The sequence below is a fragment of the Myxocyprinus asiaticus genome, chromosome 46 (genome assembly GCF_019703515.2).
Source record: "Myxocyprinus asiaticus isolate MX2 ecotype Aquarium Trade chromosome 46, UBuf_Myxa_2, whole genome shotgun sequence".
Lineage (NCBI taxonomy): Eukaryota > Metazoa > Chordata > Actinopteri > Cypriniformes > Catostomidae > Myxocyprinus > Myxocyprinus asiaticus.
Window position 1 is genome coordinate 22,978,420 of NC_059389.1, and position 72,089 is coordinate 23,050,508.

General features: G+C 37.4%; 2 protein-coding genes across 5 annotated transcripts; one reads left to right on the top strand and one right to left on the bottom strand.

The window, feature by feature from the left end:
- Positions 1–325: 325 nt before the first annotated feature.
- Positions 326–37,075, bottom strand: LOC127435967 (carnitine O-palmitoyltransferase 1, liver isoform-like). Of its 3 annotated transcripts, none has more exons than XM_051689821.1 (19): positions 36,969–37,075; positions 30,642–30,800; positions 30,301–30,443; positions 27,354–27,525; positions 26,509–26,610; positions 26,199–26,336; positions 25,504–25,581; positions 24,867–24,974; positions 20,884–20,968; positions 17,735–17,930; positions 17,345–17,533; positions 7,422–7,527; positions 6,851–6,967; positions 6,366–6,530; positions 5,811–5,945; positions 4,524–4,676; positions 4,232–4,345; positions 2,491–2,583; positions 326–1,688 (listed from the first exon to the last, which is right to left on the bottom strand). In XM_051689821.1, exons 2-19 carry the CDS (start codon positions 30,780–30,782, stop codon positions 1,599–1,601), a joined length of 2,325 nt encoding a protein of 774 aa, XP_051545781.1. In that variant the 5' UTR covers positions 30,783–30,800; positions 36,969–37,075; the 3' UTR covers positions 326–1,598. The 3 variants fall into 3 exon arrangements, with proteins under 3 accessions (XP_051545781.1, XP_051545778.1, XP_051545780.1); XM_051689818.1 differs by lacking the exon at positions 20,884–20,968 and adding an exon at positions 23,955–24,042; XM_051689820.1 differs by lacking the exons at positions 20,884–20,968; positions 36,969–37,075 and adding exons at positions 23,955–24,042; positions 36,048–36,128.
- Positions 37,076–39,183: 2,108 nt separating this feature from the next.
- LOC127436087 (nucleosome assembly protein 1-like 4) lies at positions 39,184–58,925 on the top strand. 2 transcript variants are annotated; one of them, XM_051690018.1, is made up of 15 exons: positions 39,184–39,232; positions 39,949–39,996; positions 40,407–40,467; positions 42,695–42,854; positions 43,396–43,479; positions 43,705–43,836; positions 45,612–45,683; positions 45,789–45,928; positions 47,968–48,113; positions 52,441–52,457; positions 52,896–53,015; positions 53,589–53,624; positions 53,723–53,773; positions 55,844–55,876; positions 58,453–58,925. In XM_051690018.1, exons 2-14 carry the CDS (start codon positions 39,963–39,965, stop codon positions 55,847–55,849), a joined length of 1,059 nt encoding a protein of 352 aa, XP_051545978.1. In that variant the 5' UTR covers positions 39,184–39,232; positions 39,949–39,962; the 3' UTR covers positions 55,850–55,876; positions 58,453–58,925. The 2 variants fall into 2 exon arrangements, with proteins under 2 accessions (XP_051545978.1, XP_051545977.1); XM_051690017.1 differs by lacking the exon at positions 55,844–55,876.
- The last annotated feature ends 13,164 nt before the right edge of the window (positions 58,926–72,089 follow it).

Genomic DNA, 72,089 nt, shown 5'->3' on the forward strand with positions numbered 1-72,089 from the left:
GAGACATGGTCGACCGTTTTCTGTTTGGCTATCTTGATGATATTCTGATCTTCTCCCAAAATATCCAGGACCTCAGGCAGGTGCTTCAGCGAATGTTAGAGAATCGGCTGTTCTTCAAGGCGGAGAAGTGCACTTTTCATGCACATTCGGTGAATGTGATCTCTTTTTATTCGAGGCATGGTCCATATCAGCAGATATTCAACTATATATGTTATTATTTTAAGACCACACGCCCGTACACACACACACAGCAGAATTTGTAAAGGTAAATATCTCTATTTCAGCATACTTTCAGTCCACAATTCAATAATCAAAATACAACATCCTCTTTGAAGTCAAACCTTTATTGTGTTAAAATGTGTTTTGGATTACATTTACATTGAGTTCCTATATCAAACCTTTGCTGTAAACATGTGTTCTATGGAAAACATAATACAAATATAAAATGCAATGCAGAACCCATTTTACTTAAGTGACACATTCCCTTCAAATTCTATATATTTTCATTCATTTATTTTTACAATCAGTAATTATTATTATTTAATAAATCCATGAGCACACTTTCAAAAATATCTGATGAGGAATCAATGATTTAACCAATAAATAAATAGCACTCTTTCTGTCATTCAGAAACAACATATACAGAAATACATATTGGTATCCCTTATATACCTGTGGGGATATCCCAATTTGTTCTAAAAAAAAAAAGTCCATCATCATTTATATGATGCCTTTGATACTTGGCTTTAGTATTGGTGCATTCAAAAGGCATTAAAAATGAACTACTACACTTTTCCCACCTTATTTAACTCCCTCTGTTGTTATAATTGGCATATATAGGCACTTATTACCTCACACATTGGTTAAAAATCATAGTTTCAACATACAGCAGCAGAAGTGTTCCATAACTGGCCAAAACACACAAATTTACAGGCTCCAAATTCTTGTCATGTTGATTTGACTAACCATTGGTGATTCTATAAAAAAGAGACTTGTTGACAGTAAATACTAAAGACCTTAACAGAAGTGAATGAAAAAAAAAAGTATTGTTGCCCTATACAGTATTTGTCGTAATGTCCAACGTTTAATATATATGGCCCACATGCTTCCTTTATAGCTAAGCTGTCACAGTGTTACTCTAGCCACAACATTCAAGCCACATAAAGTGAATAAATTAGTTACAAACCCGAGTCTAAGAAATTCAACTGAGAAAAACAAACTAGTTAGTTCAGCTGAGTGTACAGCAAAGAAAGGCAACAGGAATTTCCTAGATCTTTAGAGGAGCTTTTCTAGCCCTGTCATGTCCATTCCAGAAATGTAGGCAACAATGCATACATCCCAGCACAAACACAAACTGCACACAATCGGCAATATAACGCCCCAACCATGAAGTATTTCTTGTCTTTTACCCTCTAAAATAATGCAATAACAAAAATGCCTGAAAACAATGCACCATCCATTTTAAATCCCTGTTCTTTTCATTATAATTACAATTTAACCAACAATTGATCTGTACATGCCTGAGGAGGATTAGCTCTCAATTTAAATATTTTATAATTATTCCCTTTTGTAGAACAGAGAAAACAAAAAAAGCTAAATCATTTGTTGTTGGCTTTGTTGTCAAGCTGGAATAGATCGAGGAGATCAAGCATTGCCTGTTTAATGTTACTACCAAAGCGACGAGAGTCCTAAAAATCACAGAGAGAAAGAAAATCATGTTTTAAAAATGTTCATACAAATTGTTATATTATTATACACCGATCAGCCATAAAATTAAAACCACCTGCCTAATACTGTGTAGGTCCCCCTCGTGCTGCCAAAACAGCGCCAACCTGCATCTCAGAATAGCATTCTGAGATGATATTCTTCTCACCACAGTTGTACAGAGCAGTTATCTGAGTTACCGTAGACTTTGTCAGTTCGAACCAATCTGGCCATTTCCGTCCAGTCTAGCCATTTCCGTCCACAGAACTGCTGCTCACTGGATGTTTTTTGTTTTTGGCACCATTCTGAGTAAATTCTAGAGACTGTTGTGTGTGAAAATCCCAGGAGATCAGCAGTTACAGAAATACTCAAACCAGCCCATCTGGCACCAACAATCATGCCACGGTCCAAATCACTGAGATCAAATATTTTCCCCATTCTGATGGTTGATGTGAACATTAACTGAAGCTCCTGACCCACATCTGATTTTATGCACTGCACTGCTGCCACACGATGGATGATTGTTGGTGCCAGACAGGTTTGTTTGAGTATTTCTGTAACTGCTGATCTCCTGGGATTTTCATGCACAACAGTCTCTAGAATTTACTTCTAAAGAAGCATATCATCAGAATGCTATTCTGAGATGCAGGTTGGCGCTGTTTTGGTGGCACGAGGGGGATTTACACAATATTAGGCAGGTGGTTTTAATGTTGTGGCTGATCGTGTATATAATTATTATATTATATTATATTATATTATATTATATTATATTTTCTATGAACTCACAGTCTCTGGGCTGGAGTGTTTGCTGGAAATATGGAAGTTGATGAGGTCCTCTCCAAGAATAAAGTATGAAACACCATAACCATCATCAGCAACCTAAACAAAGACAATAGCTATTAGTCACAAAGACAGAAGACATGAACCAAATGGAAATAAATTATTTAAAGGAATATTATGGGTTATTTTCAAACTAATTATTTTTAACGTATCTGATACACTTCCACTGTAAGTACATTACCGTAAATGCTTTCCCTGTTCGTTTATAAACTTTTCAGAACTTTTCAAGTTATTGCCTATGGCAGGGGATTTCAAACTTTTTGACGCCAAGGACCCCCACTTCCTTAAATATTAGGGCAACTGTATATTTTCATGTATAAAGTGTGATTTATACTGTGTGAGAAAAATAGTAAGAGTGATATTACAAAGACGTGTTGTTTGCACAATTCAATAATTGGCTTTTAAATATTCATTGTAGTAAAGCCAAAAGAAATGATAAAAATATTATAAAATGTATCAAATATAATACATAGGCCTATATATGAAAAAAAGTAGTTTGCATTAAGTTGCCAGTATATCTTTTTTGTACCCACTATGAAAGTAATGTTATGAGACACTTAGAAATAAATTATGTGTGAATTTTAGGGCTGTTGATTTAACGTGTTAATTCAGTGTGATTGTTTAAATAAAAAAAAAAGTGTTCAAAAAATGTACGCAATTAATCATGTCCCTGGATCTAATATGGAATATTCCTACCCTCAGAGCAATTCAAGCTTGAAGTACCATCTGTTTTCAGCAGGGGGCAGTAAGTGAAACTCAACTGTATAGGCAACGTGCAGGTGTACAGAAAACAAACCACACTTGTGCTTGCTTGACACTAGCAATAGAACAAGATGAAAACGCATTCTTGCGTTCAAACACAGCTGGACGGAGCACAATTCCGAATGCAGGGACCTTGAGATGTGTTTTCCTAAGTTTCAAACTACGTTTAACTTGACACACCAAACTAAAAATGCAGTGCATAAAATTACAGTATTACATGAAGAAAAGCATCCATCTGATGCATGTGTACATTGAAGCGTCCTTTGAAAATCCCTTATAATAAATCTATTTCAGACAGACTGACTAATTCAATTGCAAAATAAACTGCTGTGGACTGATAAGCTTATGTTCAATAATATGGAAATAAACAATATATTTACTTCTAAAGCCAATTTTGTATTGTGTTATCAATGCTTTACTTGTCTGCACAATAAAGTAATGCATTTTTATTATGTGAATTTTCTTTTACAATATATTTTTATTTATAGTTATATCTATTTATAATTATTTAATCATTATATATTATTGTTATTTGAAGGTCTTTCTCAGCAAATATTTATATATGCGATTCATTGCAATTAATTAATCAGCACATCGTGTAATTAATTTAATTTAAAAAAAATTGCTAAAAGGTCAGCCAGTAAATTTGTTTTTATTTCTTACTGTTAAAAACTAAAGCTGTCAATGAAATATAAAAAAAACGTGATTAATATCACTCAGAAGAACTCTATTGAGGACCACAGTTTGAAAATCCCCGGTCTGTAGTAATTGCCTAAATGCCACAGATGCAGTAAATAGACATGAAGATGAGAAAACCCAGAATTTTTAATACACAATGTGCTCTTCATAAACCCCTAAAACATACTAATAGTTGAGCTTTTCAGATTAGTGAAACAAGCTAATGGCATCAGGATGTTTAACTTACAGGCCCAAATCCACCACCACTGGTAACATATTCTGGGTGTCTCTTTAAGTCAAACAGCTCGACCTGTTGCAGTGGTGTCTGACTGGTAGAAAGCCTCCAGGGTTCAGACAGCACCTAAAACAAAACAAACCCATCAAAAACCATGTGACTCAATAACATTATGTGTCTGTATCAGTCCAGGTTTGAAAGCATGAAACCATTTCTTAACTTCTTAACAACACAGTAATATTTTGAATTAAATTCCCATGTTAGACAAACTCGTTTGTGTTTTAGCTTCAGAAGGGCTTCTGACCTCTTTGAGGAAAGCTGAATCTTCACCCAGATACTTGGATACTAAGTAGAGGCAGAAAAGATGACGGTCGATGCCGTTGCCCGTCATGGCCAGTCTGTATAATTCCTGGTGCTTTTCTGCTGCAACTTTCAACAGCTTCAACTTCTCTTCTCTCTGAATAAAAAAAGACAGCAAAATTACACAAAAAAAAATAGTTATTTGGCTGAACTTGATTGAGTTGTGGACAGTGGTTCCACATGTTTGAAATGAGTGTTCTTAACTTAAAAGTACTATGTAATCTCATCTCAAACACATTGTGTAGAAAGAATCTAGTTGAATTGAGTAAACCCAACAAAATTAGACGTGTCAGTGTAACTGAAATAAATCTATTTCATGTCTTAATGTACTAACTAGTGAAAGTGAATGTTAGCATGCTAAATACATGCTGGTTGAAACACTACAGAATGTAGTTTAGTAGCTATGCTAAGGTTAGCTCAGCATTTGTTCAATGAAGCGAGCAATCAATTTCATGAGCTACATCTACCTGTCCTCATTGTTAGTTCAAGCTCCACTCAAAACTCAAACATAACAGAAATTTTTCTAAATCTCAACGTAACAAAACATTAAACACTCACATGTTTCCCGCTTTATATTCATCTTACTCAACACATAAAATAAAACTTAATTTTAACATTTACTCTCTCTATCGTGTCCCATGCAAAGCATGCTGGGAAATGGAAATCCCCTGCCTAGTTTCATCAATGCTACATTAACATCACAAAAAGTATTCATGTAGTCCCAACTCAATGGATTTAAGGATAGTTCACCAAAACCTTATAGTTTCTCACCAAACCTTATTGTATGCTTTCATAACAATCATGAGTCTAATGGAATAATTTATTAGACTTCGGAAGAGGTGATCACCATAAACTGCCATTGTATGACAGCACTGAGCACAACATTTTTTGACAATTTCTCCCTTTGTGTTAAGAAAAAGAAAGAAAGTCATATAGGGTTATAACAACACAGGGGTGAGTAAACAAAGAGTGAAATTTCAATTTTGGGTGAGCTTTTCCTTTAAGTAAACTTCCATTTTACCAATTTAAAAGGATAGAACACAACAAAATCAAGTTGTAACAAAATGTTTTAGAATTGTGTTGCTTTAGTTCATTTTAATTAAGTAAACTGAACATGAGGGCGAGTAACTGATGAAAGAATTTTCATTTTTGGATTAACTATTCCTTTAATGTTTCTAAAAAATTCTTCAGATGTCCACACTTTAGATTAATTTCCAATAGTAAATCTCACCGTCGCACTATCACTCATCATGGCACGGACAAAATCACAAGTCTGATTGGTACAGGAGCGGACGGTCTCAGTACGGCCCTCTCTAAACAAACGTGTCATGGATGCTTCGTATGTCAGGCAGAACTTGCCCTTATCCTGCAAGAGAAAGATTTGGACTCATTACAAATACGTCAGGAGAAGCATCTGCAAAGAATCTCAGGAAAGTGTTCAGTAAATCTGTAAATAAGCAAGAAACAAGAGGTATTATCTTATAATCAGCATAAGTTTTGATTTGTGTCTTCTTCCGGTATTCATCTTTGCATATATAGCTTTTGTGTTGATACACAATGTTTATTGGCAATTGGCATCTTATGTGAGAAACCTTTGCAGATGCATTTGTAATTGTAAATTAGATTATGTGAACTTAAATTAAAAGGTTAATCTTTTTTATCTGGTGGTCTTTGTTGTTGGTCCCCTATATATTGTGTGCACAATGCACAAGCACACTTTTCAAGCAAATCAATTCACAAAATATATTTAAATGATAAAACAATAGCATGAGTTGGTCACTCTCACCCTGAAATGTGCCAGCTGGAGGGCAATCTGAATGAAAGCATCTGGGCTGGTCTTGCATTTCTTGATCAGGCCTTTGCCAAAGTTTTTAAAGGGGAAGATGTGCATGTCGACATCGTCCGCCAGAGTTTTAGCCACTTTTAGAGAGTTATTGATCACTGTCTGGCACTGTGAAGGAAGGAGGTCATTTCGTCAATAAAAACTGGTATAAATGAAACTGGAACTATTTTAAATTGCACAATAAGCAAAGATCAATTAAGTCTTTGTGATTATGGTTACTGATTGTAATTACATTATTACAATATGTTAATAATAAATGTATTACACATTATGCTTAGTCGATTCTCATCGCCTGAGCCATAACATACAACATTATAGATAAAATTTCAAACATCCTCTTACAAACCTGACTATGACAGAATATTTCATTAGATATTTCTGCATTAGATATTCTGAAGAGTATCAAATGCAGGTCTGTTGTTCTTTACCTCCTCTGGGATATCCCATTTCAGTCTCTGGGGTCCAGGCAGGCTGGGGTGAAGATTCCCTTTGCAGTGACCATCCTCAGCATAGCCTAGTCTCACCGGATCTGATGACAACACATGCTACAACACACAAAAACATTTGAAACATTTAAGTGATTAAATATGTGTGAACCCCCTTTTAAGGACCAAGAATACAGTATAATTAATACCACTGCTACAATGGCAGCATTGACTTTTTTTCTTCCATGAAAAACAAAAGGAGATTTTAGGGAAAAATGTTAGGGATGACAGACTCAGTCGACATTTACTTTCATTGCATCTTTTTTCCATACAATGAAAGTCAGTGGTGACAGTGATCTCCTTCTGTTTTCCACTAACGACAAACTGACAACAAAAGGACCAGTAAATTATGCAGGATTGTTCATTTTGGGTTGAACTATCCCTTTAAGTTGTATTTAGGCTAGAGCCTTTCTTTAACATGTCTATCCTGCTGAGGCAGTTTATAAATCTCAAAACATAGATTTTTTTTCTCTCCAGTAAATCAGTATGAAACAAGAGTGCTACATTTACTCACTTCCCAAAGGTGGCCGATGATAGGAGCATCAGCCCAGGAGTGTTCAGCATTCAATCCCATAGTGCCATTCTTGAACACAATCAGGTTGAACGATTTATCAAACCATCTGAAGACCAAAAACAACAAAGTGAAAATTTTAAAATGAGCGACTTTTAGTGACGTTACATTAACTTTAGTGGTCAACCTATTGCTTGATTAGTTATATTTAGTCATTTTAACCCTCTATAGGACCATGGAATTTATAAATCACATAATGAGAAACAGGTTTGCCAACCAATATATTGGCACTTTTATAAAGTCACATGGGTCTGGTTTATCCAATCTTACTCTTATTTTCTGTATTGTGATAGAATTTCTGGTTATCAAGGCAACAAACACAAGCAATGCTTGCATTTCAGACCTACTGTTGACGGTCAAAATTGTAAGCATATGTTTCATATTTCAAATAGGTTTAAAGACAATTTTGACACTTACATATAAGAACCAGGATTTTGAAAAATTCCAAATGGGTTGTCCGAAGTGATACGTTTAAGTTTGAGAAAATGTAATTTTGTATCCATGGTGGTTTCATCAAAATAAAAATAAAAATAAAATATATATATATATATATATATATATATATATATATATATAAAATATCTGCAAAAAGTGATTTAATGGCTTAAAGTGGTGTAAACCAAAAAAACACAATAGAATCCACACACCAGGCTCTTGAGGTTAAAAAAAAAAAAGAGAAAATGAGGTACAGAGCCAAAGATCCATTGAGAGGAAAATGTTTTACTAAAGATTAGCCATATACAATAAAAAAAAGTGTACAAATGTGCACATGAAAAAAAGTGAATATGTAAATGTTTTTATGAATATATCAAACGTTTCAGTCCTTTGTGGTCTATCCTCAGTGCTTAACATCTTCAATCTAAACAGCATGTGTATACACACATTTGAGCACAACATTGATTCCAAACACTACTAGATGATAATCATGGATAAACAAAGTATTAGGCAATCACTTAACCAATAAGTAAATGATAGTTTAACAGTAAATGAAGTAAATGACAGTTGGATGGAATATGACTCTGGAGGGCCCTAATGTTGTAACAGAGGCCGTTCCCCTATCACTGCCCGTGTCCACGACCACTGAGGCCGATCCCCTATCACTGCCCATGTCCACGACCACGGAGGCCGTTCCCCTATCACTGCCCATGCTCACGACCACGGAGGTCGTTCCCCTATCACTGCCCATGTCCACGACCATGGAGGCCGTTCCCCTGTCACTGCCCATGTTCATGACCATGGAGGTCGTTCCCCTGTCACTACCCATGTCCATGACCATGGAGGCCGTTCCCCTGTCACTGCCCATGTTCACGACCATGGAGGCTGTTCCCCTATCACTGCCCGTGTCCACGACCACGGAGGCCGTTCCCCATCACTGCCCATGCTCACGACCACGGAGGTCGTTCCCCATCACTGCCCATGTTCACAACTATGGAGGTCGTTCCCCCGTCACTGCCCATGTCCACGACCACGGAGGCCGTTCCCGTCACTGCCCGTGTCCACGACCACGGAGGCCGTTCCCCTATCACTGCCCGTGTCCACGACCACAGAGGTCGTTCCCCTATCACTGCCCATGCTCACAACTACGGAGGTCGTTCCCCCGTCACTGCCCATGTCCACGACCACGGAGGCCGTTCCCGTCACTGCCCGTGTCCACGACCACGGAGGCTGTTCCCCTATCACTGCCCGTGTCCACGACCACGGAGGCCATTCCCCTATCACTGCCCGTGTCCACGACCACAGAGGTCGTTCCCCTATCACTGCCCATGCTCACAACCACGGAGGTCGTTCCCCTATCATTGCCCATGCTCACGACCACGGAGGTCATTCCCCTATTACTGCCCATGCTCACGACCATGGAGGTCGTTCCCCTACCACTGCCCATGCTCACGACCATGGAGGTCGTTGCCCTATCACTGCCAGCACTCACAGCCACAAGGGCTGTTCCCCATCACTGCCAGCGCTCCTGACTACGGTGACTCCACCCTCAGAGTCTTCCACGACTCTGCCCACGATCCTCCAGCGGCTCCGCCTGCTCTGCCTCCGGATCCTCCTCCTGGAATTAAATTCCCTGCTCCTCCAGCGTCTCTGCCCACTCCACCTTCGGCTCAGCCTCCTGTGACTCAACTCCCCGAACCAACTGTGGCTTCGCCCCCTGACCCTGTCTCTACCTTGTGGCCGCCTCCCAGACCTCCTGACCCAGTCCCTGCCCTGTGGCCACCTTCCAGGCCTCCTGACCCAGTCCCTGCCCTGTGGTAAACCCCCAGGCCTCCTGATCGTCCGCAGGCTCCTCCCTGGCCTCTAAATCATCCTCAAGATCCTTCCGGGTCTGCTTGGCCCTGCCTTCCTTCCCATCAGTCACTGGGCGCCAGGAGTTGTCCCTTTGGGGGTGGAGAGGGTTCTGTCACGAACTGCCTTGTGTTTTTCCCTCACCTTCAGTTCAGTTTCAGTGACTCTTTAGTTTTCCCCTTGTTCATAGACTACATTTCCCAGTATGCACATTTTTGATTACACTCACCTGCCTTTCATCTTCCACAGCTGTTCCCTGTTGCCTTATTATTCATCTCTGTATATATATGTATATATATACACCCTCTTGTTTCCCTTAGTCTTCGTCAGTTCTTGTTTGTTTGTTAGCATGTTAATTTGTGAATGTTACACACAAAATTAGCCAGCAAACTGCTGTTGCGTTTGATTTCCTTTTTTGCTCAGTGCTTTATTTTCAACAGTTTTTTCTTCTGAGTAGCTTAATAAATATTCTGCAATTGGATCCACACTCTCTCGTCTCATTTTTCCTAGAAGCGTGACAGTTAAGTGATTGACTAATATTTAGTTTATCCCTGATTATCATCTGGTGTCTCCAGTGTTTGGATCAATGTTGTGCTCGAATGTGTGTATTTACATGCTGTTTAGATTGAAGATGTTAAGCAATGAGAATAGTCCACAATGGACTGAACATTTGCTATATTCATAAAAAGTGTGTGTGTACATTCACTTTTTTTGTTGTGCATGTTTGTACACTTTTTTTTCTTTTCTTTTTTTTTTTTTATTGCATATGACTAATCTTCAGTTAAACATTTTCCTCTCAGTGGATCTTGGACTCTGTACCTCAACTGGCATGGGACTTTTTTGCAGTTTTTTTTCTGTTAAAGTGGTGTAACCATCAAGTAGAAGGTATTAAAATGCTTTCCTTCTACCTCCTTGGTACCTACTTTCCTTGAATACTTTCCATGAATACACGTGAGTGTACAAAACTTTAATCGTTTACAAAAAAGTTTTCAAATGTAGTTTTCAAGGTAAAAACATATATTTTAACAAATATCATGATTTTAAAAATCACATATCAAAAAATGTTCTCAGGTTACTCCATCTGACCTGAACAAAACGTGCCTTTTCATAAATTAAAAATATGTGTTTTTTAATTTAATTTTTTATTTACTTTACACAGTCTTGAGGGTCTAAAGGGGTCATAGCTGCATGTTGGTTACACCACCTGACTTTGATTTGGTGGACAAAGGTTTTTCCAAATATCAATCATATATTTTTTCTAAAAATTGTTTCAATACTTTCATTTTAAGAAATAATAGTAAATGATTATTCCAAACTACTTTTTTACGTTTTTAACATGACTTTTTTTACCGTCTCCGGCCGCACCACATGATGTTTTTGATATAAAGCCCCAGAAAAAATATCAAAATGAAACCTATTTATCATAGTAGAGGTTATTCAGCTAATTTGTTTGAATAACGTAATAGATTCAGATCCAAAAAAAAAAAAAAAAAAAAAAAAAAAAAGAGCATCACATCATTGACCCATATTTCAAATAAACCACATTTTATTTGGGGGATTTAGTAGATTTTTAAAAAAAAATTATAATGTGGTCTATAGAGGGACAAGTGATTATTATCAGATTATCAGAGCACATTTAAATTCCATGCTTTCAAAACATGCTGCATAAATGATGAAACAAAAACAGTTTAAAAAAATAATTTTGTATGTAAAGTATGTAAAATTGTTTCCCAATAACAACTGATCTTAGTTGTTAAGAGCATTTCCTACAAGCAATTTTACAAGCGATCGTTATTTTTATGTGCATTTCTCAAAACTGCACTTAACATAAACACGTGAGGACGTGCTTACATGTTACTTATGGGTGCTTTCACACTTGGGTCGATTGCTTGGACCGAACCCGAGTTCGTTTCCTCCCCCTCCTGCTGCCTACGCTGGTCTGTATTCACATCATGGAGTTATTAACAAAAGTTTGGGAGGAGCATGCTCATTTAATCCAACCAATCAACACTGGAGTAAGCGTATATAAACCGCTGCTTACCTCTATCCGGCAACAGTTCTTCCGGCATTTAGCCGTGCCCACTTACCCATGTCAGAGCCATGCAACAGATGACCTACTATGTGTAAAGCATTTGGCCTCAACAGATAAGCTCACGTTTTCAACAAAGCTGCCGCAGCAGCTCACTATTTTCGTGGCAACATCGGCTGCCACTTTAACTATTGTTTCTACCATGTCTTTCTTTCTAATCTTTCCTTAACGAAGCAAACCCTGGCATTGAAGCTACCTCTGCAAGCGGCTACTGCTTTGCTGTATACCTGTAGTACAGCTCAGTATGGTTGTATACAGGTCCTTTCATCTTAACTTCCACACGGAGCGGTGCCTCCGCGATTGGACACTGCTTCAGCTTCACGTCACTTGAGCTCTTATGACAGCTTTAATTTGAGGAAAGGGAATCAAAGATCAGCATTGATTTCAAACTTATTCCAACACACTCCACTTTCAAACCGGTTTTCCCGCTCAGGCATTTAATTCTTCTCAGCCCTGATTACCTCGCTGTGCAGTCCGTTTTAGGGTGCGTTCCATTCAGAAGTGATCATCCCTATGCCCTATTCCCTTTGAAGACTTTTCAATCCACTTTGAGGCTAAACGATGTGGGGCTTTTGGAACTCACCTTTTAAGCCTTTTATTGGAATTTCTGTTCAAAGTTATTTCAACAAGACTATCATCATTGTTCTCCCTTCAAAATGCCCTTCGGAGAGTGATTTATTCCATTCGGAACGCAGGGCCAATCACGCATCAAGCAAACTTCCTTTAAAATGACCGCTACTCTAAATTACAAATATCTCTCCAAACTAGAGCAACCTTTTAGCGTGAGCTCACTGCTGCAGCAGCATCCACTCTGACCAGGCTACAGCTTCCTACGGCTGCATACAGCTTCTGTGCGAGCAGACGTGAACCGAGTTCGGCTCCGCAAGCGCCGTGTCGTGTTCCGCGTCTCAACTTCGTTCAGTTATTCTGTAGAATTTATTACAGGCTATAATATAAAGAAGCTGTGTTTATTCAACACTACTGCAAATGGTGTCCATAGTATATTTTTATACATCTCGAGTCATCTTGTCCCAATATAGTACAGAAATAATTGAATTACTCACATTGCGTTCAGAGAATAATCTACTAAACTCCAAACCATCCATATAAACTAAATATTATCAGACCATGGACAGTCATCCAAGTACTTTAGTTCCAAGTGCCTTCTAATTCAATGACAAATCACCACTTTTAACAACGTTGCATGTATGCACATATGTAAGTATGTTTCCTGATCGCTTCACAAATTATCCAGAAATGTAATCCAGCAAATAAATTAAGTTTGTCTCTGCATCCTCTGCCCCTGCTTACAACTGTAAGGAAATGAGAATACTATGTTTCCACTACAATAAGCTTCCTTTATTCACCCGCTTGGACCTACTGATCACCATTATGGCTGCTCATGCACTTCTATTACGCAGCTGTTTAAATGTTATTCCCTCTATGGTTATTTAAGCCTAAATAAGGAAAAAAAAAACTGACCAAGTTCATTTGCCATAATCCGCAAATCCGCAAATCATTTGCCGTAATCCGCAAATCAGTACGGTGCCCTTGAACTACTTGCTATACTTTCTTCACCCTTGATGGCTTGCAGGCCATTGAATTTAGCACCGCTTCACTACCAATAATAAGCAATAATAATTATAGAAATCATAAGTGTCTATTGCCTTTCCCCAATAGTGTCCGCAGATGCTATGTTTCGTTCTTTCTCCCTCAACAAGCATTTGAATATGGCTGCATTGTTTTACACGTGTCTTCAGGTGTCTTTGTTTTTTTATTACTAAACCTTTATTGTCCCCCGTGAGGGCAATTTTTTCTGCAGCAGTGAAATACAACACATACATATAAAACAATACAAATACAAATTACACTAAAAACATATATATAATAAATATAAAAAAGAATAAAATCAACAGGACATCAGCTGGAAATTAAAATTACACCCTGAAAACTTGATATGAAGGCTACATTTTTCAATTTAATTTAAGCAGAGAAATAGCATATGGTACAAATTAAAATTTAAATCTGTTAGTTTAGCTAAAGGAACCCTGTATAAAGACCCTGAAGGCAGTATCTGAAAAGCATCATGAAGAGGATGATTATTGTCAGATATCAGATCAGACCGTCTGGGCAGATTAACTCCAACAATTTTACTACAAATATTTACAAACCTCACAAGTGCATTTTTTTTGTTTAACTTTTAGAGAAGCTACCCAGCAAACCACTGAAAATGTCAGACAAGCACCCGCCACCACTTAACAAAATACTCAACAACAGGGCCATGATCTTTCATTATTCCAGTTCAAACGCTCAAACGCTACAGCAGTGCTTTAAACTCTGCTCCTGCAGGAGCCCACCTTTTACTATTCTGGCTCAACTATTCATTAAATACCATAATCGCCAGTGCCTCTGAATGCTAGGCGTTTCTGCAAATGCATAATTTACACATTACATTATCTGTAAATGTTGTATTATTCACAAACACTGTTGCTCAGAAAGCAGCAAGTAGTGGTAGCCCTTGTGCCAGTGTTTCTGATAATGGAGACACCCGCTATCAGAGTGCTGGACTTGGCTGTGATCTCAGCAGAATGCAAATGCATGCCCAAACTTGAGCCCCTGCTAGCTGCAATATGCTTCAGGTTTCTTCGGCATCATTCATTAATGGTTCAAATACTAATCTACTGCCACCGCAGTATTTTAACATGCTTCCGATGAGTCGCTTTTGTCTATGCTTCACCGTAGCCATGACGAGCCCCAACTTTGCAAGTGCTGATCCGCTTCTGCTCCAGCGCATACGTACTACCCTGGTATCTCACTGCAAATCCTCTCCTCAGGCAGTGCATTAAAGCCTTGCGACACCGCAACTACGGTGCTCCTGCTATTGGCTCAATCTCTCAGTCTACATCTCCGAAGCAGCGCAAAAGTGCTGTCCAGCTGTTGCGTGTGGGCTTTCATGATCCAGCTGTGGGCTCTTCCATCTGAATCTCAGTGGGGGCTCACCCGTTCGAATGCAACCTGGTCTCTCCCGTTCAAATCGCAGTGAGGGCTCTCCCGTTTGAAAGCTGTGTGTGTAACTCACATTTATTTGTATCATGAGCGCTCCCTTTCGAAGTGCTGAGGGGGCTCTCCCGTTCTAATGCAGTGTGGGTCCCCTGTTTGATTGCTTGCTGGGCTCGCCCGTTCGAATGCTGTGAGCAAGAACCCTCTCCCATTTGCACCGTGAGCTCCCATTTGGATTGCATCACGAGCCCTACCTTTCAAACGGTCCACGTCTGGAGGTATACTGTAGGCATGCATACTCACAAATGCATTCGCCACTATCAAACATCTATCGAAGCATCCCTCCCCCCCAAGCACTAAAGGCCACTACAAGCACTCCATCCCTTATCTCATCATTATCTAACACCCAAGCGGCTTCTGTTTATTAAATTCTTCCTAATACTTTTGGCGGGGGTTGGTTTCTTATAAGAAACCAGTAGGCGCAATCCACAGTATCTCTTTAAACCATATTCCCGGCTTGCTGTACCGATCATTATCCTCAGTAGCAATCAATATCGTCAGCAGTTTTGGGGGGTACCTCGGGCTTGGATTGAGTCTCGAACTCGAGCCCTCCATTATGGACAGCTAGCCACATTCTCTTCATTCAAAGATGACATGAACATGTGAACTCATGAAATGGAGCTCTTAACAAAAATTCGGGAGGAGCATCCAACCAATCAACACTGGAGTAAGCGTATATAAATCATCAAAATAGTACAAATGGCAGTTGTTTACCACTGTAACTAGGTAACAACTTGAAGACATCACTGTGTTAAGAAAAGTATTAAAGTTTGTCTATTTGGATTTACCACGAAAACTTGCCATGCACAGAACAACACTTGTGTTTGTCTCCCGCGGATGCATTGAATGTGCAATGATGTGATGAATATTAGCATATGTTTGCTGTGAGCCCACGGATGCATTGCAAGAGATGTGAAGAATGGGAGCTGCTCTCTGAAGGCGCTGTATTTGGATACAAGCAGGTAGGAGAAATGCATTATACCTTAATAATTGCGATCGTGAGCCTGCTAAGATGGGAATTATCCATCATTACAAGCGGTTCACTTCTGCAATTTGGTACGATTGCATTCATATCAGCAGCGAGCCATACTGGAGTTCACATGAACTGTACCCCAGACCACCTTTTCAAGCAGACTCTGGTGTGGTTCGCGGGTGCGCACCTGAGTTCAGAAAACAGCGTTCACATTATTCAAACGAACCGAACTTTGACTTCATTCGACCCCTGGTGCGCACCAAAAGTGCTAGTGTGAAAGTACCCTAAGAGAGTTGCTGTCCTCGTGAGGTGCTGAAATGTGACTGTATAGTGTTGCTCGTCAATGTAACTTCATTATATTTGCACGTAACTTTATAAAACATTTGTAATTTACCTGGCTGGAAATGTTTATAAATATTTAACCTAATTAATTACATAATTACATCTTGTTTTGCAATAATTGTGTGTAGAACGATCTATTTATTTTACACAATCACTGCTTCATTCACCAGGTGTGCATTTTTAATATTTAATTTTCACAAATTGCTCTGTGGGTCAAGATGAAAGTTTCCAGGATCAGTGAAGACAGTGGAGGCCCTGTGTATGGTCCTGCCAATGACAAGCATTAATTGAATATAACGAGATTCACCGTTATTGAAGAGCGCAAAATAAGGAGACGTGTGGAAGCTGCACTTTAGGGACATACACCAATCAAAGGGAGGACTGCTATTAACTCCCAAAAGTGATAACGGTAACAGCAATGCTTCACAACATGTGCGGTACTACGCAATGCGTGGTGCGGGCAAGAGCGCCTTTGGGTGTCAGAGAGGAAGAGGAGATGAGAATGAGGAGCCAATATATGGACAATTGTCATGCACGGCAGTAAGTTACTGACTTTTTTCCTTCTCTCTCTGATTTAAATGTATACAGTTCTCTGCAACAATTATGCCACCACTTTGTTGTTAGTTATTTGTTGTAGTCCACAAATATTTTTTTGTTTACTTAATATATCTGTTCATTTAATATTGACTAACCATTTTATGCATTTGCTATTATTATTATTATTATTATTATTATTATATTATTTTTAGCCTTGTCGGTTAAACAAAATTAAAACAAAACGTATGTCTACTGATATTAAATGATCATAAAGTTCAGCTATAGGTATCTAAATTGTATTACATATAATTTCATGATTGTCCTGCAGGTGTCTGCATAAATCTGTGTCCTTACGTTGTTCTTAGCGCTCTACAATTACTCTAGAGCACTCATAAATCTACAGACATTTTAAGTCATGATGGTTTTGTGAAACGTGTCATAAAACTACTTAGGCTTACAATGGGAAACTTTGGGGAAATGAGGCCCTGTTTAATTCTCAAAATAAATATTTTATGAGTTGCATGAAGCAATTTCACATTTACAGTCATTAATCATAATCTGGCGTGATGTTAGTAGCACCTGTCATAGCATTTTCCATGGAGTAGAGATTTGGCATAGCTGTCCAAGGACTGGATTGGATTTTCATGCTCGTAACATTGCTCGGTATCATCCAGAGTAACAAAGAAAGCAGCCTTCTCCACAGCATCCAAAGACTGCTTATTCTTTCCTTTGCTGAAGAACTGTGAGCGGGCTTTGGCCCAGGGAACTCTTTGTAATGGGAACAAAAGAGACAGATAAAATCACTTGGCTCAGTACATGTTCTTTTTCATTTGCTTTGATTGCATATCAGTGAACAGAGAGAAAGAAAATGCAAATCTGGTTCCTTGAACAAAGGGTAAAATGTTCATTCAATCCATTAATACTGGCCATTCAAGCCAAATTCTTAAGCCTATTGTCCAGGTATCTCACCTGTCACCTGCAGTCAGCGCAGCCAGCAGCTCCTCCCCTGGCTGAGGTTCAGACTCGTCTGCTAGGATCCTTTCAATTTGCTGCTCAATCTCACGGGGCAACAGCAACCGTCCGTCATAAAACATCCACACCTTGTAAAAGCGGCCCTTGTGGAACACAGCAATGTGCTTGCTCTCATTCACATGCTGAAGAACATCTGTCGAAGAACATAGATATGGTAAATAAAAAGTCATATTTAAGTTACTCCAAAACTTACATGTGCTATTTCAAAGTGGGGAAAAATTCTGTCATAGATTTAGGCTGTTCATTGAAGGGTTAAATGATTAATGGTCATTGGACAAAGAGAAAGTGCAAGGCAGATGAAAAGACAATTGTAGGAGAGAAGAGAGGCCAAACACTTGATATGGTTAGTTGTCATGACTCACAGAAGTGTTCTCTGGTATCACATGATATATAATATAATATAATGCATCTAAAACTATTTTAAACAACATGATACAGCAACATTGGTACTGTAATTCTTTTATAAAACATGCAGTTGTATTACCTCAACTGAGAGTCTACATAGAATATTTGTTCTTAAAAAAATTATTTTGTCACACCATGACAATTTAGGTGAACTGGTGAAGGCAAAACGTGCAAGAAGGGATATATTAAGGATTTCATGTTTGTGGTTTAATCCCGTTAATGTAATAAAAGTGTACATTCCACAGTGTATAAAGTGGTAACCTGCCGTTGTTATCCTAATCCTCCTATTCTGTTCAAGTAGGGCCACTTTACTGTTTGCAGTTATTTTTGACCAGAAACATTACAGGTGTAACTCTTTTTTTTAAAGCAATGATAACATTTCTTCTTCCCTGAAGTAAAAACAATAGGTTTATGCACTTCTTTTGGAATTTTATATTTTTTATATATTATTTACTTATACATTTCTCAATTTCACCATTCATTTGTATATACAAATAAGAAAATTTATTATAAATTTTATTAACTTCACTACAGTAAAAACCTAGTATGTGAGAATTTCTCATGTATCGGGGGCAGACTGCTGCCATCTAGTGGAAAAAGAAAAATAACATGACTTGAAAATCATGTTATAACAATAATAGCCAGTAGATGGCTGCAGTGTTCTATGTAACTTTCCCGTAGTGGAAAAGGTCAACTATCTTACATTTGGGTCAGACTCAGGCTTTGTTCTCTTTCTGTATGTGTGTGTGTGTGTGTGTGTTTGTTGTGTATTGTGGCTGATTTATAGATTGTATTTGAAATGCTCTGTTTTTTTAGTCTTTCCCATTCATGTCCTACAGTATGGTCGGTCAATTTTGAGTGCGAACACTAAAGGTGTAAATTTTTTCCCCGACCACTTATCCAATCAAGTAAAAAAAATCTGTTCAATGGCAAGTGGAGGAAAAGTCTAAAAGTCTTGTACCTCTCAGATAAAGGAAACCCTTTTTATTACATTGTAAAAATGTATTTCGGTCACAAATGACCGAAAAGTATAGAGTGCAACAGTGCCCGCCCGCTTTTATAGCCGTCTGGGTTCCGGAACTATTTTTGCCATTAATTTCTTCCCTAGACTTTTAATAAAATCCTTCATAAAAGAGTTCAATCAGCTCTGAGGAGAATCACATCACAAACTTTATTTTGAGGCAAAAACGTATTTGAAAATCGGACATAAAGACAAAGGTACAAGGATGTGTACTTACCGTCTTTCATGAGGGCACAAACTACAATCCCATGAAGCATTGCGAATGATGTCATTGAATAAAACATGATGTGAATATATATCTATTGATTTAGGTTGTTGATTATAAGTATAGAAACAATATATTTTATGTTTATTGCAAAATATTCCGATATATACAAATATATAAGTAGTTTAAGGGTGAAGGGAGACCGACTGGATTACGTCATTCACAGTGCGTCATGGGACTGCGCGGTCGCTCCGAGTCACGTTTCGCGGGTTTTGTTGGCCACGGTTCTATGATTGGTGGATTTTTCTCTGCTGTATCATGGGTAATGTAGTTGTTTACCATGAATTCTGCTATCAAACACGATTTTTGACAAAGGAGTTGAGGAGACGACTTACGCAGACGGATGGCTTCAACGGAAGCATATACCATCCATGAACAACCTCGTAGCTCAAGGTAGGTCTGTCTGTAAAGTTTTATAAGTTCAATCAATCAATTCATCTATGGGATAAATGAATGGGATTTTTACTTCCGGAACCAGACTGTTGCGCTCTATAGGAAGGTTAAGGAACTATTTATCTAATCCTTAAAATTTGGTTTGTTGGTGTAACCTAAAGTATTCAGGCTGATTAAGTGGTTAAATAAATAAAATCAATTAATTTAGATGTTATCACTTAAAGCACATTTTTCAGTGCAATTTCATACATATTATATAATACAAATATTCTAACTTAATGTAAATTACTTTAGTCTGAAAATATTAATCATGAATCAATGGTAGCTATGTCCATTAGTAATTCTATTACATTTATATACATTTCACTTCCATGAAAGCACATTATGAACTGTCTAGCTAGTAACAGATTAACTGCTCACAATCCTGTGACCCTATTGGGTTTATTGTGCTATATATATATATATATATATATATATATATATATATATATATATATATATATATATATACAAAAAAAGACAAGACTCTTTTATGGCCCTTTTCACTGGAACCCTACGGCTATACGAGTAAATCCTTGTGTCGTTTCCTGGTCTTCATTCATCTGTCAGTTAATAGGTTAGTCATTAAATCACACACGTTAACAGCACACCCTGAAAAAGTTGTAATCTATATTTCTTCTTGATTTAACCCCCAATTTTTATTTCGTAAGTGTAATCGAATTTGTCTGATTAAACAATATTTTTTAATTACATTTGAAAAACTAGTTACTTTAGAAGTTATTGCATAAAGCAATTTTTTTATGGTGGCCTGACAGAACATTTTTACACTGCAACTTCCTCTAAACCCATATCAAAGCAAACCCAAATCACACATGTGATCCAACAATTAAACTCATCTACTGATTTCACAACATGCATTTTAGTCACTAGCAGCTATTTGCACTAAAAAGTGGATTAATCACAAGATGAAGGCTCAAAACACAGTTGAGAGGACCGCTCTACCTGATTGAACACCTGGAACTCGACTGGTGTTGAATACACGTTCATACTGAGATGAGCACATGGGGATAGTGTTTAGAGCCATGAGCTGTAAAGCAGAATGGAGAGTCAGACACCAACAGAAAACAAGGAAGGAACCCAAATACCACAAGTGAAATCTGTAAAGGGAAATAGAGCAATGGAAAACAAAACAAAAAAGAAACAAATGGGAGTGGAGAAGTAAAGGATCATCAGGAAGAGACAAATTCTGCAACATGGAGACTCGCCTCAGGTCAACAGCACAGTTGCAAAATGATGTATGAAAACAGGCTACAATAACAGTAGAATACATAAGCAATTTCAAAACCTCAAACTGTTTGCTACCTGTAGATACAGTAAAACAGATTGGGATCTGTGGAATACAACATTAGTCCACTGATATAAAGGTCTGGCCATTTAACCCTTTAAGCTCAGATGGGCTCGCCGGCAGTTAAATCAGAAGTGTTCTGTTTTGATCATTTATTAATAATTTTGCACTTTACATATTATCATAATCAGTAAAAACATCAAACTGATCAAATATGTATCATATGTTGTTGGAAAGCTCAAAGAGTAGAATACAACCAGCCTATTTGTTTTACTCACAGACAAAAATATAGTGAGTAATAGCTAAGTATATGTCTTTGACAAACATGTTACATGTAAACATGTGTTTAGCCACATTTTTGCTTATAACTTTATGAAACATAAACAGAACATAAAATATCACATACCATTACTTAGAAGAGACAATTATCTTTAAAACAAGCCCACACACGAGGTAATCAGATGTACAGTTCATTTGATAATCTACACGATGCACAATGTGCACACTGCACATAATGTGCAATCTGGCTAAAAACACGTTAGCTTTCCTTGATCAGATGACTTCATCGGAAATTATGCAGTACATTATCCAACGTCATGGAATGCTAAACCAGTCGTATTAGGATTCAGATCGCTGCAACCAGAGGTGGAAGTCATCCAAATATGGGCAGAGGGGATCGTTCACTCTAATTACATATGGCCACCAGGAGATGGAACCAAATACATGACACAGACTCAATGCTGACTCAAATGACACAGAATGGAAATGAATGAGATCTCGTTACTCATGCCTGCCTGCTTTAGAGAGAGAGCATACCTTTAGTTATTGTTGTATTTGCATGTGTAATTAGTTATTATGTACAATTATTATTTGTTTTGAGAGGTTTTTGGACACTTGGAGACATTTTTGGACACCAGGTTAAATTATTTTTGCAATGCTTTAAATTTTGTCATATCAAAAAACACAAAATTTGCTTTGCTCAGTTAAAGGTAAAATGATTGGGAACAAAACAAAATCAGTTTTTCAGAGCTACCTTATTTACACCGTATATTATTTAAAATCAGAAAAATAAGTACAAAAATTTTGTTTTGTTTTTGTGATTTTTCAGCAGTTTCTTAGGCTGAAAGAGTGTCAGAATTTATCATACTCTATATCATTCAAAAATTTGAAATGTTTTCTTTAAAATGATACCAAACACTTGATCCTCATTGTTTTGTTTTGTTTTTGGGTCGAGATATAAATATTTAATTTTGGGTATGCCACTGAAACAGGAAATCTTTACAAACACCCTCAGAGCTTAAAGGGTAATTTGAGAGCAGGTGCCAATATCTAGAGAGCAGGGTGGGCCAATGGTGATATAATGCTGATGTATACTGTAGGTCTATAATATAATTTAATAATCAGAAATGATACATACACAAAATAGCTTAAATTAACACAATATGTACAATAACAATATTTGAAACAAAAAATGTCAACCTGGTCTCATAGAAACATGCTACTTTTCCTCTATTTTTGCTAAATTATTTTTACGTGGCTCGTTCCACGGCAGTTTCCTGGTGAAATAAACACTAGAAGCGCTAAAACAATGACTTTCTTACCTTTCACACAAATCACGATAAAAAACAACAGACTACCAGTTCATAAACACTTACTTTTCTCCCCTGTTCCTTACAAAGCTATCTTACGACATCGAAACACTTTTAATATAGTGCATGACTTGTAAGGCGATGCGATGTGTACCGGTTTACAAGCTTGTTCAAATGTGATCAAATTGTGCAGTAGCTCAACTGATTGAGCACTGCACTTGTGATGCAAAGTACCAGGGTACGCAAGTCGACACATGAGTCCAAAGTCATAGAAGCACCACAAAATGACTTGGTTACTTCAGCAATTCTGTTTTACATCTCACATTCGATTTTTATAACACTGTCAGTTAGGTTTAGGTTTAAGGTTTAGGGTAGGGAGGTATGTTTTGTTATTTAAAACTCCATTAAGCATTAACCTTAAACACCTTGTCTGTTTGGGAGAAAATGTAACTCGCTTTTAGCGCCACAGAGTGGACATTTCATCTCAGAACTGCCGCAATACCTGTCAGGAACCATGCAATATCATTTTGCAAAAATGTCGCCACAGTCACGTAATCTTCATGAGATCAGGCTAGATCAGGCTTTTGTTAATGGTCATCGGCCTATGCCAATTATCTAAAAATGGCCACATTTTTTCCAATTAATCCATCCGGACAATACATTCTTCTAGCCGATTTTGGGTTTGTCTCTTTTGCTATCAAATCATTAGACTGCCATTCAAAATTTCGAACTAATTCATCCAAAAGCTTTCAAGCTAAATCCACAAAGCTCAGCACAGTCCTTTAACCTGTTCTGCCTTAATGAACTATATCTTTTCTGACAAATTGGACATTCCATGGTTATTCTTCTGGAATCTAAGTTTGTCTTTTCCTTTTCTAGATATATTTAATTGTATAGGAATTATTATATACTGTATATTTGTATTAAATCAGCCATTAGCCACTCTGCTCTCTGGATCTCATCATCAGCCATTGAAAAACCCATATCAGTCAACCACAAGAAATAATTAAGCACTAATGTACCTACTGTCTACTGTGCTGTTGTCCTAATGCCGAGGCTGCATGTTGGCTAGCCGCTGCTGGAGCTGATGAAGGAGGGTGGGTTAGATGCGGGTCGTGTGGACGAGCCCCTCTTCTTACCTGTCTCAGGCCCAGGGATGCGGGATGTGTTAAACATGCGTTCCCACTGTGCTGAACACAGTGGCACTCGATTCTCCAGCAAGTATAACTGGGCGTGTGGCGTGAGTGCACATAGCAAATGCAGCAGCGTCCAGGTGCAAGGAACAAAACAGAAGATTGTTTATGAGGAGCTCTTTCACAGTCAAGTAGACAGAGGTGGGGGGGTTAGTACGGGAATTAGAGAGTGAGGGAGAGAGACAGAATTGTATGAAATGACAAACAGCCTAAAATGTGTTTACTGATTTGGAATAATAAAAAAGAGACACAAACATGCACCCAAACACACTGGTAACACTTTACAATAAAGTTCTACTTGTTAACATCAGCTAATGGATTAGTTATATATTGGTACATAAACACTTGCGCACCTTTCAAAAACCTATTAGAATGCTGCTTATGCACATACATGGCCACATAAGCCGCATTCTCTGGCAAACCTACTGGTAGTTGTATTAATAGTGCTTTCTCTTAAACGGTGTGAGGAAAACTCTGTTCAAATTTACATGATGTTTCAGAACACCACTTTCTGCAAAAAAAACCCTGAAATAAGCCGTTTAATTAAGTATGTAAATGGGGTCACTCATGTTTGTTGTATGGAAAAGAACTGCTTGGACATAATTGGAAAAATCTCCATTTGTGTTCCATAGAATAAACAAAATACTCCAGGTTTGGAATGATATGGGGGTGGATAGATTATGGTGGATATTCTTCAACCAGACACTTAAAAGTATGTGATTTCTTTTTTCAGGGGTAAAACTAGACCATTATTCTTTTATAGGACAAAGGTAGAAAAGTATGTGACTCTTTTGTTTTAGGGTTCATCAGAGAATAATGTGTTTGTGTTGTAGAGTCTATTATGGATTCTAGACTCACTGGTTTGATTTGAGCTCTGTCAAGTTTTCTTCTGTACATCATGAGGGCGTGGATGGAATTGCCAGCACGGGCAGCTTGGAGAGTAGTGGGAAACACATAGAGGAAGTCCTGATAAAGACAGAGAGAAGGTGATAGTGATGAACACTTTCATGTGATGTCACCAACCTGAGTTTATGTGCCTTGTTTAAGGGAACACTGGTGATGTCTCGGATCTTGCGGGGATAGAACTCGCAACTTCCCAGTTACAAGCCCTGAATATTAACCACTATACCACTCCATTACCCAAAAAATGGTGCCATGACCCAGATGTAAAGAGGTGCATGGCTGTCTACATGTTCTTTGAAGGCTGCAGTTGCTGAACATGGACTTCCTTGATTATCTGCAGTAATTATATTGATATGATATTGTCTTAAAACAGTTGATGTGAGTACTCTACAAAATGGCTATTATGCTACTATGATGTAGCAAATGGTGGCAAAAAAGCCTGCCTATTTGTTCAAGTCATACAACATCATGTGCTACAAGCAAAATACACTGTAAGATTGGTAATTGCTCTCATTTTGATGGACTGTTTTGTCCTGACTTTGTGACAGTTTGAATTTTTATTTCTTTTCATCACATTGCATTGTAGCCTTACCATTGCATAGTAGTTGCTGTTGACCATGATTGGTCCACGACTTCTAAGGTAAATATACTCCTCCCACCAGTCACTGACCTGGGGATGAGAGTACAAAATAGATAAATATTTATCTACAAATTATGGCACAAATCTCAAATAAAGGTATTTCAGTTATGTGAATTTAAGTAAATTTAACTTAAACTAGGAGCTCAGATTACTTTCAAGTTGGGTTTGGGTTTTAGTCCTGACCAGCTGCGACCATGTCAAGAGATGCATGTAGGATTGGCAACTGTCCCATATTAGCTGGGACATCTAATATTTTGAGCAAAATAAAGACAAGGGGGAACCCATTCAGTATCACAGCACTCAAGATGCAAGTGTCCCGTATTCACATGGAGTTTGCAACCCTAGATGCATGCCAAGATAATTTGTTGGTCGCTTGGTTTCTATTTTTGTTGTGCTGTGCAGCTTCACCCACAGTGAAATCTCACTGGTATAGAATTCAGCTCCACATAGTTGTATATTCAACATCAAATATGCTCTGATTGGCTGTGATTTTGTCACTTATTCATGTTACTTTGAATGGTGAAAGTGAAATTGGTTCTACGGAATTTTTTAATGAGAAACTTGACTATTGAAATGTACCCACAAGCCATTTGTGATACTCAGTGAAATCTGCAAATCCTTGATTAAGTGACGATCAGCAAACTTACATAATTAGAAGCCCACCAGGATTTGAGCTTCAGGTACCACTGGAGTTTGGGGCCCAAGTTTTTCTCAAAGTCTTTTGCCAACCCCTCCATTCGTTTGTACTGTTCATCATCCATCAAAGGACGAGCTGACTCAAGATACTAAAAAACAAACAAACATAAAAACTGTAAAATTATTACGAATTTAAGGTACTTCAAAAAGCGTAGATATTCCCTGGTTGAACTAAATCCTTATATAATAGTCCTTTTCCATTGTATTTATTGAATTCATTCAACGATGTTTCTGTTGACCAACTAAAAATTCATGACTCACTCTTTTAACAGTGTCTTTCACAGGAGGCACAGGTAACCGGGGCAGTGTACTCTGGAAGCTGTACAGCATTGGCTTTGGCCCAGAGAATAACTTCACCAACACCTGAATTGAGAGTGATAAAATGGGGCCAAAGGTCATCCATATGAAATGAGCATAGACACTTTTGCCATAACATCTAAACGATGTGTTCCAATGAACAACAACGTATATTACAATTTATGATGCAGATAAAAAAAAAAAGTAAAAAAAATTAGATAAGTGACATGGAACTACTAGAACAGTTTTGAAACTAGATAGGTAAAGTTTGACAAAACAAACTTAATGTTGGTTTGACAAAGCCTTATCTGAAAGTTTACCTAGTTTTGAAATGTAATGTTTATATAGACACTACAAAGAGACAAAAAGCAAGAAGCCAGCTAGCTAGCTAGCCAGACAGACTGTCAGATAGATAGATTTATAGATAGAGAAAGAGAGACAGTTAAAGCAAATTAAAAGCCTTATATTTTATAGATCATTATTGAATAGTCTTAGCCCATTTAAACATTCCGTCAATGTAAGCCTATGGGATTTTTGTGCGAAAACCGTAATTCGATCAGATGAAAAGTCATTGCAACCCAAATCAGGACAGTTTGAAGGTCTGTGCCGAGTTGGGTGGGTGTAGCTTGAAAGGTCTAGGAGGAGTTACAACTGATCATTTTGGTCTTGGTTTAGGGATTTAAAAAAAACAAAAAACATTTATTAAATAAACCAAGTCTGCAGAATAACAGTATGTTGGCTTTGTCAAGCCAAGATAGTTATAGGGTGTGACATTATCCCAAACTTTTTGACTTTGGTCCCACACTCACCAACCAAATCTTTGTCTTTAAGGTCAGAGATCCATGACGGTTACTCATCCAGCCGTGCCAAGAGAGCAGATACTTAAGGGCATTCCTCATAACGAAGATAATAGCAAACCATAATCCTGTTCCAACCAGCACACCACCAGCAATACGTTGGCCTTCTTCTGTTATGTATTTGCTGCAGAAAATCATAGCTTTAGCTGTTAGTTGAGAAATGAACTGCACACATAACTTTAAAAATATACAATAGCAACCAAACAATTGGAGATACTACTCAAGGCTGGTACTAGGATGAGATCTTTGTGGGGGCATTTTGACCTTTAGGCTGGGCAATAGGTTCTCTCATTTCGGCCAACTAGGGAAGAAGGCCGTGGTTGTTTCGCCATCCAACCAGGGTGGGGGGCATCAGAAGTTTCTGGGGGAGTGCAACAAAAATCTAGGGGGACAATGCCCGCCCACCCTTAGACCCAGCCATGTTAGTACTATAATAATTATAAAAATACTTTATTTTTTTATAGCACCTTTAACCTCCTGAGACCCGAGCGTGACTGCTGTGTGCATTTTCAATTTCCCTTTTGATTTGTAATTAGTAGCACCTAATAAACAAGCAAAAAAAACAACAAAAAAAAATCTAGAGAAAATGTTTTCCTAAAAGCTGATGTCCACATACAGTATGGGGACAGCGGGACGAAGTTGTGAAATTTTTAATAATACCAAGCTATTTTTTTTTTTTAATCAAATTAATTATTATGTTTCCAGAAGTGTTGGTTATTTATGTTTTTGAGACATTACAGACATTACATCAGAACTAGCATAATTAATTCTGATTCAAAGTAATGGCCAGCATCATCCAATCAATGCCAACCATGTTACGATAAAATTATACATTATAAATTCTGAATCTATGTACTGATTACCATTGTCCCATGTCTGCCAAACATATTGAGAGGCCCAAACATCATCTGCAGCCTGAAACTGAACTTTTGATACTAATAGGAAGTTTGGATTGAATGCACTAAGCTGCATAGAGAGTTATAGGATGCTCCCTTGCTCCATATTTAGTGATTGACTTAACCTCTAGTGTGCTGTCTGTCTGCACTTGTCTCAGACCAGTTCGAAATGCACCTTATTTTCATCCTAAATTCATATAAAGCCTCTGAAAGCTTTTGGATGAACCCATCGATTCTCAATGTGAAAATGCACAGTAAATATAGGAATGCATTTACTAATGCTAATGAATAGAATCGTATTCTACAGTGATAATAAAATATTGTAAAGATTATATTAAAATGAAGCAAAATGACCCACAGATGTGTTAATGTTGCAAGTTTTTAAAAATAAATATATATTTGGGAATAATATCCCAAAATCCACATATGTGGACATCATGTTCATCAGCACGCTGATGTGCGAAAAATAAATATATTTTTTAAAGCGGCATATCAAATGAAACTAGAGATGCTACTCTTTACACCCACACAGGTTTCAATGAAAAAAACGTAGAGGTTTCTTACCAGAGGCACTTTTGTTGGCTCTGAGCCCATACAAGAGCTTCACGGAAATCAACGTCATGTTGTTGTGTCACGTGACTCCATGAGCCAGAAGTTTAACCTTTAAATGACAGTCTAGAGTGTTGTGAACAGTATTCAGTCGGTTTAAATTCATTAAAATTATGCGTTGCGTATAGCAAAGCCAAAATACAATGTCCACGCATGTAGACGCAGAGTCTAACAAGGTTAAAGGTAGCTTTTCAAGACACTTTACATAGAAAAAAAAAACTATAGAATATAAGAATACAAAGCATAGACAAAAAGAGTACATAAACATGCATATCAAAACAGAGTACAAAAAATAATAATAATAATAATCAAGTAAAAGCTGTCTTGAAAAAAATAGTTTTAAGATGATATCTCTAATATCAGCTGGAAGCAAGTTCCACAGTTTTGGAGTATAAGAAGAAACAACCCTGTCACCCATAGAGCGTAGATGAGTTTGACAGACAGACAGATAAAAGACCAGATTTGGAGGAGCGAAGATCACGTTTCTGGGGTGTAAAGGGTTAAAAGCTCAGACAAATACTATGGAGCCAATCCATGCAAAGCCTTGTAGGTAAGCATGAGAATTTTAAAATCAACACGAAACCTGACAGGGGGCCAGTGCAAGGATTCCAAGGAGTAATATGATCACTCTAGTTGCCAATTTTGTACATATTGCAATTTATTTAAAGTGGATTTAGAGACCCCAGCAAGGAGTGCATTGCAATAGTCAATGCAAGAAAAGACAAAAGTGTTGATCAGCTATCAAGTACTCGTAAATTATGTCAGTGGGCTGTGTGGGATATAATCTTAGAGTAATATCAATCTTTCAGATAGTTTTGTATATCATATTGTAATCTGTTTTGAAGATACTAGATTAAAGCAACTATAAGCTTAGCAGTTTGCACCATTCCTTTAGCAACAGATTGAGAGAGTTCAACAATCAACTCTCCTGCTTACAAGATCATTAATTTAAAATGTAAAAAATAAACAATTATTGCAGGTGACTGGCAATAAAAAGCCAACTAAATTAATGCATTTATTTTTCAGTTGATAATATATTGTAAGTAAACTAACTTCACTTTTCTTTTATAATTACTTTTAGTATTTTAGGTGATTTTCGTAGATGTATTAAATTCCATCGCATAACTTTGGACATTATCCACTAACATTTGTCAACTAGAAAGTCTTCATTTTAAACATTATTTTATCATTAAAATCCAAACAAACCTCTGTGAAATGTTTTTTTGATAAGAGTGCATGTGCTACCTTTCTTTAGAGTAAATGCCACTTAGTTTAATATTTTGATATCTAACTAATGCAAAGACACTCAAACATGTACGGTTTACTTTTTGGGGCCACTCTTAAACTTTCAAATGCATACACTGTGAACAAGTGACTGATCTTTAGTCATTTACCTGACTGGTAGGTGTGTTGACAGCTTAGTGAACAGCCCAAGGGAGGGGTCTATTTTGGCATATTTGGTGGTGGACATGTAACCCACCAAAACAACCACAAGCCCTGAGGGACTTCCTGGATAGACCCCTGTCATGACACCATTCTACAAAAAAAAAAAAAATAATATAATATAATATAATATAATATAATGATATATATATATAATTCAGAGCACATTCTATTTGCAAAAATTCAGTAAAACGTTCATAATGAAGCTTATTACAGCTTACTAAGAGGGCCCTTAAGCCTAGTCATCATGTGACTCTGATCAATTCAGTATGAAGATCATCTGTGAGGTCACCTTAAACCTGATGAACCTCTTCTTCCAGGAGTGAAGTCCAGAAAGGTAGATTTGGCGCAGGGCCTCGTGACACAGCTGCAGGTCGATGCCATCGGGTGTGACAGTGAACTGGAATGCCACTGCCTGGTGAGCTTCTGCCATGCTAACTACACACGCTCACTGTATTGGTAAGAGTAAAACAGTAGTTATAAAACAGATAGTTCCGAAACTCACGTCTCACTGTCACGTCTGCTCGTGCTCCCAATGTGAATACATAATGGCATCAAATGGTATCAATAATATACACAATACCATGGCACTGAATAATTACCGTTTTCTTATTACACAGTCCACTGGAATACTTGATTGATCAACTAATCAGAGTTTCACAATATATTGTAATAAAACAATAATTGTAATCTAATCATTGTTGTTACTTTTCAATGTAATCTAAAGCATTTAATTGGATGACATACAGTGACAAGGCACTGTCTATGAGATTACAGAATGTGCTTTTTTTATGACCTCTATGACACAGTTTCACAAGTGTTTATTTTGTAAACAACACTTTGTTGTGAATAAAACCATGTAGATGTTTGATAGGTCAAGATGACATTTTGAAGCGAGGGACATAATAGACATGTAAAAGAGTATACAGAATGATCTGAATGGCAAAAAGATGGAATGAAGGTGAATGGTGACTGAGACTTTTGGAAAATGGAAAAATAGTCATTTTGAGTAACATCTCCTTTTGTGTTCCAGGGAAGAAATAAAGTCATAAGAGGGCTGGAACAAAAAAACAAAAAAAAAAAAACAAAAAAAAAACAAACAAAAAAAAAAAATATATATATATATATTATTTTTTTGTGATGTACTATCCCTTTAAGAGTCTTACTGCCATTTAGAATGTGTTTGCACTTAGGGCCTATTTCCTCGTCACGCTTTCCAAAGAAAGGCGTATTGAGTTTGACCTCTTATATTAATAGGTGATCAACTGGAGGACAGACTGTACTTTTCTCTGATAGCTTGGCAACCTTACACAAGAAATTAACAATGGTTAAGCAACAAACCATTACATTTTATTACTACCAACAAAAACAACCAAAGTATTATCAAATTGGAATACTTTCAGATATGGTGGCCAAGTTTGCTTAGTATTAATGTTTTGTAATACCGCTGTATATATATATATATATATATATATATATATATATATATATATATATATATATATATATATATATATATATAATTTTATAAATACATTAGGCCACACCAACAAAACAAAGGGGTCAGATTAGGCCGAAACAGATTCTTAATAAGAGCTGCACAGTTTTTTTTTTTTTTTTTTTTTTTTAACAGTGTACTCCACCAGCTGTATGGACACATGCAATGACATCTGAGTCACACTATACAGTATAATAACTTTTGTTAATAAGTCATTAACAGTCATCCTACAATCATCGAGTGATTCTCACGAAACCTGTCAAGAAAATTATTTGGTCCTATTTTACTCCAAAATCAAAAGAAACAAATAAGATTTTATATTTTACCTATATAGACAATAAAGCCTATTTAAGGGCCGTAAAGATTATTTTCATGTATTGACATTATTTTCATGATATTGAAGGCCTATTCACACCAAGACCGAATTTTTGGCGCGAATGTTCCTTCCGAACGAGCTTTTGAATAGGAACAATGGATTCCTATGCCACTATTCACAAGGGTCCGACAAATCAAGTGTAGACAAATGAATTGCCGAGCTTGACTGCTATTTTCATCGCAAGGAAAAAATAACACAAAGTATTTCTTTAACGGTGCTCTTTTTCTCACCACGCACAAGAAACCCTGAATTCAATACAATTATGCAATTATTAAATAAAGAAAAGGCCAAAAGTCTATGTTTTATATTTATTATTTTTAATGTTATGCCTCATATTTTATGCTATACCTGTTTTACTTAATGTAAATTATTCCACATTATAACTGTTATATCACTGTGTTTTGTTATCCAGGCATTAAAAAAGCGAAGGTTTGGGAGTTCGTTTGGAATATTCTCATAGCAAAATGCATGTAGAAATATTAAGACAGAAAACACAGGACGAACCCAACAGTGCTCTTTACTCATCTCACTCGCACAAATTCACAGATTCTATTTTCCACAAATGCATCAAAAACATGGAAAGAACATAAAAACAGTTATGTCAAATTAGGTAAATGACTGCTTTAACTGATATTTTAATCTCATGCATTGACAGCTATATGCTTTAAGATCCATAAACCAGAATAAATGTTTGCAGAACAGCGCCACCTTCTGTACAGCGGTGAAATTGTTTTTAATTTCATTCATTTCGGTCTCGTGTGAATAGACCATTCATCGGTAGTCCGTCTCGCAAATCCGTCACGAATTTGGTGTGAATAGGCCTTTACGCACATTTTACCCCCCCAATTATCAGTGTTATTAAGTGTCCTGAAAATAATGTCATATTATTTAATATTTTGGGGGATTAAATACGACCAGGACATTTTCTTGACAGGTTTCATGAGAATAGCCCCCTTAAAAGAATAAATCTTTATATAGGCTATATAGTAGATACACCTACCAGACTTAACTTAAAAATCCAGAAAAATCCTCACTTATTGATCTTATTTTTATAAATTCTCCACACAATTATTCAGTAGCATCTGATTATGCACATGATATTAGTGACCAATGTGCTGTTGCTACAGTTAGAAATGCAAAGTTACCCAAAATAAAACCTTGTATTATCTTTAGACGATGCATGTCTCAATTTAGTGAACAAGGCTTTTTTCACGATCTTGCTCGGTTTGATTGGGAGAAGACATTTCTGATCCTAGATGTTGAGTGTGCCTGGAAATATTTTTATGATAGGTTTACTACCATTATCAATAAGCATGCTCCATTTATAAAATATAGAGTTAAATGTCTGGACAATCCCTGGTTCTCAACCACATTATCAAATTTGCTTTATGAGTGTGATGTTGCATGGGCCAGGGCTAGGTGCTCTGATCTTCAATCAGATTGGCTCTATTTTAGACAGTTACAAAATAAATGTACAGTAGTGATTAGAAGAGCTAAAGCTGAATATTTGCTTACTGAAACAAAATTGAATTTAAATAAACCAATAAAATTTTGGAAAAATATTGATTCCTTATCTGGCACTAAAAAGACTACAGTGCTTCCACCATGTATAATGAACAACCTCACAAAAATTTCGGATAAGGCTCAAATGCTTGATTGTTTTAATAAGCACTTTGTTGATACTGGATCTCTACTTCAGGCATTTAAAATCACTGATATGAAATCAGATATTGACTATGGAGAGAGACATCTAATGAATCTTAATTTTAGTTTTCGACAGTTTACCATCCATGAGGTTCAAACAGCTCTCAAATTACTAGATACAAATAAGTCAGCTGGTCCAGATCAATTAGAACCATTATTTATAAAATTAGCAGCTGACTTTATTCCTCCTCCATTAACGTATATCTTTAAACTTTCCTAATACTCAAATGAAATCCTGAAGATGTGGAAATCTGCCTTTGTTATTCCTTTGTTAAAAGGTGGTGATGCTACTAAACTGGATAACTACAGACCCATTTCTAAACTCTGCATTCTTTCAAAGGTTTTAGAAACTCTTACCAGTGAAAAATTGTCTTTGTATTTATCTGAAAATAATATTTTATCTGTTAACCAGTCAGGCTTTAGGAAAAAACACAGTACCACTACAGCTGCTATAAAGGTCGTGAATGATAAAGGCCCTTGATAAAGGACATCATTGTGCATCCTTTTTTATGGATTTATTTAAAGCCTTCGATACTGTCGATCATGAAATATTCAAACTTAGACTTACAAATATAGAACTATCCGATAACACTATATCTTGGTTTGCAAACTATTTAAATGTCAGAACACAGTGGGTGCGAAAGGAAGGTCACTCATCTGCACCTTTACAGATCACCAAGGGTGTTCCTCAGGGGTCTGTTCTGGGGCCACTACTTTTTACTATTTATATTAATTGCCTTTGTTTTGATATTATAAATTGTAGTTTTAATTTCTATGTCGACGACACTGTTATCTGTTCTGTAGTCACTTTTAAGTTTTTTTTAACTTTTCCCCATACTGTTGGTAGGTCCGGTGGTAGCCGTGTGCAGCCAACAGCTGAGACACTTCCTGAAAGACTTTTTTGTTTTGCGTCGTTTCGTTCGTCGCTAATGAGAGGAACGTCTGCACCTCGTTTATTGACCCTGGTGTAGTTTTGTGCACAGCCATTTCTTTTTACAATTTGAAATTCATGTGAACAAATGATATTGCTGTCGCTGTTGCTAACTTTAAAAACTACCAAGTTGATGTCCCGTGTCGCAAATCCAGTGACGCAGGTAGTGACGATTCTCTCTGACCAATCAGTGATCTGCAGGGTTTTGACATCACATTTAGTATCGGCTCGGCTCGCTTGGAACCTCGACTGAGGTGGTACTAAAAAAAGTATCAGGTATCAGGTACTATCCACAGTGGAAAACCCCCAAAAAGCGAGCAGAGTCGAGTTGAGTCGAGTTGAGCTGTACCGTGCAGTGGAAAAGCCCCATTAGATTTATTACAAATTGTTACTTTACTACTCATCATTGTTTGCTGTATAATAGGGTCACTTGGCACTCGTTCACATGTAGACTAAAGCATTGGTAACTGTTCATCAATAAATCAATTTTGGGCTTATTGCCATCTTATCTCTGTTATCTTACCCAACAGAAATTGCTGTGAAGTATTCCTTTACGCTCTCAGAATTTGTATACCCTTTCGGTTCCATTTGTTCGATCAGAATTAGGGAAACAAGCTTTTCGTTATGCTGCCCCCTGTGATTGGATTTAAAGATAAAAAGGCTGGTGTGTACTTTTAAATATCTCATTTGAGAATCTGAGAAAGTAAATGTTTTTAAATATTTGTTTTTTCTCTTTTAACTTCTTTGAGAATGTATTTTTTTATTTGTATTTGTATCATTATATGTTATTTAAGACTGTAAACATCTGCGGCTGCCTGTCTTGGCCAGGACACTTCTGTAAAAGAGATTCTTAATCTCAGTGAGTTTATATATATATATATACATATCAACCAAAGCTTCATGACATTTCTAACTATGTGAATGTCAATTAACACATGTTCTGTTAATATTTGTCTCATTTTATGTTATTTCTAAGTTATTACAATAACATAAATAAGCTATTACAAAGTGTTACAGCTCGGAAACCAAAACTACACAGATTTCTTTGCACCACCACCACGTACACCTGTCTATACTTCACCAAAGGCACATGCACACACATGCAATGATATTTATCATAAATGCATGCTTATAAATGTTTATAAGAAACATATTATCATCATTTAACAGGACTCTACTTAGCGTATACCTCATGAAGGTCACGTTTTGGAAAGAGGCCGCAATGTTTATATATTCCCAGTCATATTTCCACCTGCTTACCTCCCTCCGTCCCCCAGCAGCTGTGACCACGTGACTTGCCGGTGCAGATGGAAACTAGGGGAAAGGTCGCGCCTGTGTTGATGTTACTGCTAAACACCATTATATGTCACAAACTGTTTTAATAATGTGATATTATATATTCTGCTACAACAGGTACTAGTCTTTTATATGGTAGAACAAGGAAATATCGAGGATTCCCATATTTGATGATCTATTTGCATAGTTCTTGCTCAAAAAGCGAACTATCTTTTTAATTTAGGCTAGCTAAATTAATAAATACGCAACTAGATAGACCGACAATACATCTAATTTTATAGTCAGCCAGGCAGAATAACAGTCTTGCTATTTATAAATCCAAACTATCAAGAAAAAAGGACCTGCAATCACTTTGACAAGTTCCACTATTATTATTAACTAAAATCAAATATTGATAAAATATTAAGGGGCTGTTGTAAACACAATGACTGAAATATAACAAGTACGCATGGATAACAATAACTGCATATTCTGAATCTGATCGTCTTTTAAAGTGACCTCTGCTTGGAGAGATGCCCTCGCATACCCGAGCGCCCACTGACCCCCATGAGCAACATTCAGCATGCGCATGGATGACCGGATGTCACACATGCGTTTATGCAAAAACTTACTGCACACCATACATGACATCCAGTAGTGTTTAATCTGAAGAAAAACTGCGCTGCTGTCTCAAACTATAGGACACATGACAGGGGGTGTGCTGGTGCACTTTCACCTACCTACAGGTGAACGAGCACCACATTCTGCAGATATATTATATATATTCATACATCATACCAAATAGCAGATGAAGTGGAGTAATTTGTTTTCTTACCTCGCTGTCTTTTCCTGAAACTGACAAAGTGGTTTAATGACGCACCGTTTTGCCGCTGCCTGTTTTAAGTGTAAGCTATGAATGAATGTGGATTAGGCTAATTTACTGGACCCGCCCACCAGCGTGACGTCACACCACACTAGTTTTAACTCACAAGCTCTGGAATGGAACACTTTGATCCGGATTCTAAATGTGACGTTAAACATGTCTCGATCATTTTTTTGAACACATTCAATATAATAATGGAAAACCTGGAAATATCAAGGAATTTTTAAGTTGTCAGTTCCAGTTATAGAAATGCATTAAATATTTAAAGGGCATTGACGTTTCTATAGTGAATATAAATTGTTCTAGTTACGCTCAGCTCTAAAATATCTCATCTGCTCATAAAACGCATTGAAAATGAAATCTTTAGGCCTAAAATAAAAATAATAAATTAAAAAAAATCCTTAGCATAGAAAAGTCATGGAAATTCACCGGTCAACAGGTGAGGTAATCCATGGGGGTCCTTGGATGTGAAATCTCCTTTCAGTGTTCATCACATGAATAACACAACGTAATTTATTGTCGTAAAATGCATACTTGGAACACTCTTTCAAAAGTGCCCTGACAACTTTTGCTAGGCTTTTTATTCTGATATACATAAACAAAAAAATATGTCAATTGCAAGACATATTATGAAATGAGGGTAAACAATTTTTTTTTTTAGATATTAACAGCATTAAAGCATTGTCTTGCAATGCTATTGAATGAGAAAACCCGGGGCAGTGCCAGTGACTTTCCTCTTGGCTAGGAACAGCATGTCCCCAAAGGTGTTGTTAAAGGGATAGTTCACCCAAAAATGAAAATTCTCTCATCATTTACTCACCCTCATGCCATCCCAGATGTGTAAGACTTTCTTTCTTCTGCTGAACACAAATAAAGATTTTTAGAAGAATATTTCACCTCTGTAGGTCCATACAATGCAAGTGAAAGGTGGCCAGATTTTTGAAGGTCCAAAAAGCACATAAAAGCAGTATAAAAGTAATCCACACCAACTCCAGTGGTTAAATCTGATAGGTGTGGGTAAGAAACAGATCAATATTTAAGTCTTATTTCACTATAAATTCTCCTCCCTGCCCAGTAGGTGGCGATATGCACGAACAATGTGAATTGCCAAAAACAAAAGAAGAAGAATGTAAAAGTGAAAGTGGAGATTTAAAGTAAAAAAGGCTTAAAATATTGCTTTGTTTCTAACCCACACCTATCACATTGCTTCTGAAGATATGAATTTAACCACTGGAGTCATATTGATTACTTTTATGCTGCCTTTATATGCTTTTTGGACCTTCAACTTTCTGGCCACCATTCACTTGCATTGCATGGACCTACAGAGTTGAAATATTCTTATAGAATTCTTTGTGTTCAACAGAAGAAAGAAAGTCATACACATCTGGGATGGAATGATGAGAGAATTTTAATTTTTGGGTTAACTATCCCTTTAAGGCAGTAGACTAAAGAGAAATACAAGAATAAAGAACATGATCCCGGTGGTGGCACTATTGCCCCAGTGGGCCTGTACCGTGAGCATGTAGGACAGATGACGAAAGAGCGATGTAAAAGTTAAAAATGTAATTTTGTCTGTTCACTAACAAAGCTCAGCGCGATCAATTTTCATAGTACCATGAAAAATTAATAATATCCTTTTGCACTATATCCAATAAGCTGGCCTTATGCTGTTACAATTGTATTTATCAAAACAAAAATTGTATGACCATGTCAAAATTCATAGTTTGCGTGTTTTGGCTGATCTGAGAACTGTTACACACGCAAAAAAAACAAAAAAATAAATAAAAAACAATAAAAAATAAAACGCAACACAGTGTCAGAAGTTGACTAAACCCGCTGTTCTGAGATCAGCGCAACAGGGCTTAAAACTCACCAATAATATATTATAGCCAACATATATGGACTGAAAGTATATGGTTAACAGACAAGCAGTCATTAATGTGTCTCTATGTATCGTTATAATTTCCTAAAATGTGTTAATTGGGTGGTAAACAAACATGTCAGAAATAGAAATTCCCTACACAAAAAACGCTCTTCTGACGCGATGAGACCGTCGCAACCAATGAGGTGTCGCAATACAAAGGCGTACCCCTGATTGGCCCACACCCTCGGCCCGTGACAGCGAATTGTCCAATGAGAGATGATTATGGTGCGACATGTCATCATACTTATCCGTCTGCTAGAAGCGTGAGGACGGTCTGGAGCGTTACGTGGAGGTAAGTCAAAGAAAACGCTATTCTGAGCGTGAATGGATCTGAATATGTATATGTAGTGTTTGGGAAACGATCTATGTTTGACCGACTTCATTCGAAGGTTTTTAATGTTACGGCAGAGCTGCAGTTCAGGTGCTGACAGAGACACAGGCTGTCCATGTGCATGGGACATTTAACTGCTATAGACACATGCATGACAGAGCAGTGACAGCAATAACCATGCAGCTGTTGTAGTTTATGAAAGCTGGTTACAAGATTTCTTCTTTCACCAGAGCTGTTTCTCAGAACCCACCTAAACGAACCAAATCAGACAGTTTGCTTGACTATGTCATAATACAGTTTCTATTTTTTTTTTTCTTTAAAATAAAAAAGTGACATTAAGGTTTCTATTTTTAATCATAACTCATAAGTTAATGTGTTCATTAGGATGCACAATTTGACTGATTTGATTGACCGGTCCTCCTGACAGTGATGTGCTTGTTTTGCAAACAGCTCATTTCATCATCACACACTTGTGTCAGTTATACTTTGACATTGTTACTAACTTGTATCTTGTTGCATTGTACAAAAAAATAAGGTATACATGAGGAAAAAAAAAAAAAAGGGGTGTTATTACGTTTTTGGGAGTACAGTTTAATGAACAGGTGAAAGTATGACACTAGTGGCTTTTAAATGTAACCATGACAAGTTTTTGTCTTCATTTTGTCTTTGAAAATTAGCTGAGGAGTGAAAAATGGATAGAAAAGGTGAAAAGAGTGAAGCCAAAGGTATGTTTTGTGTTATTTATGATCATAGATGAGTTGTGTATTCTGGAAAACTTGATGAGCCTTCAACTTCTTGAACTTCTGTGAGCCATTATCAAAACAAAAATTGTATGACCATGTCAAAATTCATAGTTTGCGTGTTTTGGCTGATCTGAGAACTGTTACACACGCAAAAAAAAAAAAAATAAATAAATAAAAAACAATAAAAAATAAAACGCAACACAGTGTCAGAAGTTGACTAAACCCGCTGTTCTGAGATCAGCGCAACAGGGCTTAAAACTCACCAATAATATATTATAGCCAACATATATGGACTGAAAGTATATAGTTAACAAGTTTCATATTGAAAGTGTGAATGATTTGCATGTAAATTAGATTGAACCCCCCCCCCCCCCATGTTCTTTTATGTTTAGGCAAAGGAGAAAGCAAAACTTCTCAGTCTGACAAACCAGAGGACTTTTTACAGGTAGAAAGGTAAGAAGCAATTTATCTGTTGGCGTTTAGCTACCTGCAATGATAAAGAAAATCAGAAAAATTGAAATATGACTGAAAATTAGAATTGAATTTTTTTTTTTTTTTTTTGTACAGTTGAAGTCAGAAGTTTATACATACTTAAGTTGAAGTCATTAAAACTCGTTTTTTAACCACTCCACAGATTTAATATTAGCAAACTATAGTTTTGGCGAGTCATTTAGGGCATCTACTTTGTGCATGACATGAGTCATTTTTTCAGCAATTGTTTACAGACAGATTTTCACTTTTTAATTGACTATATCACAATTCCAGTGGGTCAGAAGTTAACTGTGCCTTAAAGCAGCTTGTAAAATTCCAGAAAATGATGTCAAGCCTTTAGACAATTAGCCAATTAACTTCTGATAGGTGTACTGAATTGGAGGTGTACTGATTTTCCCACGATGTCAAGCAAAGAGGAACTTTGTTTGAAGGTAGGCCTTAAAATACATCCACAGGTACACCTCCAATTCAGTACACCTCCTATCAAAAGGTAATTGGCTAATCGTTTAAAGGCTTGACATAATTTTCTGGAATTTTCCAAGCTGCTTAAAGGCACAGTTAACTTATGGGGCTTTTCCACTGCACGGTACAGCTCGACTCGTCTCTGCTCGCTTTTTGGGGGTTTTCCACTGTGGATAGTACCTGGTACCTGATTTTTTTTAGTAGCACCTCGGTCGAGGTTCCAAGCGAGCTGATACTAAATGTGATGTCAAAACCCTGCAGATCACTGATTGGTCAGAGAGAATCGTCACTACCAGCGTCACCGGATTTGTAACACGGGACATGAACCGGCTAGTTTTAATGTTAGCAACAGCGACATCATTTGTTCACGTGACTTTCGAATTGTAAAAAGAAATGGCTGTGCGCAAAACCATGCCGTGGTCAATAAACGAAGTGCAGACGTTCCTCTCGTTAGCGACGAACGAAACGACGTGAAATGAAAAAGTCTTTCAGGTAGTGTCTCAGCTGTTGACCGCACACGGCAACCACCTGACCTACCAACAGTGTGGGGAAAAGTTAAAAATACTTAAAAGTGACTACAGAACCATCAAGGACCACAACAGCCAGAGTGGTTCAAATAGAAGAAAGTGGAAGTGGTTCGACCAAATGGACGCTATCTATGGCAATAGATATGGCGAGCAATGGGAGGGAGAGTGCCCTGTTGATGGTACATTAACGCTATATTCTGCTTGAAAGCTTCACTTTATTTAGTTGACCAGCTACTGGAAAGCTTGCTTCTAAAACAACCAGGCCAATTTAACTGTTACACTAGTGTAAAATCACCATGCAACAACTGCTTTATGCAGCACAATGAGCTAGCAGCTAACAGCTAGCGGTCGTGTTATTGTTTATGGTCAGTAATGTTTGTGTTGCATTTAAGATGATGTCACGGTAGTAGAGGCGGCACAACTATGACGATCAGCCTATAATCCCACCCACGTTGAGGCGGCACTAAACTGCAGTGGAAAAGCAAGTTCAGAAAAGTAAAGCGAGCAGAGTCGAGTCGATCCGTAACGTGCAGTGGAAAAGTGCCATAAGTGCACTATGATAAATAGTGTCTAATAAAAGATAGGAAGTATATGTAAACTTCTGACCCACTGGAATTGTGATATAGTCAATTAAAAGTGAAACAATCTGTCTGTAAACAATTGTTGGAAAAATTACTCATGTCATGCACAAAGTCGATGTCCTAAACGACTTGCCAAAACTATAGTTTGCTAATATGAAATCTGTGGAGTGGTTAAAAAATGAATTTTGATGACTTCAGCCTAAGTGTATATAAATTTCTGATTTAAACTGTATGTAAAGTTGACTAAACTTTAAAAATACTGCCATGACCATCTGTAAACTTGTCGTGTTTTGTAAACTTGCCATGTTTTATAAACATCTGTAAAGGTTCGTAAACATCTGTAAACGTGCTTTTTTGCAAACTTTCCGTGTTTTGTAAACATCTGTAAACTTTCCGTGTTTCGTAAACATCTGCATTTTCGTAAACATCTGTAAACTTGACGTGTTTTGTAAATATCTGTAGTTTCACAAACATCAGTAAACATGCTTTTTTTGTAAACTTGCTGTGTTTCGTAAACATCTGTAAACTTGTGTTTTGTGAGCATCTGTAATGTTTCGTAAACTTTTTTTTTTTATCGTAACGCTGTCTAAAACTGTTTCCTGAATGTTTGCTATCCAGAGTACCGAATTTCAGCCTCCTGCCCAAGAGTGTGAAGAGAAGAGTTTATGCCCTGAAGAGACTCCAACTCCAGAGTGCGAACATAGAGGCCAAGTTTTACGAGGAAGTCCATGAACTGGAGAGAAAGTACTCTGCGCTCTACCATCCCATCTTCCACAAGGTATGCAGATTGAACTCTGCAATACCAAGCATTCTGTTTAAACATGCTCATTTTGTCAGAGTTACAACAGAGCTGTTTTACTTGCGTGTTTAACCTCTCAACAACCTGCAATATCTGAACAAAGCTTTTCAGTAAGTCTGTCCAGTGTTTCCCAAATTGACCCTGTCCACAGGAAGTAGCTTCAGTTGCTGTCTGTGGTTTCTCGAAGCATGACTGTTGACCTTCAAGCCCTGTGGTGGTCTGTACGGTCACCATTTAAGTGCGAAAGTCAACCCACCAGAACTAATGACCGACTGCCCTTGCTCTAGTATGGCCATTTCCATGGTTGGGGACAGGCTTATAGTTCAGCCAACCCACAATGCATATTAAGGGAAGTCAGTCTTCCTGTTTACGACCATATCGAAATGTGTTTCTGTGTTTCAAAACCAGCATGTGAAAACTGAAACATTTGTTTTGATTTTGAGCTTGTTAGAGCACTTGGAATGATAAGTTCATGTACTTGGAAATTATGTCGCATTATACAATTCTCTTTTGTGTACAGAGACGAGAGATTGTGACTGGGGTTGTTGAACCCACAGATGAGGAATGCGAGTGGCAAAGTGAAAAGGAGGAAGAGGAGCTTGCTGTAAGTGGACATTGAGTATGAAACTCACTATACAGTTTGTACAAAATGATGTTTGATAAATCGGATAGAACATGATATAATAAAACAGTGTTATGTAAATAAATTCCAGTTTTGGGCTTTCTTGGTAAACCTTTTTATGGATGCTCTGAGTGTAATGTCTGATTTATAGTGTCTTTGTCAGTGCTGTGATAATGGTTGAATCAATAAACTGATCTTCACCTTCAGGAGGATTTGCAGAAGAAAGCTGCTCTGGAGGAAAAGCAGGCCGATTCAGCCAGTGCTGTCGATCCGAAAGGCATTCCGGAATTCTGGTTAACTATCTTTAAACATGTGGATATGCTGGGTGAAATGCTGCAGGTGAGTTGTCTTATTTCATAAAAATAAAATTTTCCATATACAGTTTAAAACCTATTTAAAGTATTTTTTAAATTATTATTTTTTTTGCATTGTGACATTATTTTTATGACAGAGTTGTAAGCTATGAATCAAACCAACCAGCTCCGAGGTGAATAACAACATTACAAACTTTGATTTGAAGCAAAAAAGTAATTGAAAATCGGACAAAAAGACAAAGGTACAAGACTGTTAAATTAACATCTTTCATAAGGGAATGTATTATAATCCCATGAAGCATTGCGAATGACATAATTGAATTAAAAACCAAGGAAATATTGAAGAAAACTATAGATTTGAAGTTGTTTATGTGATTAAACAATTTATTATCTTTTTATTGCAAAATATTCATATTTATACAAATATATATTAGTTAGAGTTTTGGGAGAACGACTCGATTGCATCATTCACAGTGCATCATTAATGTAGGCGGTTGCTGCAGAGCTCTTTTGGTGTGCTTTGTTGGGCGTGATTCTCTGATTGGTGGATGTTCTCCCTTAGGATCATGGGTACTGTAGTTTTTTAAATTCTGCTATTAAAATAATGCAGACTGCTGGCTGCAACAGAAGCAAATACCATCAATTAACAACTTCGGAGCTCACGGTTGGTCGGTCTATAAAGGTTTACAAGTTATAGTTAAAATCTATTCCTCTATGTGGAAAATGAATGGGATTTTTACTTCCGGGACCAGACTGTTGCGCTTTATTTTCTTGATGCAAAAACAAGAATATTTACTCTTAATATCTTTTTATAAAAAAGAAGAAAAAAAAACTTTAGAAAAATATTAGCTATTTTAACAGAGGAAACCTTTTGGACCTGCTTTTTAAAGCACCCTATTTTTGAGCTTTGGGGTCATTTGAAAGATAGTTTACCATTTAATTAAATTGATTTTTTTGGCTTTGAGTTGAAATTTACATAATCTGCTGTTATTGGGTGAATTAATAAAGGATTTCCAAAAACAATGGTCTATGATATATAGAGAGTGACTGCTTTGACTAAGTGCACAAAGTGTTGATGTGGTTTGCACAGGAAGTGGTTTTTGTGACAGGAAGCTATTAAAGAGAATATGTTAGCTGGGCAGCCTTAAGAGTGTTAATAACATTATTGTTGTTTGCAGTCTGATTGTGTTTTTTTTTTCTCTGCATTTTACTTGAAATTCCTTTTGAATATGTACGTTTTATGTTTAGTTTTATATTTAACTTTTAAATATGTATTAGTAAGCCTGCACAGAATCTGGGCCTGCAGAATTCTGCAGATGTTCACTGAATTCGACGAACCAATCAGAGCATAGTGCCTTTAGCTCTGTTTAGCACATATGACCATATTTAAATATTTTCACCTAGCAGAAAATGTAAAGCATTTCTAATTCTGCATTGGCCTAATATTATTAGTTGAAAAATAATCTTTTACAGATTCTTTTTTTTTTCCGGTCCCACTTTATATAAGGTGTCTTTAACTACTATGTATTGAATGTATTTTAATGTTGGTACAATGTATTTATTGTGGAGCTGCATGTTGTTTTACAAAATTCTCACAAGATTTACATTTGCTGCAATTGAGGTTGAGGTACGGGTAGGTTTAGGAGTAAGGTTAGGGTTTAGATTAGGATGCAGGGACTTTAAATGTAAGTACAATGCAACAACACTTATGTACATAATAAGTACATTGTATTTAAGCATTTTATCCATAGTAGTTAAACACACCTAATATAAAGTGGGTCTTTTTATTTCTTCCTATAGGAGCATGATGAGCCAATCCTGAAACACTTGCAGGACATCACTGTAAAATTTTCTGAGCCTGGACAGCCAATGGTTTGTACTCTGAACTCTATTTACTAACAATGTGTTTTATTTAACAGATAAATACTCTGGATAAGTCAAATTTTTAATGTTGTTCAATTGTTCATCAAAAAACAGAGTTTCACGTTAGAGTTCTACTTCGAGCCCAACAACTTCTTCAGTAACACAATCCTCACAAAAGTCTACAAGATGAAATCGGAGCCGGACGCAACAGATCCGTTCTCTTTCGAAGGACCAGAGATCGTGGACTGTGAAGGGTGAGAATTTGAACAATTTGTGGTATTGCTAAGGTAAACATCACTGAATATTGTTCCTTCTTAGGTTTAGGGATTTTATCCTACTAGGGATGCACCGATATGAAAATTATTGTCCTATATTTTAATAAACTATTGGCCGATACCGATATTTTGCCACTTACCTTATTTTGTCATCTCACATTTTACATGTTTGTACTGTATATAATAGGCCATCACAAATTCGTATTATGCATATTTTGGGCAATTCCACAGAAATGTCAACCACATAATGAAAAATAAAATGTTACCAAAAGAAAGAAATGCCCTTTTAAGTTCTATAGTGGTGTAATGAATAATGGAGCATGCTGTCCAGACCGCTAGAGGGCGCCGCTTGCTTACACAATGCTAAATGAACCGCTAACTGCAGCACTTATTGCAGTCTATTTTTAAACGTAGCCTTTCAAAGTTTTGTAATCACGTTAGACCATATTGTGACTTCAGTCCTAACTCAATCAATCGTGCTGCCTTAATGGATACCATACCAATGTCTTAGAAGTCAAAGTTTGCTGGTTTGAAAGCGTTTTGGATGGGTTTTACCTCATCATGTATAGGTAAGTGCCGCTTTCACAACCGTCACGCTGGGTTCACATATCCTCGGTCGCATTGGATGTGCACATTGGCCGTGTCTCTTCCACGAGAAACATCAGCACCTCTGTGCAAAAAATAGTTATCTATGGGGTCCTACGCCAATTTTTTTCATTAATAAGGTCATATAATAAGCTGAGGTTATTGCTGCTTTTAGGACAACAGCGGGCAGTCACGTGCACTTTGTTTATTAGCACACTTGGTTGTGATTGGTTAATGTTGTGTCTATACTGTACACCTATATACACAGAATGGCAAAAGGTCTGGCAGTTTATTAATTCTTTATTAAGTTATTTTATTGAGTTTACTTGCTTGCAGACATATAAATTGTAGTGTACTATAGGTTTGGTTTGAATAATTTGGATTTGCTTTTGTGTCTTTTCTATAATCTCCTGATTATTTTAGTGTTGTAATGCACCCAGAGCCGCTGAGCTCAGCGTGAGCCGCGTGGCAAAAATAGGCTCAACGCCAAAACTATCCGCTCACTGATGCATCACCTCACGACTCACACTTGCAGTGGGAATGGTGTAATCTGTTAATATGGGTGCCTAAACAAAAACGCACCACTCACGCCTTGCTCACACCCCACTCACTGAGGATGTTTGAACCCGGCGTCACGTCTTTAACAATGGTTTTTCCTCAATGTGAATATTAAATATTACATGTTCTTAGGAGTGTCAACCCTTCTACATTCTGTGGCTGTCATTATTTCTGGATTGTGCATTTGAATGCAAAGAGTTTACAAAGTGTGATGATGATTAATTAGAAATGAATCATCGGTTTTTCATATTGGCATTTTCATGCTTAAAGCCGATTTGCCGATGGTTTTAATTTGGTCAATAATTGCCCGATAAATTGCACAGTCGATACATCGGTGCATCCCTAGAACCAACCCCAAATCCTAACGATCAAACTTGCGTTCACTCATTGACATGAGTGCCATGTCAAGTTAAAAGAACTTTTAAAAACGTGCCTCGAGACACCTGCATTCTCTTCAAATCGATGCACTGCGTCAAGGTTTTTTTAAAGCAAGAATGTGTTTGGTCTGAAAGGCCCCTAACTCGTCCTACACCGTTTAAACTAAACATAAATGATGCCTCAAATCATGTGGCTTTTTAAGGAAAGGTGTGCTATTACTTTTCTAAGTGATTGGACTTACTATTTTCTTCTTGCAAACAATAAAAGCAGAGAAAAAAATTCCTTGGGCTTGCATTGAAGGAGGGACCTGAGCCATATCAAGGGAACAGAATTTCATGAAACTCTTTTGACTTGGGGCAGTAAGAAAACACCCTAGCAACCATCCAGAACACCCAACATTTGTAGGGGCAAGCACCACTCACATTTCCCTCAGAAAATGTAAATTAAATGGATCTGGACTACCAGTGTTTCTAATTTATGCATTTTCTATCTTTTAGTTGTAAGATTGACTGGCATAAGGGCAAAGACGTGACGGTCAAAATCGTTAAAAAGAAACAGAAACACAAAGGAAGAGGAACCGTTCGGACAGTCACCAAAGAGGTTCCACAAGATTCCTTTTTCAATTTCTTCAACCCTGTGAAAAGTAAGTTGCACTGCAGAAATACAATTATAGTGATTTGATTTTAGTCATTTGGATTTGGTTTCCCAGACAAAATAACAGGTAATCACCATTAACTTAATCTTGGTTAGCAAAACAACCCAAACAAATCTCTGATTAGTATGTAGGTGTGACACAATGAGTAATCCTGATCCTGTTGTTATCATGGAATTAGACTGAAGTCTTGAGATTAAGATAATTGTGTTTTCAAATGGTTTCAGAACTTCTTGACATACTTTCTCACATCACAGTGTCTCACGAAAAGCCATTGGAAATCTACTTATTGTACATTTTCATTTGGCTAAATATCTGTTATTACAAACTAAAATGTAGTAATGGTGAGTAATCAGATACAACATGATTCCTTTGTCTGTTTCTGCATCAACCAGTCCGATCGTCATTACAAAAACAATAGCAACAAGATTTGACAAATTAGATAATGTTGAATTATTATTATTAATTTAGTTTTTTTTTTTTAACTTTTGGATATAAAATGAAAATTTCTCATTGACCAGTAATTCTTTTATTGTTATTTGTACAATGTACTACAAGTGTGTTAGCTACATTACTATGGAATTCTGTCTTTGCTGGGAAATGTCTGTTTCATTTGTCATTTTCTTCAGTGAAATAAGCCCTTCCTTACCCAATTTATTAGGAATAGTTTTGTGCGTGAATGAACTGGGTGGACAGCAGAGGGCGTCACATACTTCTATTTTCTGAAAAGATGATACAGCCATTGGCCAGCAAATGTTGCTAGCTGATAACTATTTCCAGTGAGACACAAAGTTGCTTTCCTCCAGGAGGCGCTTGGGGGCTCAGAAGCCGAATCCTTCTTTGAGCAGCATTAAAATCGCAGAACATTTTTTGGTGTTCATTCATATATTTAATATTATGATTTAATTTCAAGGATTGGTACCTGGAATATAAATGGAAATCTTTCCCTGCACTTTCCATGAAATGATTTTAAAAAGTCTTATCCAGTATCCATTGACAACTGTAAAAATATGTGTTGAAAACATGTAAAGATCAGGTAAAGTCAAATACTGCAATTTCCAATACGAGTAGCACAAATAAAGGTGAATGACCTGTGTAGAGATTGGCTGATTGTAGAAGGTGTGATAACATTTTTGTCACTGATTTAACTTGTCAAAACTCATTCATCCAGTTCTTTGGAAAATGTCATGTAATATGTAGACGTTGCAACTTTTGAATACCCAAATCTTTAACCAGTTCATGAATTCATTGGCAGCAGACCGTCTAAGCACAGAGAATAAACTCTTAAAATGGCAGGGTAACACTTTAACCTCAAGGTTCCATGCATTAAAATAATATAATTTTTATAGCATTAATTCATCTTTGTTAATGTTAGTTAAAAAATTGCAGTTCACAGTGCATTAACTAATCATAATATGTACAACTTTTGATTTGAAAATTGTATTACTATATGTTAAGATCAGTTAATGCACTGTGAACTAACAATGAACAATTGTATTTTTATTACAATTTATAAATATTAGAAAAGAATTAGAAAAATAAAATGGTTTTAGATGGAGTAAAGCATGTCAAACTGCTGATAGGTTTTTTTTTGTTTTTGTTTTGTTTTTTGTTTTTTTTTGCCCAGGACAAGCACCAATACTTGTCCATAATTTTACCTCAGCCAAGAAATATGTTACATTTTAAACTTCAACGGTCATATCGTTGTATTTCCTTCACCTCAGACGGACTTCAAAAAATAAGCGTTGAATACCTCACATTTTTTAAATTTGCATTTTTACCATTTCTTGTTAAACTGTCTGATAGCCAACAGGTAAAGAATGCTGCCCTGCTTGCACGCATACTGTGGGAAAGTGACAATCTTACCATCAATAGTCATGTCACCGGATGTGTGTATAGTTTCTGTTACTGCGGTGATTTCCGCAACATTCTCTTCTCGGGTGTGGCCTTGAAATGCTAGCATTGGGGCTAGCCAAGCCGTAACTGAACGATGAAATGCTTTCTGTGTTTGAATGAATGGCAGAGAAGTTGGGCTTGACTTTGATCAGGTCCTCCAAAAACTTTGTCATTCATCAAGATTTGCACAAAACCTGTCAAGAATAAAATGCCCTGGTCACATTTCTACTCAAAAAAAAAAAAAAAAGTTAAATTAAATAGAAAATCAGAATACCGTATTACATTATGTTCATGGAAATTAAGTAAGTTTTTCCATGAATTATAATTGCTGTAATGGAAAAAAAATCTTTAAATTGTAAAGTTTTATGCATCTTGCTAGTATTTGCTGTACTTGAATTTTCTGCTGATATAAATAATAATAACAAAATATTACATTATTGACAGTCATCATTGAGAATAATTGGAAATAAAAATATATACTCAAATGTAAAATAACATTATTGTATGTAATATTTACCATAATGGAAAATGTGCTTAATTGTCATGAAAACAAAAAGGCACAGTGACACCAAAAAATAAATGTATTGTGTGTGTGTGTGTGTGTGTGTGTGTGTGTGTAAAAATATATATATATATATACACACACACACACACACTCACAGTATATATACATTTACAGTGTGTGTGTGTGTGTGTAATATATATATCAGGTGTATATATATATATATATATATATATATATATATATATATATATATATATATATATATATATATATATATATCTCTCTCTCAAGTGTATTTAAGTAAGCATCTGTGACAGTCTGGCTGCTATCACAAATATTACATCATGTATACAGAGATTAGGGTTTGTATTGTCTGATTTGTTATTTAATATTTGTTATCTGATGTTAATTCATCACCTCATTTTGATTTAAAGCATTATTACATCTGTTAGAATTTGCTATTCTCTCTCTGTTCGTGATTCATCAGAATTACTGTAAATACTCATATACAGCTGAAGTCAGAAATTTACGTACACCTTAGCCAAATGCATTTAAACTCAGTTTTTCACAACTCCTGACATTTAATCATAGAAAACATTCCCTGTCTTAGGTCAGTTAATTTCACTTCTTTATTTTAAGAATGTGAAATGTAAGAATAATAGTAGAGAGAATTATTTATTTCAGCTTTTATTACTTTCATCACATTCCCAGTGGGTCAGAAGTTTACATACACTTTGTTAGTATTTGGTAGCATTGCTTCCTGGCTGATGTGTTGAGATGTTGCTTCAATATAGCCACAATTTTCCTTCCTTATGATACCATCTGTTTTGTGAAGTGCACCAGTCCCTCCTGCAGCAAAGCACCCCCATGCTTCACAGTTGGGATGGTGTTCTTCGGCTTGCAAGCCTCACCCTTTTCCCTCCAAACATAAAAATGGTCATTATGGCCAAACAGTTCAATTATTGTTTCATTAGACCAGAGGACATTTCTCCAAAAAGTAAGATCTTTGTTCCCATGTGCACTTGCAAACTGTAGTCTGGCTTTTTTATGGCGGGTTTGGAGCAGTGGCTTCTTCCTTGCTGAGCAGCCTTTCATGTTATGTCGATATGGGACTCATTTTACTGTGGATATAGATACTTGTCTACCTGTTTCCTCCAGCATCTTCACAAGGTTCTTTGCTGTTGTTCTGGGATTGATTTGCACTTTTCACACCAAACTACGTTCATCTCTAGGAGACAGAATGCGTCTCCTTCCTGAGCGGTGGCTGCGTGGTCCAATGGTATTTATACTTGCAAACTATTGTTTGTACAGATGAACGTGGTACCCTCAGGCATTTGGAAATTGTTCCCAAGGATGAACCAGACTTGTTGAGGTCCACAATTTATTTTCTGAGGTCTTGGCTGATTTCTTTTGATTTTCCCATGATGTCAAGCAAAGAGGCACTGAGTTTGAAGGTAGGCCTTAAAATACATTCACAAGTACACCTCCAATTCAGTACACATCCTAACAGAAGCTAACTGGCTAATTGTCTAAAGGCTTGACATAATTTTCTGAATTTTCCAAGCTGCTTAAAGGCACAGTTAACTTAATGTATGTAAACTTCTGACCCACTGGAATTGTGATGTAGTCAATTAAAAGTGAACAGTCTGTCTGTAAACAATTGTTGGAAAAATTACTTGTGTCATGCACAAAGTAGATGTCCTAAATGACTTGCCAAAACTATAGTTTGCTAATATAAAAAATGTGTTTTAATGACTTCAACCTAAGTGCATGTAAACTTCTGACTTCAACTGTATAATATGTGTTTCATAATTATTCTTTTTTTTTTATAGATTTTGGGATTAAAGGTGACCCTGTACTTCTTTTCTTGAAATTCACCCGTAGGTTAATAAAATAATTTTCTTTCTTTCTTTCTAGCGTCACCTGATGGAATGGTGAGTAAGATGTACACTTCCTTTTTGTCTTTGTTTTTATGTGTGTTTGTAAACATCTGAATCATCATAGCATGCAGTAGAAGTCTTGCAGCTGCCCACACAAACACATAACCCTCCACGCTGAGTTTAGAAAACACGTCACAACTGAGAAACATTCAATGAGTTCTTGCGTCAATAACAGTTAACTATTTGTGTAATAACGCAAGTGCTTGAAAACACAAGTACAGTCCAAAGTTGTACAATGATTTCCCAGTTAGCGCATGATCTCCTCTCCAAATATGTGACAGTTTGAAAGTGATATATTAGTGTGGCTTTACAAGACTTAAATTCCAGTAATCCCATTTTTTATGTGTTAGTCATTTTCAAGTGTTCAATTCAGTAATTTACTCCAAATGATGTCCACAATTAGACATTCACTGTGAATATGTTTTTGTCTAGGATGAAGACTTGGACTTCACTCTAGCTACAGACTTCGAAATCGGACACTTCTTCAGAGAGAGAATCATCCCCAGAGCAGTGCTTTATTTCACAGGAGAGGCCTTGGAAGATGACGAGAGTGTATGTCTTCTCTCTTTACTGAGTGTGGAAATGTGGAAAATACTGCTGTTTGATATAGCTAATTCATAGCTGTGTTGTTCAAAATGACAGTGGTATCCAAAAGTCTGAGACCACATTGAAAATCTGGGTTCTTACACTTAAAGTAAAAAAAGTTCTGATGTAAAGTGAAGTAGAAATAATCAAGATTTCAAAGCCACAAATCAAATGCAAGCAAATTTGTGGTCCTGATAATATCATTTACAATAAATGTTAAGTATTAAATTAAAAAAACAATACAAGCATTTTCAGTAGTCGTCTCAGACGTTTTGATATATATCTTTGATATATTGTGATTTTATTTTTTTTAATTTTTTTTATGTTTTTGCTCTGAAATGTCTTATGTATGATCAATAATTTCTACATGTTACCAAGTAGATGAAAAAGGATTGGTTATTTTATATTGTCAACAACAAAATGTCATATCATAAATATTCACTCTATACCACTTAGCCCTTGTGAAAACCAGGAGCAAAATAACAGCCTTTGATTTGTTGTATTTATGTGATACATGTTGATGTTATTTTTTTGGTGCAGTTTGAAGAGGAGGATCTTGAAGAGGGAGAGGAGGAGGTGAGAGTCCTTTGAAGGATGCCAGTCTATTATCAATCAATAGAATCTACATTTATAAATGGTTACAGTTTAACAGAGAAATATCATGTCTTATTCAGGATCTGGATGAGGAAGGTGAAGAAGAGGAAGAGGGAGATTTTGATCCCAAGGTGAGTTTAGCCATTTATATACTGCACATCCCTTTCATGCAATTCAATCAGCTGTCAATTAGTCATTTGATATTTATGTGAATGAGCTCAGAATTTAACATCTTAATTTGTGCTTTGGCTTTTTGACTACTGAGATTTCATTGGGTCTAGTTGTATGTAACTGGAAAAATGTATTTGTTTTTCACAAGTTTGAGAAATTCTGCTAGGATATTTGGGCTGTGTTCAGGATGGAATACTAGCATACTGCTTTCTGCATTCGACATAGTACATACAGGTATATGTATATATATACACAGATGAGCCAAAACATTATGAGCACTCACAGGTGAAGTGAATAACGTTGATCATCTTCTAACAAGGCCATATGTCAAGGTCTGGGTAGATTAGATATTAATGCGAAAAATCAGTTCTCGTAGTCAACGAGTTGAATGCAGGAGTAAAGACCTGAGCGACTTTGACAAGGGCCAAATTGTTATGGCCAGACGACTGGGTCAGAGCATCTCTGAAATGGCAAGGCTTGTGGGGTGCTCCCGGTCTGCAGTGGTGAGTACCTACTGACAGTTGTCCGAGGAGGGACAAACCACACAGGGTGTTGGGCACCCAAAGCTCATCGATACATGAGGGCAACGAAGGCTATCCAGTCTGGTGAACCGACAGAAGGTCTACTGTGGCACAAGTCACAGAAAATTTGAATGATGGTTACTGGAGGAATGTGTCACAACACACAGTGCATCGCACCCTGCTGCGAATGGGGCTGCGTAGCCGCAGACTGGTCAGAGTGCCCATGATGACCCCTGTCCACGGTTGAAAGTGACTACAATGTGCACATGAGCGTCGGAACTGGACCTTGGAGCAGTGGAAGAAGGTCGCCTGATCCGTTGATTCCCATTATCTTTTACATCACGTGGACGGCCATGTACGTGTGCGTCATTTACCTGGGGAAGTGATGGCACCAGGATGCACTGTGGGAAGACAAGCCGGTGGAAGCAGTGTGATGCTCTGGGCAATGTTCTGCTAGGACACCCTTGGTCCGGCCATTCATGTGGACTTCAATTTGACATGTGCCACCTACCTAAATATCGTTGCAGACCAGGTACACCCCTTCATGGCAATGGTACTCCCTGATGGCAGTGGCCTCTTTCAGCAGGATAATGCGCCCTGCCACACTGCACACATTGTTCGGGAATAGTTTGAGGAACATGAGTTCAAAGTGTTGCCCTGGCCTCCAAATTCCTCAGATCTCAATCCGATTGAGCATCTGTGGGATGTGCTGGACCAACAAGTCCGATCCATGGCGGATTCACCTCGCAACTTACAGAACTTGAAGGATCTGTTGCTAATGTCTTGGTGCCAGATACCACAGGAAACTTTCAGGGGTCTTGTAGAGCTCATGCCTCGGTGGTTCGGCATTGTTTTGGTGGCATGCTAAGGACCAAACACGTATTATGCAGGTGGTCGTAATGTTTTGGCTCATCAGTGTTTACTGTATGCTGCGTAATATTTTTGTGTACATATAGTATGTGAAACATGTGGAAGTATATGAAGTATGCTACATTGTCACACGACCACAAAGGTTACTTGCATTTTTTTTTTAAATCCAATTTTGTGTAAAAATGTGTTTAACATCTATATCAACTTGTTATTTGAACACACTGTCAAAAATTAAAGTTGTTAAAAAAAATAGCATGCTCGTTATTGCCTATGGGTCATTTGTTACATTGAAAATGTAATGTCAAGACGAGCACAGTGAATTATGAGATACAGTATTCCATGCAGTGTATTGTATACTGAACATTTTGGAAAATGTAGGACATACAGGTATTCCATGCATACAGAAAATTTGCATATTGCGCAATTAAACATGCTGCAAAAGTAGTATGAGTAGTATGCTATTTTGAACATAGCCATGGTCTCTTAATCAACACATTAAATAGCTCTGTATAGTTGATCTGGGTTTGATTGAGGTTGTCGGAATTAAAATCATTAACTTGTATGATGCTTCACAATCAGTTGCATGCCTGATTTGTAAACCTGTGTTGTTGTCCCCACTTCCCTTTGTCCCCATTTCAGGCATAATTCATTTCTCACTTCATGCATTTCTAGGTAAGAGACACCAGAGGGGATGTGGCTCTATTCCTATACATCATATGATCAGTCTTCCCCTTTCTGTTATCAACATTCTCCCCTGCTTTCAAGCTTATGTTGTTTTCACACTAGAGGTTTATGTCTGAACCCCAGTTCGATTGACCATAATGTTCAGATTGTTTGATTGTAAATGTTGTCTTCCGAATTCAGTTCTCTTAACACCAAGCACCTTCAGTACGTTTGTAGATGATGTGAACACAATCCAGAACTGCATTGGATTACCTTTATGTTGTTGTTCACAAATATCTTGGTAGCAATACCATATAAATGCAATCAAAGCTAAAGACGCAATCTTATTTGGGTTCAGACAAACAAACATGGCAAGTGTGAAAAAGACATTAGTAAAGTCTCTCCTGGACATTTTAAACTAACCTTGTCAACTCTCATTAAATCAAGGTAAAGTGTGTAATTTTTTCCATGTAAGAATACTTTTCCCTATGCCAGTTTAATGTGCCAGAGGCAACTATAACAATATGCTGCACTTAGCCCTTGCGGTCTTCCTCTGAGTTCACAGTTTGATGTAATGCTGCATAGACTGTTGTGTAGTAGTCCGCTGTAAAGTGCACACCGGTGCAGTCTTGCCAAAAGGGCACATTGCAAGGGGTAGGCAGAAGCACCCCTTTTAAATCATTAATGAAACTCCCTATGAAGTCTAAAAGTTTGGTAGGTTACTGATGCTCGAATTTTTAGATCTTTTAGCTCAACTTGTTTGGTAGCTTAAGGTAGGGGGCTTTATTTGAAGAGCACAAGCGTTATGCGCATAAGTGCAAAGTCAATGGGCACGGCCGTGAAGTTTCAGTATTTTCATAAAAGCATGCGCTAAGTGTAGGCGCAGGTGGGTTTGGCGAAATTGCCCAAGCAAAAGGAGTGACCAAGTGCCATTTAATTCTGAGGTTCTTCTCCATTTATTCAACATCTGCATCCTATTACATAATCCATTCCCTCAAGCACCAACAATTTAAACAAAGACAGCACAGTAATACGAATTTGGTAGTGTAAATGGACTGTATGCAATGAATTAAAAGAATAGAAAATTACATTCTTCTGTTCATTTACTTTGTCCTTGATGAATGTCAGGCATATTTCTATGACAGCAAAATGCTTCTTTTAGGTGGAAAATGTAATTCTCATCAGAATTAGGATGTATGCGCCGTTAAATTAAGTAATTATTATTAATAATTTTTATCTACTGTCACACAAATCATGGCTAGTATAAACAGTGATTGTATCAGCATGCACTTCGATCGATTTTGAAAAATTTAATTCATGTATTGATACATGGAAAAATTAAACCAATTAAGCCGGTTGGTAGCTTGAGGTAGGTTCCTGTAGAACAACTGGTTGCTCAACAGGTAGAGCATGGCATTAGCAACACCAAGGTCATGGGTGTGTGTGACAGTATAAAGTATGGGCAAGAAAGAGGCGGGAACTGGCTGAACAGTCAAAGTAATATTTAATGTAAACAAAAAGACACAAACACAAACGCACACACGGCTCTCTCTCTCCCGAACTGCCGCATCCGGCTGCATTTATCCCTCTCCTTGGCTGATTACCCCGCTCTCCTCCTCGTCACAGTGTGATTCCCAGGGAAGACACATGCTGATTAAAGTGTATACTTTAATGCAGTCCCTTTGGATAAAAGTATCTGCCAAATGTAAATGCATACAATGAAGTCCATGAAGCAAAGGCCACAAGACTGCAAGTCTACATCAAGTATACCATTTATGATGAACCCCAGATTTAAGCCATTCATAGGTTGACTTCCCGAAAAGTGTAAACACTGTGGTGCTTTCGGGGCCTGGGTAGCTCGGCGAGTATTGACGCTGCCTACCACACCTGGAGTCGCGAGTTCGAATCCAGGGTGTGCTGACTGACTCCAGCCAGGTCTCCTAAGCATCCAAATTGGCCCGGTTGCTAGGGAGGGTAGAGTCACATGGGGTAACCTCCTCATGGTCATGATTAATGGTTCCTGCTCTCAGTGGGGCACATGGTAAGTTGTGCGTGGATAGCGGAGAGTAGCATGAGCCTCCACATGCAGAGTCTCCGTGGTGTCATGCACAACAAGCCACGTGATAAAATGCGTGGATTGACGGTCTCAGAAGCAGAGGCAACTGAGACTTATCCTCCGCCACCCGGATTGAGCTGAGTAACTGCGCCACCACAAGGACCTACTAAGTAGTGTGAATTGGGCATTCCAAATTGGGGAGAAAAGGGGATTTAAAAAAAACAAAACAATGTGGTGCTTTCAAAATATTTTTCAAATCAGTTTAAGCAACCAGTGGCTCAATGAGTCTGAGGTGGGACAAGCTGTATGCCCCACCAATGGAAGACCGGGGACAGGTGGAATTTTGTTGGAAAGCATTTATCATACATACATCTTTGGTGTCACTAGCGGTCCTCAAATTACACACTTCACCTTTAAAAAATGAGGCATGCATTATGAACCTAAGCGTCATCAAATCATTACTTTCTGTGCCTGAGTTTTTGACCATTTTTTGATGTTTTTTCATTTATTTGTTCTCTTGTTCTTACAGAAAGACCCTCCACCTGCAGAGTGTAAACAGCAGTAAGAATCGTGAAAGGATAGTCATGGCACAACTCGGCTGTCCGTAAAAATAGACAATAAGGCCACAACAATGTGAATGTGGGCCTAACCTCCTTGTGGACTTGCCATAGTCAACTAATGCAATAGAAAGCCAAACGCTGTTTAGGAAATGCATGTTCATTTATTGTTCTACTGTTATGGTTTACTTTTTACAGAGATGACCTCTGCACACAAACTCAGTGTTTTCATAAATCATGTGATACTAATTGTGCCCCAAAATTTAGTCCACAATATGGAAAAATTTATACAAAACAACTACTTTTTTGGACTAAGAGCACTTTTCTATATTCTAAATGTTTGCCTAGAGCTGGTGTCTAAATGAGATCTAGCAAAGTTTGCCACATACACCAATCAGCCACAACATTAAAACCACCTGCCTAATATTGTGTAGGTCCCCCTCGTGCTGCCAAAACAGTGCCAACCTGCATCTCAGAATAGCATTCCGAGATGTTATTCTTCTCACCACAATTGTACAGAGCGGTTATCTGAGTTACCGTAGACTTTGTCAGTTCAAACCATTCTGGCCATTCTCTGTTGACCTCTCTCATCAACAAGGCGCTTCCATCCACAGAACTGCCGCTCACTGGATGTTTTTTGTTTTTGGCACCATTCTGAGTAAATTCTAGAGACTTGTGTATGAAAATCCCAGGAGATCAGCCGTTACAGAAATACTCAAACCAGCCCATCTGGCACCAACAATCATCCATACAATTATCTAATCAGCCAATCATGTGGCAGCAGTGCAGTGCATAAAATCATGTAGATACAGGTCAGGAGCCTCAGTTAATGTTCACATCAACCATCAGAATGTGGAAAAAAAATGTGATCACAATGATCTGGACCGTGGCATGATTGTTGGTGCCAGATGGGCTGGTTTGAGTATTTCTGTAACTGCTGATCTACTGGGATTTTCACACACAACAGTCTCTAGAATTTACTCAGAATGGTGCCAAAAACAAAAAACATCTAGTGAGTGGCAGTTCTGTGGACGGAAATACCTTGTTGATGAGAGAGGTCAACAGAGAATGGCTCAAACTGACAAAGTCTATGGTAACTCGGATAACTGCTCTGTACGGTTGTGGTGAGAAGAATAACATCTCAGAATGCTATTCTGAGATACGGGTTGGTGCTGTTTTGGTGGCATGAGTGGGATCTACACAATATTAGGCAGGTGGTTTTAATGTTGTGGCTGATCGGTGTATGTTTTGAATTCTTTATGCCCATGCACAACCTTTGCCGTTTTTGCAGCGTGGCAGAATCTTGGATACACTCCTAATAAAAAAACTCCCAGGTGTTGTCCAATGTAGCATCACTCAGGGTATTTTTCTTTTTTCCAACTAAATTGTGATCATCTAAACCACAAACCTCGATGACTTTGATATTACTGTCTGTTTTCGCTGTTACGATATATTTACAAAAGTGTTGGGTTTTGATGTGGATGTTGCTTGTTATACTCACTAGTAGCAGAACGATGTGGATTGTGCTAATGAAATAGCTATGTGTTTTCACCAGGGTTGGGCATCTTTGAATTCCCGATCCGTAATGTAATGTCCATGCCATGCACTTTGATGTGGAATTTCAACCATATTTTATTTCGTCATGTGATTGTGTTGAGTCTCTTGCATTCATGCACAGAATTGCATAAATTACAGTATTGAGAATGTTAACAAGCAGATCTTAAGGCCATCGCAGGTTTACCCTCTGCTTTAACTGTGTGCAAGCCATAGCCTTATCTGGTACTTCATTGGATTGTGATGCAGCATTGTTTCCATTTTGTACAAAATAGACAAAAGACTCTATTAAATGTTGTGTGACGTGATGCTGCAAAGACTTTGTCTGTGTGTGTGTGGGTTTTTTTTTTTTTTTTTTTTTTTTTTTGTGGTGCTTAAGGCAAACATTGCTTTTACTATAGCTCGTACTTGGGGTTCGGGAATTGAACAAACACCTAAAATTTGCTGCATAACTTGTCCTTGACTCATTGTTTATGCTACATGCATGAATGATTGCTTAAATCATGTGGTTTGTTGAGGAGAGGTTTGCAATTACTTTTATAAGAGATCAGACTTATAATTTTTACCTGGTGGGAAAAAATCCCATAGACCTACATTGAAGGAGAGACCATTATATTAAGAGAAATATAATACTTGAAATGGCCATAGAACACTATAATTACTCTATGACCTTAATTAGGAGGAAATTAGGGTGGAAAACCGATCTCCCACCAAACCAGATTCCGGAAAGCGTCAACTATGTGTGGAATCTGAATACTGACAGCTCTGGTACAGTGGCCGTGAACACTCGGCTGCTACTCCAATGCATTTTAGAGATGGTCTACTTTGTGTAAAATGCTTTTAGGCATTCTCTTGGTTCTTTCTCAAGTGTGTAAAATGGTGATCTTGAATTCACGAGATCGGATAGGTTCTGTGCGGTATCACTCTCACTTTTGCACCTCTGGTTTCTCTCAGGAGTTCTGGGATGGTGCATTATCTCAGAGTCTTGCTATACTTCGAAGTGGTATGAGCAGAATTCTCCTCCATGGTTGACTGCTTCTTTTTTATCATCGTGGTATGGTTGGAATGACATTACTGTCAGTCTGGTTTTATGGTACTTTAAAAAGACTTCTCACGGTGTGTTATGCAAAAGCCAGTGTGTGTGTTTGAGATTCCCTGCTGAAATAAATCCAGCTAAAATCAGCCTAAGCTGTTTCGCTGGTCTCCCAGTCTATCTTAAACCAGCTAAGACCAGCCAACCAGTTTAGGCTATTTTTAGCTGCTTTTTTTTTTTTTTTCAGCAGAAAAGGTACACAAATAATTTATTTCCATTTTTACACCTAAAGAAATGAGTATTACTTTTGTGCCATTGAGCCTCAATGTCTACTATTTGTCTTCCAGTTTTATGTGTTTGTCCTCGGTGGATTATCACTACTTCACACCATGAATTCAAAAGCCTAAATTCTCAAGTCCTAAATCCTCCCTTCAAGTCACACTTGACAAGGATTCTTGCGTCCATCCCCAGCTGCTCCAGTAATCATACGGCCTCTGACTTTTATGGCTGACAAGTTCGCCCGACCACCCTTTACTGGAACTTTGGAATCTCTTGTGTGAGGTCCTTTAATGTCCCACAGCGGAAATATCCATCCCCAAGAGCTCAACAGAGAGCTTTGTGTTCTGTCTTTGATAGGCGGTACCAAAATAAGTGCTTTATTGTTGTATGTAGATGTCTGATAATGGAGGCGCCATATCTTCAGCTGTGCTAATAATTAATGGTTAGTGATTGCACTGTAGGTTGTAATATAGGAAGCAATGCAAGAGTGCTTTTAAGATCTCTGTTATGGAAAATGATATACCAATTATACAGATTGCTGCCTCCTGGTAATTCATGTAAATATTCACCCCACTGTGTTACTGCACACAGCTGCTGTTTCATCTGCATACAGTTACTGTCACTGTGTATAAAAATACAGTAAGTTCCCACAGCTTTTAACACAACAGACTTTTTGTTCTAGACCAACTTTTTGGTCCGCATCAGAGTTAGGACCAGACCTTCCTAGATCTAGACCAAGACCCGTCAGCCTGATAAAGTTCTTGAATAATAAAACTTAAGATTTAATGGTACAGACATTCAAAAAAACTCTATTGCTGTTTTAAAGTACTGAGGTTTTCCGTCCAACGGAATACATGTAACGGGATTACGTATTTAAAATACAAAATATAAGTAACTGTATTCCACTACAGTTACAATTTAAATCATTGGTAATTAGAATACAGTTACATTCAAAAAGTATTTTGATTACTGAAGAGATTACTTTGCATTTTATTGTCATTTGTTTCATTTAATATTTAGTCCTTTCAGATGGAAAATATTTATACATATAAATGATGCGATCCAAAGTGCATTTGAACAGCGGTGAAACACTTTCTTATGATGTGTTACATTCATACGAGCAGACAGAGAAGTAAGTTTGAAGTAAGTTTGGATCAGAAGAAATAGAAATAAACCTTGTATAAATTGTCAGCTTTACACTAAGCTAAAATGCTATTTCTAGTCATTTTACATGCACGTTACCAGGCATGATCATATTTGTTAATCAAGAAAATTCACGTTGGATCATAATTTCTTTTTTTCTAGTAAGACCTTTGATATTAGGACAAAAATCATATTTTTGATAATAATATTTGTATTGTTTTCCTGTAAAAATATCTAAAAATCCTTAAAACAAGATCAGTTTGATTTATCTTGTTTTAGAAACAACACTGCATAAGATATTTAGGTTTTTCAGAGAATGTATTTTTAACGTGTATTTTGTCTTACTGTACTGGCAGAGTTTTTATAGTCAAAACAAGTGAATAAATCTACCAGTGCTGAAAAAGCAATCCAAAGTATTTAGAATACGTTACTGATCTTGAGTAATCTAACGGAATATGTTACAAATTACATTTTACAGCATGTATTCTGTAATCTGTACAAAAGTAACCCTCCCAATGTGTACCTGGTGTATGATGGTGTGTTTGCAATGTGTTAGCCAAACATTCACATCTGTGATCGTATACCAGTGTAGAGTATGTTTCTGGCTTAAGCTGAGACCAAGATTCAGAGCAAGACTTAATGTTTTGAGACCAAGACCACAAGACCGATTCTGGTCTGCATGGGATTTGACAATATCTCTCCCCAACATGGCAAGTTTTACTCAAAAAAAGAAATGGGGCTTTTAATTAATTGACTCTTTTAAAATTGATTAGAGATTTAAATATCATTAATTAGACTGTAAAAGATCGGTATAACACTTAATGAATGACTAATGAACCTAGAATAACTTGTATGGAATTATGCACGGTGTTAAACTAGGATATGGATCTTTCATAACTAATATTGCAAAAACCTTGAGTTGGTTTTTCATTTTGTTATCTCATTCACAAACATGTCAGGGTTTATTGCAAGTTGACTTTCATTCATCATTTAAAAAATTCTCGGCTCAGATAATACTTAAGTATTACTTGCTTACTTGTCATTTTGCAAATGCTCTGTGCACATACAGTAGCAACATAAAATACAGTTCGGGTTGCCAACGGTCCCGTATTAGCTGGGGCATCCCTTATTTTAGCAGAGATTGTGACGTCCCATATGTCAGTAGCAAATCGCTCAAGGGGGGGGGACCGATGGTGCAGTCCCATATTAAGGCATTTAAAAACATCCCGTCCTGAAGTTCCCACTTGAGGGGGACCCCATCACCCCCCTTAGCAAAGGATTTATGTGGGAATTCACTAAGAAAGTATTTCACCCGGCAAAAGTGACAGTTATTGGCACGTGCTGTCTGAGCATATACAGTATACGTAAATATTTGCTGAACAAAGCCCCTCAAATAGCAATAATTCAATATATAATGATTAAATAATTATAAATAGTTATATTTAAATAATTATAAACAAAATATATATATATTATAAAAATAATAATACACGTAATCAAAATGCATTACATTATTGTGGCACACGAGTAAATCATTAAAAAAGACAGTAACACTTCACAATATGGTTCCATTAGTTAACATTAGTTAACTACATTAGTTAACATGAACTGTCAATGAACAGTACTTTGACAGCATTTATTAATCTAGTTAATGTTAATTTTAACATATACTAATACATTTTTAAAATCAAAAGTTTTATTTGTTAACATTAGTTAATGCACTATGAACTAACATGAACTAACAATGATCAACTGTATTTTTATTAACTAACATTAACAAAGATGAATAAATGCTGTAAAAATATATTGTTAATTGTTTATTCATGATGCCTAATGCATTAACTCATGTTAACAAATGGAACCTCATTGTAAAGTGTTACCAAAGAGTCAATTCAAAAAGTTGCTTAAGAATCCAATATATTGTTTATTTCCACATTGTTGAACATAAGCCATTTTGCAATTAAATTTGTCAGTCTGTCCGAAGTATATTTATTATAAAGGCTTGTCTGAGGACACGTCAATGTACACCTGCGTCAGATGGATGCTTTTGGAGCGTCTCTGTTGCGTCATGTCAAACATACAGTTTTTTAGGTCACGGTGTCAAGTTTAACATAGTTTGAAACTTAAAAAAACATGTCTTTGGGGGGGGGCCTGGGTATTTCAGCAAGTACTGATGCTGACTACCACTCCTGGAGTCGCGAGTTCGAATCCAGGGTGACTCCAGCCAGGTCTCCTAAGCAACCAAATTGGCCCGGTTGCTAGGGTAGAGTCACATGGAGTAACTTCCTCGTGGTCACGATTAGTGGTTCTCGCGCTCAGTGGGGCGCGTGGTAAGTTGTCCGTGGATTGCGGAGAGTAGCATGAGCCTCCACATGCAGAGTCTCCGTGGTGTCATGCACAACGAGCCATGTGATAAGATGCGTGGATTGAGAAGTGGTCTCAGAAGTGGAGGCAACTGAGACTTGTCCTCCGCCACCCGGATTGAGGTGTGTGACCACACCACCACGAGGACATACTAAGTAGTGGGAACTGGGCATACCAAATTGGGAGAAAAAAGGGATTAAAGAAAAAAAAAGAAAAACACTCAAGAAAAACTTGAGATCCCTGCATTCGGAATTGCCCTCATCAAGCTGTGTTTAAAGGCAAAAACATTGTCACACATGAACATGGAGAGGGATGCAGTTTGAACCCAAATGCAGAGTTTAATGAAGAATCACAGACAAATATATACACTATATTGCCAAAAGTATTCGCTCATCTGCCTTTAGACGCATATGAACTTAAGTGACATCCCATTCTTAATCCATAGGGTTTAATATGACGTCGGCCCACCCTTTGCAGCTATAACAGCTTCAACTCTTCTGGGAAGGCTTTCCACAAGGTTTAGGAGTGTGTTTATGGGAATTTTTGACCATTCTTCCAGAAGCGCATTTGTGAGGTCAGACACTGATGTTGGACGAGAAGGCCTGGCTCACAGTCTTTGCTCAAATTCATCCCAAAGGTGCTCTATCGGGTTGAGGTCAGGACTCTGTGCAGGCCAGTCAAGTTCTTCCACACCAAACTCGCTCATCTATGTCTTTATGGACCTTGCTTTGTGCACTGGTGTGCAGTCATGTTGAACAGGAAGGGGCCATCCCCAAACTGTTCCCACAAAGTTGGGAGCATGGAATTGTCCAAAATCTCTTGGTATGCTGAAGCATTCAGAGTTCCTTTCACTGGAACTAAGGGGCCAAGCCCAGCTCCTGAAAAACAACCCCACACCATAATCCCCCCTCCACCAAACTTCACAGTTGGCACAATGCAGTCAGACAAGTACCGTTCTCCTGGCAACCGCCAAACCCAGACTCGTCCATCAGATTGCCAGATGGAGATGCGTGATTCGTCACTCCAGAGAATGCGTCTCCACTGCTTTAGAGTCCAGAGGCGGCGTGCTTTACACCACTGCATCCGACACTTTGCATTGCACTTGGTGATGTATGGCTTGGATGCAGCTGCTCGGCCATGGAAACCCATTCCATGAAGCTCTCTACGCACTGTTCTTGAGCTACTCTGAAGGCCACATGAACTTTGGAGGTCTGTAGCGATTGACTCTGCAGAAAGTTGGCGACCTCTGCGCACTATGTGCCTCAGCATCCGCTGACCCCGCTCTGTCATTTTACGTGGCCTACCACTTCGTGGCTGAGTTGCTGTCATTCCCAATCGCTTCCACTTTGTTATAATACCACTGACAGTTGACTGTGGAATATTTAGTAGCGAGGAAATTTCACAACTGGACTTGTTGCACAGGTGGCATCCTATCACAGTACCACGCTGGAATTCACTGAGCTCCTGAGAGCGGCCTGTTCTTTCACAAATGTTTGTAGAAGCAGTCTGCATGCCTAGGTGCTTCATTTTATACACCTGTGGCCATGGAAGTGATTGGAACACCTGAATTCAATTATTTGGATGGGTGAGCGAATACTTTTGGCAATATAGTGTGTGTATATATATATATATATATATATATATATATATATATATATATATATATATATACATACACACACACACACACACACACAAACTGAAATATAACTAGGAAGATGATAGGTACCAGGATAAATACAATAAGACAAATGTACATGCTAATATAGACAAGACTAGACAATGAATGAGGAAACACGAGGGAATATATACAGACATGGGAATAACAACACAAGGAACAGCTGGGAACACTGATGGTAAACAGGTGAATGTAATGATGATGGTGCCTGCTGGGAAATGTAGTGTGGGGGAAAAACTACCACATAAAAGTCCATGAAAGTGTCAAACTAAGAGTCCGTGACTATGAAGAGATGGTGACATGAAGGGATGTGACAAACATGTCTGTCCTTATTTGTTTATTTATTTATTTATAAAGGACCATGTACAATATTAAACATAAATGTTTCCATTTGATGCTTTGTACCAGATTTAGCCTAAGGCTAAATTTCATCTGCAGTCCCCTGGCAGGTCACAATTAGAATTTCCGCACAGTAACAGAACAACACTAAGCAAACTAGACAAATAAGACAAAACAAATCATACAAATTACACACAATACATCACACATACACACACCTTGTCAGCACCATAGGTATGCTAGAAAGATTAAACACAAGAACATTTGAATACCAAGCAAAACAGATATAAGACAAAGTCAAGTAAAATGTATATAGTCAGTGGTTACAAAGTTGAGTATCTTTTAGCAGATTTTTCAGTTTGATTTTAAAACTACTAATAGAACTAGAAGTCTTTGTCATCTGGTAGGGCGATCCAATGAGTTGTGGCTATCACAGAGAAAGCTGACTGTCCTAAGGCAGAGCAGCAAAGGGTACAGTACAGTCTCTTATAGAAGAGAGTCTTGTAGATTTTACAGAGTTTTCTGAATGAAAATACACAGTCACGTAATGTAGGAGGGGCCTGTTATGCTGTCTGCTGTCTGTGAGTGTGGTTTGTTCTCTGTATAAGCTTCTTGCTGCCTAGACAGCAGAAGTTTCGATTACTGCCACCTGGAGAAAACAGGTGGTACGTTAAGCTTGAATTAGGCCAGGGACATGATTAATTGCGTAGATTTTTTTTTAACATGTTATTTTTTACATAATTAATCACACTTAATTAACGCGTTAAATCGTCAGCCACAGCCACTGAGATGAATGGGAATTCTAACACATAGCTCTCTCCAGGTATTATACCTGTAGAACTCCTTGCACCACCCAAGAACCTTTAGTCAATCACCAATTAATGTTCATCCTAATCAGTTTTTTAGCTCTTTGAATTTTACTGTATGTATGCAACATAACTTCTTTTTTTTTTTATTGTGTTTGGACAAAAGATTTGATTTTAAGAAATTGTAATTCTAAGAAACACATATACCTTCAAAGGCATTAGCACATTTTCAGCATGCACTGAACAATTATTGAGGTACACAACATACGGCATGCTAACAATCAGAGTATTCCAACTGATTTTAATACAAATTAAAATCTATGCAATGTTCAAGTTTAACATTTCGTGCAGCAAACTGAGACACACCCTCTTAAATCTTTTTGAGCGTTAGTGAGCTTGTGTGAAAATATGAATGAGCAGATTAGTAGGGAGGGTGTAGCAGACTTCCTCTAATTCATGCATGCAAGAGTCTTTGAGCAGTTACAAGGGCCTGAGAAATGCTCACCTGCAAACAGAGAATGTACCTTTCCTTTTAATTCACCACTTTATATACTGAGGAAAGTGTGCAGAGAAAATGTGTTTTTTGACTAGTTTTGCAACTAGTTGTGCTGCTCTCTAACAATTGCATGCAAGCTTAGGTTGCACAAGGATATCTGTAACTGTTTGTCAAAAAAAGTCTGATACTGTAAGTGGCAAGAAATGCTGTACCTAATGCATTTTAAATATAGGATGGGTGAAAACACTATTTTGAAATAAAGGTTTTCATCCCATTGGCCAAGAGAGAAGGAGCGAGCACTAAGCCACATATTTTCAATGATGTCTGCAAATTAAACTGGGATAAGAGAAGTTATTTTAATGTTGAACTAATGACCAGCTTCACCTTTAAGAGGTGTTGTTAGGCACAACATGAAATGGAGAATTGAATTATTATTATGTTAATAAAAAGTTACATAGTTAAATACAGTAGGTTGTTTATGTTTCCAAGCAACTTGGTGCATTAATGTCGTATTCAATTGAAAAGCAGACATAAGTGTGTCTATGTTGGCAAATTCTCCACTGATCAACTTCACATGCAAATGAGCTTTGCGGGAAACTTGCGGCAAATTGTCCATTGTTGGCAAAAGTTTGCCGGAGGTTCACCACTAGCGGTGAAGAGCTGCATACGGTGAATCATATGCTCATTTGCATGTGAAAATAACGAGCATCAAACTTGTGGCAAGTTTGCGGCAAGTTTAGGTTTTTTGCTGGGCTTCCAGAGTTGGAACTATCTTTTTAATTAATATTTTAAAACGTTAAAAAATAGTCAGATACTGTATGTGAAAATTCATGTCTTGTAGCTCATACGTTCATATTGATTATGCAATGAACATTTTGACAATGGGTCTAACAAGAGCAAGGTAATTGCCCCCTGACAACCAGTTAGCCTACTACACCTTTATCTTTAGTACCTTTCAAAATGTTTTAGTTTAGTTTTCAACTGAACTAAGCCCTGTTTCAATATTAGTTTAAAGGTGCACTAAGTAATTTTGTGTTTATGTTTTCTTGGCTGATACAACAATGGTCTCTGGATTTATACTGTACACTATTGCCATAGATGCAGCATCACGCAAATGTTTCCACAATCAAAATTGTCCCATAATACAGTGATTACAGATATTAAAGGTATAATTTGCTATCAATACATGTTAAGCTTAATCAAAGCATTTGTGGCTTAAAGGGATAGTTCTTCCAAAAAGGAAAATTCTCTCAACATTTACTCACCCTCATGCCATCCTAGCTTGTATATGACTTTTGTTTTTCTTCTGCTGAACACAAATGAAGATTTTTAAAAGAATATTTCAGGTCTGTAGGTCCATACAATGCAAGTGAATAGGTACCAAAATATTTAAAGTCCAACATCACATAAATGCAGCATAAAAGTAATCCATAAATGCCCCAATATACTTCCAGAGATGTTCTTCTTCGTTCAGGGGTAAAAAGAAGTTCGAAACAGGTGAGCATCGGTATACAGTTTGCGAACATTCAGACACCCGCCACACCGCTGTGGGAGGCATTTAGAGGAGCATTTAAATATGAGGACACTCAGTAAAACCTTATCTTATATAACATTAAAATGTGTTATCAATTACTTTATGCCTCATTCTATGAGTAGAATTCACATGAGGTCAGTAAAAGAAGTTGTTTTAACTACATGATGATGATTTATAGTAATATATGTGCAATAGAAAATGTTTAATTTGTCTTGTTTACATTGTGAATTCCTGATGCTACTGTGCTAACGTGTTATACCCGGCCAAAATATGCACTGATTACACTCTGTTATTGTAATTTATGATGACACTGATACTACTGCAAAGGTGGGTGTATAAAAGTGCATTAATGTTCATAATACAGACAAAAGAATGGTGATAGAGGCAGATCTTACTTTGGGCAGATGTGTGAATGGCTTTCTCTGCAGATGGCACATTTATTGAGAGTATTTGAATAGATTTGATTCCTTTTGTAGACTAATAAAATAAAAACAAAAAACAATTGCATGACATGGTCTTGGAAAATATCTCTATGTGAACGATCGTACAGATGTTGGTTAATTTGCACAAGCTCGCTAATATCTTTGCAGGTTGGTGTGTTGAATACTGACTGAATAACGTAAACAAAGTAGTAGGTGGAGCTTCAGGTCATGATGTGGACCAATGGCATCAAGAAGGTATTTAGCAGCCGGTTAGACGTTTTCCTAAAAGTTCGCCCAGGCGAGCTGTTACGAACAACCAAAACGAATGCAAAAACACTTTGTTGGCCTGATTTTGTTCTAAATTACATCATACACATTCTTCGATTTCATATGGAGGCCTTAAGACTCCAGCGGTTAAATCCATGTCTTCAGAAGTGATATGAAAAGTGTGGGTGACCAACTGATCAATACTTAAGTAATTTTTTACTATAAATCTTCTTTCACATTCTTCTTCTTTTGTTTTTGGCAATTCACATTCTTCGTGCCGAGAAGAAGTATTTGTCAAGCTGACATCAAAGTTTGTCTTGACAAACTTTACCAGTTATCACATAATGTAGGAACTTTGACTTAAAAGTGAATATTTAGCATTAACTTTGTCCATGTCCCAGGATGCCAACATATTTGGATGACATCATGCACCTGCATCTTTGCATAATTTGCCAATTTCCACATGAGATTCAAAATTTGAAAGTCCATGGCACTTTTCCTAGTATGAATTTGCACATTTCAAATTCAGCAAAAGTGAGTAGTATCCGGCTGGTCATGTGATCTCAACCTGGCAGCCACCATGAGGAGGAAACAAAAACAGCTTTTTCTAGGCCATTTATATGATTGGTGTCTTCATCTCATGTGAACAAATATATAGAGTTCTGGGAAACTAGCCACAAACTTGCCGCAAATTTGCCACTCAGAATTTTCACATGCAAATGAGCTTGTGATTCGCTGCAAATGTTTGCCAGAAGTTTGCAGCTCCTTACCAGTAGTGGTGAACCTGCAACAAGGGTCAATTTGCCACAAGTTTTCTGCAAAGCTCATTTGCATGTGAAAATTATCAGTGGCAGCAAATTTGCCATGAACTCTCGATTTTGTATTATTTTAAACAAATTGGTCAAAAGGTTGTTTATTTGTTTAGGTGTAAAACCTTTTAATGCTTGCTTTCTTGAATTTGTAAGCACACCCAATAGCATGTTTTCAATATTTATGTTTATATTTATATTAAGAGGTCTCAGGCTTTGTTAAGGCAGTTGTCCTCTTGACCTGTGTGTGTCAGCACTTCTCATCCCTGCCTCATTGTTTCTCAGTGGTTACTCATGCCTCTGTTGGACGTTAGCGCCATTTGTTCTTTTTCCCACGATACAGTAGCACTTGTTCTGGCCTCGTCAGACCTGGCTTATCTGAACAATGCTTCAGATAACTGTTGGGACTCATCACTGTACATTCCGGCCAAGAGGGTAACATACGGTTATGAGTGTAGGAAAAGTGTTGAAACGTTTTTGTGGGAGATCAAACGTGGAGATCAAGGTGCCAGAAATAGGTCTCCCAAACAATTTGAGAGGACAGCTCTTGACAGAGATTGGGTTTTTGACAGGCATGGAATCAGGCTTGAGAATGGTTAGGTAACAGCTGCTGTGTTGTTGTGGCATTGTGGTGGATAGACCTTTCACTGTAGCCTTGGGTCATCATAAACATCACTTTAGCATAAATGTGGCCGGCCTACTCTCATTCCATTCAGCTTATTGGCCAATATTTTGTGGCGTTTCTTAAAGAGATACAGGCATAAATTAAGATTTTGGTTCCCTTCCAAAAAAAAAAAAACTGTGGCAGTAACATGGTACAGTGATGGATGACATGGTAATACCATGGTACTATGTTACATACAGTATATTTACATATATTTTGTA

Coding starts and splice junctions, on each gene's coding strand:
- LOC127435967 (XM_051689818.1), bottom strand. CDS start 30,782: ATGGCAGAAGCTCACCAGGCAGTGGCATTCCAGTTCACTGTCACACCC. Junction 24,975..25,503: donor ACAGCAACTACTATGCAATG/GTAAGGCTACAA, acceptor TGTCTTTATCAG/GACTTCCTCTATGTGTTTCC. Junction 17,534..17,734: donor GCGCTGACTGCAGGTGACAG/GTGAGATACCTG, acceptor CCCATTACAAAG/AGTTCCCTGGGCCAAAGCCC.
- LOC127436087 (XM_051690017.1), top strand. CDS start 39,963: ATGGATAGAAAAGGTGAAAAGAGTGAAGCCAAAG. Junction 42,855..43,395: donor ACCATCCCATCTTCCACAAG/GTATGCAGATTG, acceptor TTTTGTGTACAG/AGACGAGAGATTGTGACTGG. Junction 45,684..45,788: donor CTGAGCCTGGACAGCCAATG/GTTTGTACTCTG, acceptor ATCAAAAAACAG/AGTTTCACGTTAGAGTTCTA.